Consider the following 72,089-nt stretch of genomic DNA (forward strand, 5'->3'; position numbering starts at 1 on the left):
CCTAACAGATGACTAACCTAGGTTGCATGATAGTAATTAATAAAATAATTCGTTATTATATGCTGAAAGTTTAGCTTAAGTAAACTAGAGATAATAACTAACTTAATAATTAAAGTTGATGAAAGATCAACCCCATAGCTCCCAAGAATCACCTTCATGCAAACACTTGTCACAGAAAGAGAGAAGCAAAAGCTATGGAGGCTGGAATTCCCAGATCTACAAATGAGACATTCTTGATGAGAAAAAAGTGAGATTGCTATTATCAAAAGTAAGTCAATGTTAATTACAAAGAGAGATCATCCTTATAAAAGAGATTAAAACCCTAACAAATAACTAACCTAGGTTACATGATAATAATTAATAAAAGAATTAATTATTATATCCACAAAGTTTAGCTTAACTAAACTAGAGATGATAACTAACTTAATAATTAAATTAATATGATTTAATTAATAAGAAAATAATTTATTACTCTAACACCCCCCTTAAGATAAACTTAGGAAGTAGCTAAAAACCTATAAACTACTACTAAAAGTAAATTTGGGTCTCGACAAAAAGGCCTAATGAGGTACCCAAACACAACCAAATCTCTGAAAAGAGGAGAAATAGAGAAAATCACATGGGAAAACCCCTACTTCAAAAAGAGATGGAAAAAATGCTGAAAAGAACTAGTGAAGGACTGAAGAAGCCTCCGAACTAGGGAATGTCCAAGAAGATAGGAACTAAAGATGATCATGAAGAACACCATTGAAGCACGTAGAATTTGCAAAGCTCTATCAAAAGTAATTGTTGATCTGAAGAACCTCCATTGAAATAGAACCTGACCAAGTAGAGAAGACTATAATCTACATCGAATCAAGAGGCACACAAAGGTGAACAACTAAACTCGAAGATACAGATGACGTGAAACACCATAGCTTGAAGAGATGATCAATTGAACATGGAAGACTGCATCCAAAGTAGGAATGAAAATAAGAGTGTTTATATGGTAAATGCTCCATCTCACTAAAATGCATATATACCTAGCCACTGCATCCGCCTAGTACATAGGAACATATTGAATACATAGCTCACTCTATCAAACCAAGGAAGCATGAGAAACAATAGAAGAATGGTGAGGGTGACAAACAATTGGAAAAGTGAGCCAATAGAATTGCATGCCAAGGAACTACAATCAAGATGCACAAAAGAATACATATGTATGTATTGAGGTGATCAATCTCATACATGTCATGAGGCTAATGTCATAGAAGAGAAACTCACTAGACAAATGAAGATGTCAAACAAAGCCAAATCATCAACCCCCTATGACACTTTAATCAAGGTAGTGCATGTACAATAAGACACAAGATATGGTGAATCCAAAGAATACAATAATTTCTATGTGTGTCCTCAGATGACATTGCTCAAATCAGAAGGAAAAACAAGGCAAAAATAATTGAAATAAAAAATATAAAGGAATATGACACTTTATCTTAGTGCATTTGCAAGAATGCATAGAAATGATGTCTAAATAGACCAGAAGAGACATAAGACTGATACAAGAGATAGTGCAATCCATGAAAAATCATCTGAAGCAACAAAATTGATCCCTAGACCTAAAACAACCAAGATATCCACCATATTGCAAAAATGCAAAACATTGAAAAGAAAGTGCTTGGAGGAGAATCTAGAAAAATAACCAACATCAATGGAAAGAGCTCTAGAAGACCTTTCCAATGATAGAAAGAATTCTCAAATCAGAGGTTGGATGCTCAAGATATGTCTTCTAGAGTACAAAATAGAACTCTTGACTTTAATAGCAGAAAAAGACATCAAAATTGAAAATTACCAGCACTAATGTGACAAGCTTAGAACCACCTTTTTGGCTATATCTTGTTTGCGGAAAACAAAGTCTGTATGCCTAAGATATGAAAAAAATGTAAATGTAGGTCCAAACAGAGCCTAAAGGGGTGATAGGAGGGTTGATGTAGTGTGATGTCAACAAGTGCTGGGCATAAATTTGATTGTCAAATGGTTGTCAAGGCAAAAAAATGCTAGAAAAATGACCCTTGGTGTTGGAAAAAGAACATCCACAATGCCGAGAAAAACTAGTTCGTTGAAAAAAAGGGTCGGTGGTAGAAAAATTTGATGGCCAATACATATGCATGTTTAAATGAGGTAACCACTAAAGAGGCTTGTAGATGATGCAATGATTGCACTATTACGTGTGATAGGATGGGCTTGTTAAAGAAATTGTATCACGAAAAAACACATGTTGGCCAAGGGAAAAGTAGTGCATTGTTTGCATGTGCATAGAAGGCACGCTAAATTTGTGTGCTAAGAACAAATAAATCATGGAAACCGGTGAAGTGGACAAAAACAATACAAACCACTTAATAGAAAATTTATCGAGAAACTCAAAAGTGCTTGTCTAAAACTCAGGTACTTGTATGCCCAAATAATCGTCCAAGCAGTTGCACAAAAGTCAGACGTGGGCCCAAAGACATAATAGCCAAAATCATATCAAAAAATATAATGGGTCCCTGATCATAGCCTTCGTATGAAAACAAGAAACCATCAAAGTTTGATAAGGGTTGCAGATTCTCCAAAACAAACGAGCCTCCATGTATTTTTTTTTTTTAAATACCCACTTGCAAAGTGCATGGAGCTTGTGTAGATGACATGGCAGGCTGTGGGGCCAGATTGCAAGGTGGAGCCACATATGGAGAGGAGGATGAGCACTTGATGCATAGAGGAGCAAGTAGATATGAAGCTCCCAAACTAAATCTCTAACTACCCCAAACAATCCACTAGCCAAAGAATGGAGAGTTTGACCACATGTACAACCACCGAGTTCTAGATTTGTGATGTTGGAGAGTGCATGAAAGAGGTGGGTCCACATCAGGTGGCATGTGAAGGCTGCTTTGGGAAGAGATCCCTAGGGCCTAAAGGCTAACAACTTTGGAAGATTGTCAGAGGGCTTGTGATCATGCGTGCCTTGAAACTACCAAAGAATGGTATAACAATTAGTAAACCACCCATTCATACCCATAAAATCTGCCAAAAAAGATGTCTTTTCCCCAAACTGGCATTGTCTCCCAGAACAAATCACCCCAAAAAATGCTTGGTCAGACCAAGTAGTACCATCTCGAGCAAAACAAAAATCACAAGCTTTCTCAGCTCACAAGGCCCAAAATTTAATGCACTCCCCCAAACATAGATCTCTCATCCAATCAAAAAACAAAGGTGCATACCTTCCAAGACAAATGCCTTTGGGAAGAGGCTTGTTAGTACGAGGTCTGCATAGAAATGACTTGCCAATGTGCTTGTTGGTCCTCACCTTTTTAAAGAAACAAATGCCTCGAAAAAAATCACATGCACAAGATTTTTGTTTGTAAAATGAACAAACAAACAAAAAAATTCCTCCAATATTTTTTTTGGAAAATAAAATAATCACTACCTCAATTTTTGAGCCCAAGGCGTATGGTCTTGGGTTAATTTTTTTTGCCACAGATTTCAACAATGTCCAGATTGGATGTATTTTATATGTAAATGGGGATTTTTGAGAGCTCTAAGCTCAATAGTAATGTTTGTTTGGGCTCAAAGTGGTCTAAAAATTAGTGCCCCCTTGATCTGATATAAAACCCTATGAAAGCCATAGATCTAAAAACATATGCCGAATCTCTCACAAACAGATTAAGGGCATGAAGATCTAGTGCTCTGATACCATGTTGAAGTTGATGAAAGATCAACCCCACAGCTCCCAATAACCACCTTCATGCAAACATTTGTCACAGAAAGAGAGAAGCAAAAGCTGTGGAGGCTGGAATTCCCAAATCCACAAATGAAACATTCTTGATGAGAAAAAAGAGAGATTGCTATTATCAAAATTGAATCAATGTTAATTAAAAAGAGAGATCATCCTTATAAAAGATATCAAAACCCTAAGAGATAACTAACGTAGGTTGCATGATAATAATTAATAAAAGAATTAATTATTATATACCCAAAGTTTAGTTTATTTAAACTAGAGATAATAATTGACTTAATAATTAAATTAATATGATTTAATTAATAAGAAAATACTTTATTACTCTAACAATTACTTTTAGATCTATTCAAAATATACGATGTAAGGTACAAGTCATAAAGTGTTGAATTGACAAAGATGGGCAAAGAGCTTATCTCAAAGGAGGGTCAAATGTTTGAACCTAAAGTTTGCATGTCACGTTATTCCCATGGATGAACACAACCAAATTTGAGTTTGATACCATTAAATATACCAAACCCTAAAATCATTCAGTGATCTAGAAAGATCAATTTTCACATGATGCCAATTTTCTCCTAAAGAAGGGGAACATTGGGTCCCTGATCAACTATTTTTTACCTTGATTTTGATTTTGCAATTCCGACATATGATGAAAAGGGTACTCAAATCTGCAACTTATTCCTCCTTCTAAGATCTATTGATATCTTAAATAGGGTGTTTTGGGTGTCTATGTAGAGGTTTGTCTTAGTTAACCTCCTATTTTGGTGGTTTTCAGCTCCACAAATAATCGTCATATTAATTGTAATGTCTACGATGTTCATGTATGAGCTCTGAATGTACAATGACAAGATCTAAATCCCTAGATCCAAACCCTAGAACCAAGTTTTGTGCTTGAATGATGATGAAGCAATAATGCATAGATTTGAGGATAACCTAGAAAGCATACCAAGCCCCTAAGACTAACGTACTCTAAGTCATACTCATAATTAGTATTTGCTACTCCATGATTGAATCTTGAATGCTTGAATTATATAATGGAATGATATGATGAAGTATTCTTTTTCTTCAAAGGATGTTTCCAAGCCTCCTTTCTTTCACCTTGCTAATGTATGAAGACAGATTGGGATGTTCGCAATAGTTTCTCCACATGAAGTATGTATATGCTTTCTTGATCTTTCTTGATTGATTGAGTGTGCTCACATATGCTTACTTAATTTTCATACATGCCGAATAAAGAAATTGATGGTGCTTATAAAGGATTCTAGATTAACTTTCTCCTTTAGGCCGACCACGCTCAAAGACCACGTTATGGATCAAACCTAAAGGAAGGGCCCAATAAGAAGGACCCAAAATGGGACCCATGCAAGGATGTACTACATCCCTAATTGGTCCAACAAGGATGTATTACATCCCTAATTGGTTAGGGATGCAATTTTGGATTGAATTTCTCTTTGAGATCACCTCTAAGAATCAAATGAAGATAGGGAGCCAAAGATCTTATCAATTTGATGTGCTATCAAAGTTTAGCCTTCCCAAAAAGATCAATAAGAGCATAAACATTGGAGAAAAGGTTGATTTCTCCCAAGCCCAAACTTGTAGCATCCATAGACAACGAATAAGTGCTAGACATCCTTTACATAAGAGAAAATTTGTGTGGGTCCAAAAGACATGAAAAACCACCTCTATTACATTGGACCCATATGTATTGACAATGCCCCTTGCCCCAAACTCTAGTATCCAAATGCAGTATACTTTATACAGAAAACTTAGTCTCCTAAATAGAAATAAAATCAAGAGAATAATGAGAATCAACGCATGAAAAACTTTTTATCCAAGGATCCTATTTAAACCCCTTATATTCAATGAGAACACGATTATTTTTGAGACGGTGAAAAGTTAGAATCAATTATATTCACTACCCTAGACTCAACTAGAGCCTCACTCATAATTTTCCCTTTTTATCATTCTTTCTTTCTATCCACTTTAGGAGTTGTTTCAAGAGTATCCTTCTTAAGAACCTTTTGTTTCTCTCCTAGTGCTAGGAAAGAGCTCTTAATTTTTCTACCATCTTGCAATTCCTTATCACTTCCACTCAAAGAGTTACCTAGAGATGTTCCATCCTTTTCAATATTGTTTTTCACTAGTTCTAAAATATCTGACAAGATCATTATATCGTATGTATCTATTGAGCATCATTTTGCACAATGCTTAACAACATGAATCCTTTTGAACTCCTCTCTTGAAAAGCTAATCTAGGATCAACTCCAAGGTTTCGGGTGATCTTGCAACGTACTAGAATCCACTCAGTTGAAGATAAATGTATTTGTTCACATGGAGGCCTTTGTTGGCTCAAACCAATTTAGATTAGACGTTTGATCTGCTATTTTGAAAAGTAACCACAAAAGAGATATATTTTTTGTATTTTTTGTTTTATGATGAAATGCAATTTTAATAATGCAACTCTATGAATTCCTAATTTAACCAAGTGTTTAGAAAAGCAAATTCAAAGATAAGACAATGAGAGATTTAAGAAAATAACTTGCAAGGGAAATTCTTAATGGACATAAACCATAGTAACAACACATCTGTGAGTTAAATCGTTGAAAAGATCAGGTAGGAAACCACTGAAAATAGGAGCAGTGCTTCCTCAATTCCATTGATGTAATCATCAATGGGAACTTAGTAGAAATTGAAAGATGTTTCACTTTTCATCGAACCACAAGGCCACAAAAAGTGTGCTCATGCGAGATCAGAAGCTATGTAGGAAAAATAAGGTGATCTTTTCTCCAACTCGGTACATCAGTGGAATTCATCAAGATGCGACAAACACTAGAACTAAAAGATCAAACAATCAAATCAACACAACATAACCATTGGCTCCATTATTATTTAAGAACACACATTCACAAAAATAACACACTTCGACAATAATAACTACACTTAGAATGAGAGCACCAATAGCATATATTATTACATCAAAATAACAGCTTGGAATACATATTGCATTCCTAAATTTATAAGAAATTGTCTCCTCAATTTGTGTTGAGAGTGAGAGATGTCTTCATGCAAATATATGCTTAAAACTAATAAAACAAATCTAATTATATACAAACTAACTCTCTAAATGGTGCTAAGTAGGTCTCCACCCTTATTTACATCAATTAATGGGTGCATGAGCCTTTACATGACTTAAAACAAAGAAAGATGAAGTAGATAAGAAGAAGGAAGCTGCAAGAGGATCTGAGAGTCACTAGAAGCTCTAAAAATGGAAGCTTGACCTTCTTTGAGTATTTCTAAGAGTTAAACTAACGTCAAAATGTGTTTCTGGTGCATGGAAAGCTCTAAATTAGGAATTGGCAATTAACTGTCAGCACACTATTACTTCTTCAAAATTGTTAGCGCACCTTGCACACCTTGTTGACAGGTTCTAAAAATTCAAAATTTTCCCAAGTGTCAAAAATGAATTTCTAGCTTCTGAGTTTTGTACCCCTTTATACCATAGCGATGTCTAGATGTTTGCTCTTGAATTTCTCTATAATCTTCGCTACTTGAGAAGCTTCTAGTAAATCTAATGATTTATACTTATCTTTAACTATCTATCATTAGTTATTAACCTCCATACGAGTCTCCACAAAATCCTCCAGTTTAGTGTCCAGTTCCAACAATACCTCTTCAGTTTTAAATGCTTGTCTAATATCTTCATTAGATGAAGCATCCTCGAAAGTTCTTTGAAATTGTTGGACAATTGATTGCACTGACTTGAGCTTTATTTTTGACTCATCTTCAAAAATCTCAAGGGCAACATCATCATAGTACTTCTCTGCTTCCAAAATTTTCTCTTGAGTCTGGTCTCTTAACCTCTGAATATCTTCGTGAAGTCCTTCCATGACCTTATTGTCGATAGCTATCTTCTCAGTCCAATCTTCAAGCTTATCAAGCTCTTCCACTGTATACACTTCCATGGGTGTACGATACCTTTGACTCTTTATTATTGTCAAAATCTGTAGGTCTTTAGCCCAGGTATGTACCTCATCCATTAGCCCAAAATCCTGGTTCACTGTGGACACTAGTTTATCTGCACTTGATTGAATGAAATGTAGTAGGTTCAAACTACCCTCTATTATTTGTATGCCCTTCTGTTCAAAATTGCCATGCCATTGCTAGCATGCTCCGAAAAATGGATATATCTGAATTGTCCCCTTTTCCTTCCTCTCTAATGCCGCAACAAGAGTGATTTCTGAATGATCCAGGTGTATTGGGCCCACTATTTCGTGCAAATAGCCTCTCATAATCTTATTTTGTTTTCTCAGCATTAGTAGCTTCGACTCATTTCTATCCATCTGCTTGAGCACTTCTTGTATGCACGTAGTGATCAAAACTTTGGCAGTATCTACCGTGGGCTTCCCTATCAAGACTTGCTTAATCTGATAGTCTTTGGGAGTCAAATCTTTCATAATAGCATGTGGATGGCTATGTGTGCAAGCAAATCCTGATCTTGGTTCTTCATGATGAAGGCCAATGGTCATGCATCACTCGTAGGTGGCTTAGGCTTCTTGATGGCTCTTACTAGCTCCTCCATTCCCTCCTCTACAACTAAATTTAATTGCCTCTTTTATTGAACCATGACTTCCCTCTTCAGCCAAGTAGGTGTAATGCCCATTGGAGATATATATTTAGCTGAAGAGGGGGTTTGTACTACAACTCCCTTTCCTTTATCAATCCTCTCTGGAGACTTTTCTCATTGAGGGAGATTACCAGTTTGAGTCTTTATTTTTGATTGGGCTAAGGTCCCACCTTGGTTTCGTTAGGAGTTTGTTGAGGTTCCTCATGTATTTTACCGTGCTCTAATATTTCATCAACTTGCATTTTCTAGGGCTCTTCATCTTCCTCTAGTGCTTGTTCTTCTGCTTCAGTAGACAGAGGAAGTGGTGTTGCAGATCCTTTGTCAATAAATGACAGATCTTGAGATGGTATTAGGGGTAGGCCCAAAGGTCCTTGAGGTAGACGTGGTAATTGGTTCTAGTCCTCTCCTAGGGCTTGACTCCTTGGAGTATCCTGTATCTTATCCCCCACCATCTTAGTTCCAACATGCATGAAATCAAAACCTGAGAGGTTCAAGACATCAGTCACTTGACCTTCCATATCCGTGATCCACTATTGCTACTCATCCTCAGAAGTTGTAACCTGAATAAGTTCTTTTGGATTAGATGGTGGCGTTAGAGTGAAACTCCTTTCCTCTTCCAAGGCTTTGGTTTATCGAGTCTTATGACTCAAGGGGACATTATCAAGTTGCTCCTCTTCTTCTTCAACTTCAAGAATGGTTTTAGGCACTTGTGGAGGAGGAGTATTCTTTTTCTTCAAGTTTCTCCTGCATGACCCTACCATAGTGGACTCAATCCTGGCCTTCTTAGATGCTGAGGATGAGGCTTCTTCTTCTTGAGCTATCAGTGGCACCCTCTATTCTTCCTCTTCCTGCTCCTATTCTTGTTCAGGTGGAGGCATTTGCTCAATCTCTTGGACTTGGGTTGCCTACTCATCTTAAGGCTCTACCTGTTCAGGACTTGTTAAGGTTGCTGAGGTGGTTGGGCCTTATCAGTTTGTTTGCTACCCTTTGTCACTCTTCCTTTTGTTCTTTCCCTTATCTGCCCTAAAGTACTCAACCTCCCTCTCATGTTGATAAATTATTTTTGGTCTTACTGGGGATTAAGTCGGGAAAGTTGGCATTGTAACTTTTACACCTTTGCCTTTCATACGTTGTGTTTTGGCTTGTAGAGGAACAACCTGTAGCATTAGATCAAAGATTGAATGGTTTCTTGATCCATTTCCTTGTCAACTGGACAATATGTCGAGCTCTGTTGTTGATGTCCACATTCTCATCCCTACAAATTTTTGCATTCATTATTGGCCTATCATATATCTTATCCCTGTTGTACAGTGGGTCTAAGACATCTTATGTGTCCTTCTTGACAACCTTAAGAAGGATCTTCATCTTAAGTGCCTTTTTTGCTAAATATAAATTCATCCTACAATATTCTTTGATTTGAACATCATAGTCATCTATGACATTCATCCAATGATCCTCTAGTGCGTCTTCATGCACAAATTGCTTCCCTACCAGATGTTGCATCTTTCCAGTATTATCAAAATATGGGCAAGGGGAATTGTACTCTTCCAAGGGATACCAATCCCTTTTTGAATCAAAGGTCATTATATCCTACTTTTGTTTGACCTCAAAGGCACCTATGGTGATTGACCACACCCATGTCTTCTTGTGTTGTTTCCTTAGTTTGTCATATGCAGATGTGAGTTGTCTGGCAATCTCCAACAAAATGAGCCTATTAGAAGGATATCCCAAGAGCTTCATTGGGTTTACTTGTGTGCTAGCTACCCTTAGGTATGTGAATATTTTGAACTGGATGTAGTAGGTGTTGATTTCTATGATTTTGGTTGTTGCTTCTATTGACATCCATTCAACATAATCGCCCTATATGAATTAGATGATTATGAATATAAAATTGTCATTCACTATCATGTATTCTTTGCTCTGATCTAAGAGCTTCTTCTTTACTAGCTGAGGGTATACCGCATAGGGCCATGCTTTTGCATCTTGCATGCTACCCCTTTTGTAAAGTCCTGGCTAGTTGGTTGTCCTAGCCTCTAGTAAGTACACCATGTATGATGTCTACTAGTTGCTCATGTAGATTATCACTAAGGATAGTAGCCCAATCCATTAATGTTATTTCTCTCTTGATGGTCTCTATGAAGTGCACCATCCAGATATTAAGATGTCCAGTTGTCAGTAAACCCATGACTCTACTCAAAAGCACTATGGCATATCCAATATCATCCTTCATATAACCTTCAGTCATGTCTACCTTTCCAACTTTGCGGCCTACTGGTGTTCTATCAATAAAAAATGATGATTGGATTATCTCTTTGGCTTCCTTCTCATGTTTCATATACCATCTTTCTACTCGATCATATGTCATCTTTACATATTGATTTACCCTTGGGAGGTGAAACACCTTCTCAATATTCCTCGGCCTGAGGTCCATAACTATCTCCCTTGTGACAGACTTGACAACCTTTTCTTTAGGCACACACTGTTCTGCCAATGTCATAATTAACTCAGAAGATTGTACAAAAGTTGGATGTGATGCTGCATTTACCAATCCCAACCTGATCATAATTGATACCATTGAAAATATTTCTTTAGGCTTGTTGCATATGGTGAGGAATGTATTCTAGTTAACATGTTTGAGCTCGTGTCTCTGATTTCTACATGTTCATCTTGACAATGGGATTTCTTTGGTGTTCCTTGGTATTTGAAGACAATAGGCTTGAGAGCAATCTTTTTTTCCATTAAGGATGATGATGATGCCATTATATTTGCACACAAGAAAGACATTAGTCCCAGAGAGCTAAAAATATCACCCAAAACAAACCCTAATTGTCAAAAAAACCTAACCCAAATTTGTAATGCAAAATAATGCACCTTGCACACCTTTGCAGGTGCACTAGGTGTACTTAATAACCCCTAGTTGGTCAATTTATGCACAGTTGCACACAAGGTGCACACATGCACATGTGTGCTATTACGCATCTGCATGGTGCGCACATGCACACCCTTTTATCTGCATTAAGTTGTTTATGAAAGGTGTGCACATGTGCACCTTGTGGAGGTGCATACATGCACACCTTTCCTTAAGCATTTTTTTAAATCTTAGTTTAGGTTGCAATTAATAGGTGCACATGTGCACACCTTTTCTAATCTTGATGCCTTAGTTAAGGTTTCTCTTAGGTTTTAGGTTTGTGTTGTGTGAACAAAGGTGCACACCTTTGTTGTAATCTAACTTGTGTTTTTGCGTTGTAGGTTGAAGCTCACCTTTGGAGGTGCGAAGGTGCGGTCTTTGAAGATGCACATAGAACAATGATGAGAGAGGAGGGGGTCCCTAGCTTATATGGGCCCGAGCTCAGAGTGTGCACCCTTTGGAGGTGTGCACATGCACATCTCCAAAGGGAATGGGTGCATACTTGCACATTTAGCACACTTGCGCACCTTGGGTAGGTGTGCATGTGTGCTAAGTGTGCTAGTGCACATCCATGCACATTGACACTTAGAAAACCCTAAAATTTTATGCATTTCTAACACCCGATTCCTCTCAGTTAGAGACAAAGGCTAGACCTAGAGACTAGGTGGGGTTCCAAAAAGACCTAGGCCCTAAACTAAGGGTCTAGGAGACAAAAAAAATTAACTAAGGGGTCTTCATTTCTAGGAGAAATAGGGCATGTGTTGTGAAACCAAAATAGTATCCATATGTGAGTCTATACTTGAATGAAGAGGCAGAATACACTCTCGCTCCTCACTAGTATGATATATAGTCTAAAGTGTCTTGTCATGTAGAAATTCGAACATGAGTGTCATCAAATTGATCTCATGAACTTGCATATCCTTCATTGTTCTTTTCTTCCCTCTCCCTTTACTACAATCCTTGATTAACACAAACTCATCATATCTTGCAATACAAGAACTTTCCCTTTATCTTGTTTAGGAGGGGGGTGGACTGGTTCACTCCTAGATGGTCCAAAAGAAACTGACTTGGGGCACAGTCTCTGCAAATGACCATACTCATGGAGGATTCTACTTAAATCCATCTCCATACAAAGACTAGTATAATGATAACCTTTTTATCCATTGTATGCATTGAAGGGCCGACTAGTTTGGCAGACAATAAAGCAATTGAGTGCAAAATGTCATGCCTCCAAAATTCAAGTGGAAACCATGGAAGTATTACCTAGACTACAACCCTAGATTGAAGCTCCTATGTGGGTTTGAAACCACCTTGCTAGGGTTTAATAAACAAACCCACTTGATTGCAGAAATATGGACTCCCTTTAAAAATGTTTTGTTTCTGTCTAAAATACAAGAAAATATGACCTTAAGGTAACTATTTTTGATATTAAAGAAGAAAAAACTAGGGGGCTAACCCTTCAACAAAATAGTTGTAGTCCAAACAGTAGACTACCAACAACTAAAAGCACATTACCAAACCAGCCTTAACCCTTAATACTAAAAACCATAAAGTAAACAACCAACAACACCTCCATTTCACCTCCTAGATTCCAAGTTCACCAAGCCCATGATTTCATAAAAGGCGTGACTAAATAGGTAGCTAAGATCTTCTTCTATGGTCTCCAACTTCACCAACGCATACCCTTTCTTACATCCTGCCAAACATCCATTAATCGTAAGTAATAAAAAATCCTCATTGTAAGAGGAGCTTTCACCAACACCTCTATGATTCTTTCCAACCACAAAGTTGACTTGCAAACTAAAAGAATAGTATCACCTCGCTAAGGAGCCTTTGAATGACAAATCCATCCCCAAAGATCCAACATGCAAGGAGCTCCAAGGAAAACTCAACCAAAACCACCCCCTGCAAGACACACAACCTGCAAGAAAAATCACAATGCACCACCTACATACTACACAAACATAGAAGAAAGGGCTTCAAAGGAGCAATGGAACTCACACCTTGGGCCAACAAAACATGCATGATACCATGCACAATAGATAACACCCCCTTTCAACGATATCAACAACAAATAACCAAGGTCACAAATAAGTCGTAACCCTGTAGGAACCACACAATGACCACTGATCAAATACAAAACACAACTAAGGTCAAACCCTAGCCCTCGTACCAAAGCCATTTGCAAGCTGCAAACTATCATTTCCTCTTCATTTGCATAATAATCACATTCTACATTTTATTTTTTATTTTAACTAATTATTTGAATATCATTTAATTTTCACTTGTTGGAATCAATATAAAAAATCATTTTATTTTAACGTATAAAAAAAATCATTTTGTTTTAATCTATTGAAACAAAAATAATTTTATTTTAACACATGTCTAATCTAATATTTTGAATTCATTAAATCAAGTTTCAAGTTTATCAATAATTTGTTTTGGCTCCATCAATTTAAAATTAAAAATTATTTATACATTTTTAAATTACACTAAAATAATTAAATTTGAATCCGCTTGAATCACACAGTCATCATTTTATGTATATAGATTAATGAATGTGATGTATGTTAGTTTAAAAGCTATTATATTGTGTACTCTAAAATCTATAACAAATCAAAATTTAAATTGTAAAAAATCTAATATCATTATTTTTAGTTCCTGGCAGGATACTATAGTATTTGTGAGATGCTGTTTCATAGGTTTTATATAACCAATGAATTTTTTGAATTTTTAATATTCCTATTCAATTATAATGTTTCTTAAAATAATTTTTTTCATTCAGTTTTATGTAATAACATTTATCAATAATTCTATTTGTTCGTATAAGTGAACAATCATTGTTCCAAGATTTTTTAAAACTTTTAGTCCATCAAACAATGGAATATTTATATGCACACATGTATAATACAATGCATATTGGGGACACGTAATATTGTCAAATCTGAAAGAATCTAGAAAGATCTACAAAATTGTACTAAATGCCAGGATATTTGCACTTTGACCAATAAGTAGTATTAACATTGAATGACATATTCCAAAGAAAATGATAGGCATTAAATGTGCACTAGCCATTGAGATTGTCAATTGCAAAAAAAATCTAATATCTCGAACATTTTTATACTTATATGGCAAAAAAAATCTAATATCTCGAACATTCGTATACTTATATGGTCTTCTCTTTTCTTATGTCTCTCCTGAGTGAAGTTGTTTAGCAGCGGTCTGAGTGAAATTGTTGAGTAGTTGTTTGAAGCTTTGAGCGATATGTTATCCCTTTTTTGAAACAAATATTATGGTAAGAGATTCTGACCCTTCAAGTTGTACTTTGTTTTTTCCCTGATATTCTTATTTTTTCTTTTAATTAGTGCAAACTTTGTTTATTTCTTTTGTACTTAGTATTTTCTCATTGTTCATTTCTTTTGTACTTAGTATTTTCTCATTTTCTTACTAGCTAGCTTCAGATGTTCTATGTAGTTTTTATCAAATTAAAAAAAAAAAGTGTTATTGTATCAAGAGGTCAAATTTTGTGCAGCTTTTGAATTGTGGTTGTTTCTCATTTTTTAAATAATGTTTAGTTCTTTTCAAAATTAGATAGAATTTTTTACGAGACTGCGTAAATCATTTTCCTAAATTGTAACAGTCTTGTGCAATTCAAAAGTATTTTGAGGTACGATTTGAACTGGGTAACTTATAAATAAGGTGAGAAGCTCTTTTGAAAAATTTCCCTGCAAGTTTTTGTGCAATTAAGCTAACTAAAATCCTGTGCATTTGTGGAAGCAATGATCATTCTTTATCTATGTTTTTTAGGTGTCATGCTTTACATAGACGTGTCATGCTTTTTTTTGGAAGTGTTGGAGTCACAAGAATTGCTCCGTTTGGAATGTCATTCTCATTCAAATTCATTGTTTTTTGAAAGGTCGATCTGGCTAAGTATAGCTTTTTTTTGTATTGTACAAATGCCAATAATTTCCAGCTTTAGCTTCACCAATTTCTATTTAATTTGCACTTGTCCATTCTTAGGCAAATAGGGAAGCCCTAATCTTGTACTTCTTCATTAAAAGGCATTCAATTTCTGAATTTACAAAGGGAAGGAACAAAAATAGAAAAATATAATTAAAGCTTAAAAAATAAGAAACATATTGTCAAGACCCGAAATTAATCAATTGAAAAATTGAAACTAAGAATTAATTTAATTTAAATAAGAATTAGGGACAAAATTAAGCATAAATGAGTGTTAATAAAATAACAAATAAGTCCACAATAAACTCCTAAAATTATTCCAAATAATATAAAGACAAAGTGATCATTTAGTTTCTATTTTATTTTTAAACAATTATAGTTTATCTATTATTTATATTTTTATAAGTTTGTAAAACTGTATTTTCAATTGCAATTCTTAATATTTGTAATTAAATTATATAACTATTATTAATATAATATTTGGAAGAGTTTTTGAATTGTAGATTCAAGATGACACCTTCAAATATTATATGTCCTTATAAGAAAATAATATTTATCTAATAACTATTTTATAAACCATATAATATAATTTTCAAATATCATATAATAACTATTTTTAAAACTATATGATATTCAATGTTTAATTATATATATACCGTAAGTAGATAACTATGAACTAGAAGCTATACGTCCTTGTTAAATTTATTTTATCAAATGCTCAATTTCTTCAACAAAAAATATTACACTTCTTCATAAAAACTCCCAGTGTAATCAAAATTTTAAATATATCTGATATTACAACTAGATTATTAGAAGCGAAAGAAAGCTCAAAACGAGACATCAAATCTGAATATTCTCGCCAAGCTTTCCACGTGGAAGACTTTTTGAATTTTTGCTGTGGTTTGAAATAGGTGCTCCGGCCGCTGGAAACTGTAATTCTTTCGTCTAGTATTCATAGCCACACATTATCATGATCTTTTAAACTATTGGATAGCTGAAGATTGAGTACTATTGGCTTTAAAGACATTTTATCTAAATTTGGTTGGTAAATTGAGTTCTGGGTTCTTTTTGCCGGTACTTATATTGATCTCTGGGTTTTTTTGGCGGAACTGTTGATGAAATCTGATAATTCTCACTTGGGTTCGTCTATTCTGTAAGTACACTCTTTACTTGTATCAATTTACTGTTCATGATATTTTTTAAAACCAGTCTTCCAATACTTTTTGTACCGGTTCATCACATTTTGGTTTATCTTAGTACGCACAAATTTGTTGTTAATGTTGCTTTTATCCATTCGCAGCGCATTCATATGTTTTGTAAGCATACCCAGTCAGGTGGAACTCTTTTATTGTTTGGATCAGTTATAAGTTGGGCGATACTATAGCTTGCGTTTTCTTTTATCTTCACAACGCAACCTATTGGATGAACCTGTTTTTTCCAAATTTATGCTCTGTGAATGTAAACTCTGTACAATGCTGGCTTTCCTGGTTATCTCAATATGCAACCATAGAAATCTCCTCTTTCTTTTGGTTAGGGTAATTGAGCCTATGCGAACATATGTACACCTCCAGTTTTCCACTTCATCTCTCTGCGTGTAACCATGGAAATCTTTCAATTTTTAGTGGTTGGGTTAATTGACACCCTCCGGTCATGATACGGTGTACGTGTGACTTTGTAGCTGAGAAATCAACTACCATTCTCAGTTCTACAATTCACGAGTGCATTAACTTGGGTCAGTCCCTAGACCACAGCTTCACTATATAAAGATTCATGCAAACGCTTGATGAGGTTTCACAAAATCACATACCCACTTCTCGAGACTCAATCTTTTATCATTTGCAGGGTTGGACTGATTCTTCCTGGGTCACCCGGATCCCCGTGACAGAAAACAATGTGTTGGGGGATTCCGGTGGCCGATGTCAGCCAGCAAGAGTGGGTATATCTAACCGTGAGCCTCACTACTCAAAATAAAAACCCACTTGATATTTCTAGTGATTACTTATTTCTAGTCGAGGTTGTGTGGGTATATCTTTATATAAAATACAGGGAGAGGGGTTGAGTTCCATGGGTATTTTATGGCTATACAGAGGCCCAATCGCTTTCAGTTTAAAGAAAATCTATATCAAATAGATGAAAAGTTAGGGTTTGAGCCAATATCCAATCGCGGGGGCGGATTGGGGGGTTTCTGTCTTTCTGAGTGTTGCAGATTTGTGATTATTCGGCTTTTGTGGTTCACAATGCAGGGGTGATGCCTCCTGCGACTTGGTGTAATCTCTTGTATATTCGCTGATGCAGAATTTCTGCATTGCCTAGCTTTGAAATACACTACGAAACACAATTTAATGTTTTAGCTTTGAAATACATTACGAAACACAATTTAATGTTTTAGCTCTGACATTCACCTGTACAAAAATAATATTGTTCACAGTTAGAGATATAATTTTTTCAGAATGGTTGGTTATGTAGAGCATGCTAAGTTATTGACATTTGAGCTTACAAGCATATTCCATTCAATCCAGGACCATGAGATTCATGTTATTTATTCAGCGTATTCTTAATTTCTCAGATTTAGTCTATACTTGATCTTTTAAGACTAGAAAAGTTTATTTGAAAAGCAATCTATTTATTCTTTCCTTCATTCTTGTCGAGATTTCTTATCTTACAACATTTTGTTGCACTTGAAGTATACTCATATATGTGGGACATAGAAGGCAATGCACTTTCGACCAGCAGCAATTGGCCTTTTTGCTATACAGATTCTGAGTCGTGCTGTGAAGCATAAGGCTCATAAGAGATGGATATACAAGGATTTGATACCCCATTTAGAATCTACAAATGATGGCCATGTTAAAGAACTGGAAAGCTTTGGCGATTATGTTGGTGAGTTCATGAATTTATCGTTTCTTATACAGTGAGTCCTGTGTAGTGTAAAATATAATTTTCCATTACAGAAGGGATATTTTTTCTTGGTTTTCAAAGTGCACAGGGTATCATTCTCAGTATCATGGTGAACAATCTAAAACCAAATAAGACTTTCATGGCAATACATATTTCTTATGTTGACTTTATAATTTTAAAAGTATCTTCCTATAAGTTGGAGAATTGTATACTATTGCAGTAAAATGTTGGTGGTATAATGTCATGCCTAAGTAAGTGTATCATATCACATGTCACTAGGGGCAGTACAATTATAAATACCTTAATAACATCCATTAAAAAATATTTTGAGACATTAGTTTCAGATTCCCTATTTATCTCATATTACTGTTTCTATTCTGCTTATAGACTTGGTTTAGGTACCCAAGAACAAAAAAAGATTGGTTCAACCTGAATTCTGGTAACCAACGTGCTCAGCAGATCCAACATATAATTATTGGAATTCTACAATTCACTGAAAACTCCAATCTGTAAATGAGCCGACACACATACATTCAACTATGCAACTCACAAGAGAGAGGCCAGCAAACTAACAGCCAGTAAGAAAGGCCTAATGAATATTAGAAGAGCCATTACCAAAAAAAGTACACTAGTGTAATTGTATTATTATTAATTGTCATCTTTGGAGTCCATCCTTTTATAGCATCCTCAAACTCAACATTGCAACAACCACCGTTAGCTTTGTCAACAAGGTTTACCCTTAGATTCTAAGTAATCTCCTGGACCACCATGTAAGGCCTATGAGTGCTTCCCATAAGTTTGTGAGTTTGATCCAAATTGCATTTGGAAGAACAATTCCACTTGTCTTTGGACTGTTAAATATCATCATAAAGTACATATGTTCTTTCTGCCTTTGAAAGCATGGAATCACATCCCAAGGATTGGGTTGCATTAAAAGACATTCCACCTTTTGACTGATTGAGTAGGATCTGTTGTCCTGCATTTTGTCACCACAAAATGTTGATAACAACACGAAACTTTTTCAAGCTAGTTTCACATTTCTCCAGGCTTGAATTTGATATTTAATTGTTTAATGTTGATCGATCAATTCATTTCAATTCGTATATCAAATCATTTTACTGAAGGCCTTCGTCAAGTTTTTTTCGTTTTGCTTTCTGTCAAGCCTTTGCTTGATTTTTAAAGCCTTCATCATCCGTTCTTTGTTTTTGAATTTGTGTTTGTTAATTTTTAGTCCTTTGGTTTTGCTCATGTCATGCTTTTCGTTTTTCCCTTCGATTTGGTCTAACCTAGAGCTCAATCGGAGTTGTCAGTCAAGAGGTATGCCCATTTTAGTGCCTCAAAAGTGGACCTTTTTGGTGCAACAGCACGAATTAACACTATGATGTTATATTTTTAATTTGACTTTCACTTTTTGATAAATATAACTTATATTCACATTTTGTTATGTTTTTAAGTTACTTTAACTTTACATTTTTAACTTAAAGTGACTATAGTGCATTTTATGTTATAATTTTAAGTTGAGTTACTTTTTAATTTTTCACTTAAAGTGACTATATAATTATATAATTCTAGTTTAATTTTTGGTTTTTAAATCAAATGCTTATTTAAATGTTACTTTTTAAATGATGTTTATATATGATATTTTTAAATATGATAGATAAATATTGTTTATGACCAATTTTGTAACGTTTTTATAATTTTAAGTGAATTAAATGACTTAAAGTCATCAAAAGTAGACATTTTATATGTCACTGCATATAAAGTTCATTTTGGTGGACCTTTTTGATGTCATTACATCAAAAGTCTATCATAAGTGGACCTTTTTGATGCTATTGCATCAAAAGTGAAGTTTTTATGTTTTTACATCTAAAAAGTGAGATGCATTTTAAAACATGCATCCTCCTCCAAAAGGTCCAATTTTGTTTATGTGCATATTTTAAAACATGCAATAGCATCCAAAAAGTGCGATTTTGATGAGATACATATTTTAAAACATGCAAGTGACCCAAAAAGGTCTGATTTTGATCAAAAACATGTTTTAATATATGCAATGACACTCAAAAATTTTGATTTTGAAGAATATGTTTTTGCCCTCTAAGAACCCGATTTTGCATATTGTGAGAGATTTATTTGATGGATTTGCATAAAATCTTTCCCATTAGGGTCGTTTTTGCTTGGCAATGGATTTTCTAACATAAAAAATGGATTTATCTTGCTAAAAAACGATTTTTCAAAATCCTTCCAAGGGCACGTTTTTGGAAAAATCTTCAAATAAATCCATTTTGAGTGATTTAAATCACGTTTTTGCAAGAAAAAGAGGCATGTTGACATCTTCAATCATTTGCAATACATCTTGGCTCACATTTTTGCACTTAGAAGCCAAAAATGAATTCATTTCATGCCTTTTATGAATCATGTTTATGGTAAAAACACCCAGAAAATTGGGGTTTTTATCCACTTTTTTGCATTTTGAAGTCAGGTTTTTGCATTTTGATCCATGTATATGCATTTAGGGAAGTCGTTTTGTATTCACAAGTAAAAAATGACTCAAAAACATGCATTTTTTTATCACGTTTTTGCAAAAACGGCCCAGATTTTTGCATTAAAAAGTCATGTTTTTGTTCAAAAAACTCAAAAAAATGCATTTCTAGCCCATACCTGATCAAGAGGGATTGTTTTTGAGTTTTAATACATGCTCTTGTCTTTGGAGACCTCGTTTTTGGCCTTCTCATGTCAAATTCGACCATTGAATGTCCATTGCGTGCAAGTGCGAAAAAAGTCAAAAAGTTGTTTGAGAATCCGGATTTGAGGGAGAATTGATCTTCAAGTCTATAAAACTTGCTATTTTGGCTCCTTAATCTTCATGTAAGTGGACTCTTTCTTTTTTGCTATTTAATTTGTGCTTATCTTGCTGATTTTATGCACATAATTGCTTGATGATCGCCAGTTGTTGAAATTTATGCCATGGAAAGTGCATTTTTCCTTTAAAAATGAAGAATTTGTTCTTTCTCATGTTTTTGGTTCTTCCCCAAGTTCCAATTTCGAATTTGTGTGTTCAAGTGCTTTGCATCTTGGCATGTTTGAATCACCTTCGAAAGGTATGTTTTTCTTTTGTGTTTTGTGCTTTGTGCTTGCTTGCCAGTTTTCTCCACTTGAAGAAATTGCAAGTTCTTTCCCAAGAACTTGTTTTTGTTTCACTTCATGCGAAAGCATCATCACGTTCCACATTCCGTTCTCATATCATGACATCTCACATTTCATCCGACAAATGCGATTACATGTTATCCATCTCATTCACCATTCGCACATGGATGTAATATCATTTTCCGCTTCCATTTTCACTCATCTCACTTTCCGTATCCATTCGCACGACACGATTACCCAAAATGCCTTATTTGTAATTGCATCTCAAAAGTCCGATTTTGATTAAAAGTCACTTTTTGAAAACTTAACAATCTTTCATGTACTTTGACTTCACCTTTTCACCAAAGATGACTATAAAGTTCATTATTCCTCTTCCATTTTCCATTTCTATCTCTCCATATGCATTCGCATCTTCATGAGCAAATACATGTTTCCGTAGCTTTCTATGCTTTCCATCTCATCTTTCATTCCTCATTACATGTTGCATTTACATGTAATCCATTTTTCGTGCAATGACATCTTGAAAGCCCAAGTCACTTTTTAAAAATCAGCAATCTTCATTTGTACGCATTCCCATATGCCAAGCACTTTGCTTCACAAAAAAGAAAAAAGAAAAAAGAAAGAGTTAAAGGTGTTGATGGAAAGTTGTTTTGAGTTTACATCCGGACACCATCAAGAAGGTTTTCAGTGTCAAAGAATCTAGAATGTACCAATCACAAAGGAGAATTCAGGACAACTTGAGCGAGAAAAGTTGGATCACATCAAGTTTCCACATGACAGTAGAGAATTCATCAAAGTTAGAGGTTCTCAAAAGGTGCAACACCATGGTTATAAAGGTGAATGCAGTGGTACAAAATACAGGAACTCCCAATCCTATTATCGGTCGGGATAGCATTGCCAAGTACAAAGCCCTTCAGAACAATTCTTAGGATTGTTTCCTTCTCTTCCATCTTCTTCTTCTTCTTTCATGTTTGTAATTAAAGAGGATGTATTACATGAAGATGTGTAATTACATGTAATGCGAGTTACATGTACATGAAAAGATGTAATGCGAGTTGCATGTGTAGTTGTATGTAACCTTATATTTTCTCTTCTAGTTAGACTAGGTCAAAGTTGGTTGAGTTGCTCCCACTTTTTCCTCCACCTTTTTCTCAACTCTTGTGCCTATATAAAGGAGTGCCCCATCATTGTAAAAATCATCTTTTGTTGTATGCAAGAAAGCTCTGTCACATTTGTGCAAGCATAACTTTGATTGTGTTATACAAATTTGAGAGAAAGGTGAATAAAAAAAGCAATTAGATTCAAAGCTTTGACTGAAAGCAATTGTGATAGAGCAAATTAGAAGCTTTGACTATAATTTGTGCCTATTTTCTTGATTCATATTATTATTGTGTGTTCAATAATAGTGCATAGTGATTTAAGAAGCAATCAAAGCTGAAGCTTTGACCGGGAGCGTTTGTGGAAATATATAGTTAGAAGCTTTGTCTATAGCTTATATTTTCTTCTTAATTCGCAAAATAGTTAAGTTACTTTCACTTTTAAGAGTCTTTGTGCCCTAATTGTAAAGCTTTTCCATATAAGAATACGACCAGACTTAGAGTCAAACTGATACATTTTCAGCTAGCCTTTGAGTTAGTGAAGGCTTATCAGTATCATTGTTTCCAGCTCTTGATAGAAGTGTAGTTAGAGATTCACCCTGCCCATTACTCTCTCCACGAGTAAGTGGATTCTTTTTTGAAAGATAAGAAGAAAGGATATTGGTAACACCCATTTTATAAAATCTCTTGACTTCTTTCTTACCTTGAGTTGATCCAAGGAACGACGAGAAGGGGGAGCTTTTCTTTTAAGGTAGGAGAGACTTTGTCTCACATGCTGTGGTTGTTCATCCTGTTTTGCAACTAGATTTTTACCCAAAACTGTCGGTTGCAAAATATCCACCCAACAGGATCAAATATGATCTTAAAGAGTACCTCTTTGATTACTACACAAGGAACCATGTTCATGCCCTTTGCCATATTTCAAATGTGTAGAAGCCAAAACTGAAGGTATGGTTGGATGTCTCCTTTTCTAGGTCATTAGAGAAATTGGCTATCATATCCTTTACAGTAGTCAAGCTCAACGTATATAATTGTTTCAATATTCTAGACTATATTTATTTTTTATAGGACTATTAAATTGTTTTATAGATAGGATTTGTATCCATTAATATAGGGGAGAGGGCCCAGTACTTGAGCACGTTCCAGTGGTTGTGATAGGAGTTGTTAACTTGACACCCGCACTTGTTGATTTATTATCCAACTTTTTTGACAAGATTGTACCAATAGTTGTGACTTAAAAGTTGTTCTTGTTAATGATGACTACCCATAATTGAATGAAGCGTGTCCCTTTTCCCAAAAAACAAACAATTGTGTGATGCCACATCAACTGCACAAGTATGGGGGTCTCCAATGCACTATGATTGGTCTCACTTTTTTTTAGGCTGTTTTGGACACCTTGGCAAAAAGCATGCTGATGTGGCATCATATTTGATGACTTGGCCTTGAAACCTTAGTTACAAGAAGGGGACTTGCCAACTAAGCTACTATCAAAAAATGAGATTGATTTGAAATTTCCACATAGGATTTTGAGCAAAGTTAGGGTGCTCAACTATCAGGTCCTCTCCCCTAGTTAAGAACTATTATATTTTATCTTAAATCTTATTTACTAGCACTTAGTTGCCAGTCTTGGTATAGGGATGGCTATAGGTTTAAGGTTTGGGTATGGTAGTGCAGAAATTTCTTTTTTGCTTGGGTGCAACTACAAGTCTCCGAGTATAGGTTCATATATATGTATAATTTTAGATTAATATATATTTAATATTCAAAAAATAGTAACAACTCAAGTAATATTCATAAATTCAATGTTCATAATTGTCAATGAACAAAATAATGGAATATTTAAACACCTTATAATTTGCAACAAAAAAAACACTCGTGAGTTGAAATTCAATGGTTTATAATTAAGTGTTCTGTTAGACAATGCTGATACAAAATGAAACTTACAATCAGTATTCAATAATCTTCACACGGCTCTTCAATATCTTCATTGAGGGCATGATAGTCAACATTTGATTAAATTCCATTTGATCCACAATCAGCTGTTGTGCCACTCCCACTATCCATGCCATATGGAGAAGTTTCCTCATCAACAAAGACTTGGACTATGCGTCATCGAAGTTACCACACTCAGGAGCTTAGATCCCAATTCCTTGTTATCCCTTCACTATAATCATGCGCTTTATGTCTTCACACGGCTCTTCAATATCTTCATTGAGGGCATGATAGTCAACATTTGATTAAATTCCATTTGATCCACAATCAACTGTTGTGCCACTCCCACTATCCATGCCATATGCAGAAGTTTCCTCATCAACAAAGACTTGGACTATGCGTCATCGAAGTTACCACACTTAGGAGCTTAGATCCCAATTCCTTGTTATCCCTTCACTATAATCATGCGCTTTATGTGACAAGAGACAAAAGTTGGATGGCACAAGACCAAATACTCAGCTTTTTTGAACTTGATTGGCTATGTTTAACGAAGTGGATAAAAGAGAACAGAGTCCAACTGCACTCAACTGAGAAAGAAATTGCAACTTGTTGATTTTACTTACAACATTTACAATTAAAAAACAAAATTATAATATATAACTATGAAAGAAAAGTGAAGAAGTTAAAAGTAAAAGGATGCATACTATTGGCAAGTTGGATGCATTGCCATTGATGTCAACATCCCATGACTATCATAGAGTTTGGATGATGTTAATGGTATATGTCTATTATATTGTTTGGATGTTAGTTATGTATTTTGCTAGAGATGTAGGATGTGCAGAAGGATAGCGAGGGAAGGATACTGAAGATGGGAATGTGTTAAGGACATGATAATGTATGTACCATTCAAAGGGTTTGTGATTTTGATGATATGCGATGCGTTTACAAGTATTTTAGTTGAGGGCCATTGTGTTCTTGAGCATGGCAAGAACAATTGGCAGATCTAGAAGATGTGATGGATTTTATTGTTTGCTTGTACTTTGTTCTCTTAAGATGATCTAGGATTATGTGCTTGATGAGTTTGCAACTTACATTGATCAACGTGATCAAGTCAAAGGATTTTCCCAATTATAAGTTATGTTTAGGTGTTCTAGTTTGACATGTTAAAGAAAGATGATAAAATGGTTAAAAAAAGATAAGTAAACATTTTATGGTTATGGTTATGAGCTTGAGGTGTCTATGATGGATCTAAGTCGTATTTGAATAGCGCAAAGTGATCCAAATGGTTGATTTTGCCATGGAGAGTTTATGCTTTGGAGATTAGGTTTTGTTGACCTAATTGTAGATATAAGGTGAATAAATTAGGGCAAAATTGTGGTTGTTCAGGGGAAGGTTTTGTTGCAAATGCCATGGATTTCTTGTAGAGGATGTTTACAAATCTACTGAAGGCTGAATTGCTCATCTGAATAAGGTAGAGAGAGTTACAACAAGAGATTTAATTGTACTTAACGGAATTGAACCAGGCATAGGTAGATGCTACTATATAGTTTATTATTGTATTTGATTGTAGTGTGAATTGTTATTGTAAGTTAGTGAGACTTCCTTAGGGTGGGTGCTCAAGGCTAAATTAAGTAGGGAACTCTTGGTAGTATGCCTGAGTGCAAGTGCATTCCCCATATTATTATAAACTATACTTCTAACAAGGTATTAGTCTTATCGTGGGTATCAACCCCACCGTGGTTTTCACCCTAGTTGAAGTGTCCATGATAAAAATCTCTGTTAGTGTTGTTGATATTATTGGTTTACATTTACATAGTTAGCATATTGCAAATTATTAATAAGGGTTTATGTGATTAGGGGTTTCATGTTTTAAGGGTTTGAAGTTTAAGTGTTTTAGAAGCAACATTGGTATTAGATCTTGGTCCCTTGAAGGAAAAACTAAAAGATTGAGAGAGATTTGAAGATGACAAATTATTAGGACAACCCTAGATTTGATGGAACCAACTATGCACTTTGGAAGACCCACATGATTGCATATCTTAGATGCATTAATGAAGATTGTTGGAGAATCACAAAGAGTTCATACAACTCTCCTCAAAACCCTACAACAACCCATGAGATCAATGAAGGCCACGATGAACATCAGGACAAAAGCAGTGTTTTTAAGTTGTCGATTGATGCAGAGATGGACCAATGTCATAGAATTGGAGACAACCAATAAGATATGGTAGAAGTTGGAGATTCTTTATGATGGTGCAAAACAAAATCTTTCCTTTGTCTAGGTTCATTCTCATTACTCAGCAAGGTTCTTTTGATAACCAAGACATCTATTTTTGCTTTAGAATGTGATGATTTGGCATCTTCATCAACATGCACAACTAGTGCATTGACTTCAAATCTTGTTGGTTCATCCTTAATGTTGAGGACACTCATAAGCTCTATGGCCTTCTCTGCAATGGAAACACGTTCCCTAAAAACCTCCTCTTCCTAGGCCTTACCCTCCTCCTCTTCCTCTTCAATCCCTATTATTTTGATCTCGAGATCAATTAAAATTATTTTCCCTTTAATTTGATGGTTGCTTGCCTCATCATTCTTTTCTTGATCTTCATCTCGACCTCCATAAGACCATCTGTTGGATTTGCCACTATGACCCCTTCCACCTTACTTTCTTTCAAACTTCTTGTTCAAATTCTCTTCCACCCTCAAGCCAAATTAGTATGCTTCTTTAATATTGGTCATTCTAACTAGACTCTACTCCTCTTGAATACTTGGCCTCAACCCATTAAGGTAACAAGCATCTTTCTCCTCATTAGCTTCCACATGACTTGTTCTGAGAACTCGATAGAACTCTTTTGTATATTTCAGAACAAATCTTCTCGCTTCCTTCAATCTTGGCATTTTCTTCATTAGATCAAGCTCATAATCAACAAGAATGAATTGTTTCTTCAATTTCTCCATCATTCAATCTTATCTTGTGATTTTTTTCCTTTCTTCTTCTATTTCTTTCCAATTAAACCTCTTGCCACCAAATTTTCACATGCTCTTTAAGTTTGACCTTTACGAATTTGACCCTCTCAGGATATTTAATTTCTTCACACTCAAAAATTCTTCTACATCATTGATCTCATCGATCAGCTCCTCTAGGTTAAGAATTCCCGAAAATGTGGGGACTTCAATCTTAGGTCTCTTTCCAATTTTGAAAATGGCCCTCAAAGGTCTAGCCTCTTCTAGATTTCCTTTTGGTGCTTCTTGTTCTATTTTCTTTTCTTCTTTGAATTCCTCCTCACTTTCATCTCTTGCTACTATATTCATTCCTTTACAAATCTCCTCTTGCAATGCCTCAACTTGTTTCTAGAGGGCTTTAAAACCCACTTCCTTCACACCTTAGGCTCTTTCGCCATGGTTCCTTGGCAGAGGGATTTTGACACTTACCACTCAAACCCGCAACCACGATCCTGGTGAAAATTGCCTCACAATCGATTATCTATCTACACACTCAGGAACTTTTTCTCTGACACTACTTGATAAAGGGTACTCCCCTTATTTACACAAACACACACAATAGAATAGAGAAATAACAACATTTTGCAAAACAAAAAATGGGTGGCTTGTTATCTTCAATAATTTGAAATTACAATAATCAAATATAGAACATGCAAAGGCATGTGGGCATTTCCTTACAATATTTTGTAGGCTAGAACCATCATATCATATCCAAAACTATCCTGGACACCATATGGGCCTTCTTTATATAGACAATTTTCCACTGCACAAGAAGGTGTTGGAAATAATCAAGACTAGCTAGGTTACTGAGAGGGGAGGGGTGAATCAATAACCTCAAAAACATTAAATTAATCCATTCATCATTAATTCATCTAATCTACTGCATGCATGAAAAAAGATAAACATTCATAACACATGCACACAGAATTTTGGTGACCTAGAAACCTTCCAAATAGAAAGTAAAACTAGGGTGGGGATGATACTTACAAAACTTCAGTACTGCAGTATAAAGTTGGCTTGTTAGGGCTTACATTGATCACTTCTGATGATCTGCCTTGTTAAGAGCAATTTGGACTGCTAGATCCACCTTGTTAGAGGTTTTACAAACATACAATAAAGTATGCACTCTGTTAAGAGATCTGAAGAAAGATTGTTAAGTCTACCTTGCTAAAGGATTTAGAAAACTGAGTCACCTGTTAGGATGAAATAGTGGATCTGACTTACAACTTGATTGCTGATTAGATCCTTGAAGTACAGATCACCTCTTGTGATTGATATAACCTTTCTGCTCCTTGTAGACCTTGCTGAATACTCTGTTGTGCTACTGATTCGCATTCACTCTTCTCAAAACATTACATATCCATTCCTTGATATACTCATGCATATATTGCAAATGATACAATACATTACATATATACCATTCCAATATTTACAATTACAAGGTCGGCTAAAGCACAAGTAAACAAAATATTATTGAGTCGGCCAAATAGTAGAAATTGGAGTTCTGTAAGCTGACTCGGTGAACTTCTGATACTCGGCGTCCATTGCATTACTCGACGTCATGCACTCGACAGAAGTAGAAGCTCGGTCCATACTAATCACACAATGTAGCTTCGAACTTGGTAACCATTGGAGACTCAGTAGATATAGTGTCACTCAGTAGATATTGAATCCTTTGTTTACTTTTTTTTCACTTGTTAAACACTACACATCCATCACTCGGTAGACACTAGCTTTTCATCACACAAACTGATGACTCGATAGACACTGTGAAGCTTGGTGACCACTATTTGCTCGGTAAACATTGCTGGATTGCACACTCACTCGGTAGCTTCAGGAGTGCTCAGTGTGAACTGCTTAATTGATGAACTTACTTGGCAACCACTGAATGCTCGGTATAAACTGTAGACTGAGTGATGAGCTCGGTAACCATACATAATTGAATAAGTGTTGTCACTAATGACAAATATAACATAATGCCAATAGAAGGTTCTAGAAATTTTAGCGCTCTACTTTTGATTTCGTGCAAGCTTTGGTTAGTCAAGGTTTGACGCCTTTTTGGAGCCTCTAAAGTTTTCAAAATATGTTCGAAGTTTATGTACCCTACTGCCAATACCAAGAATTTTCAATTGCACAAATTGACTTGATCTTGCAATGGAACTTTGTCGACAGGCGAATATATCTAAAATGAACCTCCAGGGAAGAAATCAGAACATTTTGAGCTTGAACGATCACTTACTAAAAACAATGAACCTCCAAAAATAACAACTCTGCACTAAGATAACTCTTATTGAAAAAGACAAAACATAAATTTTTGGGTGATGCAAAATTGCCTTTACACTCAGGATGCTCCTGCATCAGTGCCATTATTGCAAAATAAGATCTAGATGCACGAAGAAGATATAAAGCAATCTAACTCCACAAAAAAAAGAGGGGCACAAGTTGGGTTCACCAAAACAAGATGAACATCCAATAAGAAGGAAGGGTCATACGTTGGGTTCATCAAAATTTTAGGGGGAAAATAGAAGCGATGAATTTGTGAATGTAAACTAGATGAGATGAGTTTATTAGTTAAACATATTCACCCCAAGTCATTCAATACAAGAGAAAGAGGGACTTCCAAACATATCTCTCAATATAACTCAAGTTATATTAGAAAAACCCAAATAGGATGAAGGGATGCCAATACTAAACCCAAATTTATACTAATGAAGTATGCAAACAAGTCCTCTTTCATGCAATGTTCATTAATTAACTTTAGAATTGAAATGTGATTAAAGTGAATTGATTGATTAATTTACATAGGATTAACAAATATAAACACATGTACAATCCAAATTAAATAGGAAATCAAATCTAAGACACGAGGAAGAGAGAGAAGATGACTTGCCTCAAGAAGAGATAGCGTAAGACACCTGTCCGCTCAAAAAAATGATGATAAAAAATTTGTAGAGAAAATTTGACTTCAAATCGAGTATCAAAACAAAAAACCCTAGAAAGCGTAGATTCCCAGGTATAGGTTGATGTTGTGAGGTTCTCACACCATCGCCCCAAAACTTTGGGGACCCCCCTTTTTAATCGCCTTGGCAAATTTTTTCGAAGTTGTCCAAAATTTTTGATTTGATTTTCGAAAACTTTAAGCCTTGGATACCTTCAGGGCCAGTGGGGAGAGGGTTAGACTTATTTTCACTCAGTTTCAACTTGATTTTTCAGAACAATCGATTTCATCCTTAGGCCGGACAAATTTCAAAGAGCAACACTTGGTAGGATAAAATTGTAAAATTTGTACTTTCTTTTGAAAAATTGGATATAATTGTGTAAATTTGGATAATTTTCAAAAGTGATAATTTTGTTAGATTTGAGTTTTTTGGAAAATCCTGAATTTCTTTGGTGAGAAAATTTTTTCTTTTGTGAAGATGAAATTAAATTGCAAAATCAATTTTAGACTCTAGAAATGATTTTATGTTTGTCAAAAATTTAAGTTGCTTGGCAAAATCGATTTGAATTGAATTGCAAAAATTGGCTTTAATGGATTAAAATTGCCTTGAAAATTTTTAAGCCTTTAATGAAATTGGTAATTTAATATTGAAAAATGGCTTTTGGCTAGCCAAAATCCGATTTTAATGACACATTAATTGCTAAATCATCATTAAATGGAAATATTTGGCATCTCCAAGGCATTATTTACTTTCTTTTGACAATTTTGGTCTAATTGGCAATTTAAAAAAGTAAAATTCATCTTGGCAAAGTTAATTTTGGGCGAAGCATTTAATTGGGGGCCAGTTCTGGTGTTCTAATTAATATTTTTTTGCTCCCAGGGTCCCAGTCGGCCAACTAGGGAGGATGAGCGAGTTGGGTATAAGAGGAAGCTCTTTCCCCTTTTCTCCTCACTTTTCACTCTTCCTCTTCATGGGGTTAGTGATTTTGATTGGGAGCAACTCTATATCCTTTGGCGATTTCTCTTGGGAGGCAGATTTTGCATTGTTGGGTGATTTTCTCCTCTTATTAGTGCTGCAATTTATGCCTTAGGTGACTTTTGGAGGGCAGATCTGAAACTTTCCATTGTTAGGCGATTTTTGCGAGGTCTGATTTTTGCTTGGAAGCTGTGATTTCTGCCCTAATTTGAGCGATTTTACTTAGAGGAGGTCATTGTGATCAAAGGTTTGATTTTTTTGGGCAAATGGTGGACAATTTCGAGAGCGCTAAATTCTGATTTTTTTCCAGCTAGAACATCAAAGTTTGCAAGGGATTTGAAATTCTCAAGTTTGATCCTAAATTCCAAAAAGAAGACCCGGCTATTGGTAAAGGTAACTTCAAGTTATTTAGAGTTGAAAGGGGTCCTTAAGCTGATTTCTCTCTTTCGTTCTTGTCTAGATATTGTCTCCCTTGGTTCTTCTTGCATTGATCATCTACCACTTCACCATTCCATCAAGGGTTGACAAGATGGTAGATGTTAGTGCAAGAAAGAACCCTAAGGGAACAAACACTAAGAAAGACAAAGAAGATATGATGCTCAAAACAACTTTCTTCTTGAAAATGAGGCGAATAACCGATACCAATGTTGGTACAATAAATATGCTATGGATAAAGAACACACTAAAGGAAGAACAATCCCTCTTGGCAAAGAAGATACAAAAGGCGATTGCACATCATAGCCCAAGCGTCGACACTTCCATTTCAACCATGATGAGCGACGTTGGGATGACGCTTAATTTTGAAGACATTAGAGAAGAAGACATTGATGAGACAAGACTTGTATCAAGATTGGATGAGTTAGGAAAGGTTGCTATCAAGAAGAAACATTTGGGCACCCTTTCTTTCCTCAATGCCTTTATCGGATTTGCAAAAGAAAATGAGAAGGATAATGAGAAGACACTACAAGCAGCAAGTAGCATGGTGAAATCAGCTGAGCTCAAGATAAAGCATACATCTTGTCCTCCCATGGAAGAAGTCAACGAAAGGCTAGTTAGGTTCATTGCCTTAGCTAAAAGAATGAAAGAAAAAGGGAAGGATAATGAGAAGACACTACAAGCAGCAAGTAGCATGGTGAAATCAGCTGAGCTCAAGATAAAGCATACATCTTGTCCTCCCATGGAAGAAGTCAACGAAAGGCTAGTTAGGTTCATTGCCTTAGCTAAAAGAATGAAAGAAAAAGGGAGAGTTATATTAGAAGATGATTTGATATAAGCCCAAGTAGCAATTTCTCTTTCTTCTAGGGTAGGACAAGTGTCTAATTTTGATTGGCCACCATTTTGGTGCCTTCTCATTGGTTACTACTTTTCCACTTTTTTCATTGGTCCATTGGGGAGGTGGCATCTTCTCATTGGCCGATGGGGTGGCAACCCTAATTAGGGTTTCTAGGATTCAATCTGGATTGTCGGTTTTGCCGCTTTATCTCTACCATCGGTTGTACATTTTGGCCTCTATATAAGGCCACTTGCTCTCATTTGTAATGGGGGGAGAAAATTGTTGCAAAGATAATGCCAAAATTCGCTATTTCTTTCTCATTGTTGTGACTTGCATGATGATCAGGAGCCTTTGGTATTATTGCATGGTTTCTACTTCCAAATAGTTAGAGTAAAATTTCTTTTCAAGTTGTTGAAGTTGGTTGCATTTCAAGTTGTTAAGAGTAAAGTAGATGAATAGTTGCATGGTAGCATTAGTAGATGTTTGATAGGGATCAATACTTGACCATTAGCATCCTAGCGGCTTGTTGGGAAGCCTTGTGTGGCAAGCTAGTGTATTTTCCTTTGAATCATTACATCTGTGGAGGTGGAGCTGCTGGTTAACTTTTATTAGATTCGATCCTCGTCCATTTGCTAATCTTTCCATTCATAGGAGTAGGAGTAGGATAGCGAGTAGTTGAGTAGTCGAATTTCACTCTAAGAAAGTTAGGAAGGTCGAAGTCATTAGAAGCATTATTGCCTCCTCGCGCAATCAACATTATTTGGCGCTACATCTTCCACCATCACTGTCACCATCAACATTATTTGGCACTCATACAAAATCATCACCATCTCGCCAAAAACCCAAGTCATCCTTGAATGAACAGCGTAAGGCCGCCTACGTGATTACCAACAAATCACATCGATAAAACTGAGCGAGTATCCACAAGTGTAAAGAACATTGGAGTTATTCTCATGTCCCATGAGCATTAACTTTTCAAGAGAGGAATTGTGTGTTTGATACTCCGTATCAGATATTCAATTACTAATATGTTATGTAGTGGTACAAAAACTCACATCAACATTATCTGGCGCTAGAAGGAGGGCTGAATGATTTTCATTCTTGGATCAACTTGGAAATTCAGAGCAGAGATTGAGGAATGAGCGTTCGAAGTTAGATTTGAGATAAGAGATCTCTTTTAAAGTGAAAATCAAAAAATCAAAAAATTCAACAAAAAAAAAAAGAGAAGAAGAGGAAGAAAGAAAGGTTTCTCAATGGATAGGCAAGTGGACATTCTTCCCATTTGGTTTGATTTGAACAAAAAGTTACCTCCATTGGATTTGTCTCAACTTGTGGCATCAGGGAAGTGTAGGATACATGGTACTACGGATCATGAGGAGCTGGATTGCTTGGTGTTTCTCTTAAGAGTGGACTTGGCATTAAGAGGAAAAATTTCTTTTTCACAAATACATGAGGCTGTGGTCCTTGTCAATTTGGAGAAAGATTTTCTTGTTTCCAAAGAAGATATCAATAGGGAACCAAAAAACATATATGGAAGAAGTTCATATAAAATAGTTCAAGAAGTTTTTGCAAGAAGTTCTTGATCATAGTTGTCAACTTCAAGCATTGCTTGAAAATGAGAATAATGGTATTAGAGTTGTAAAAGGAGAGAGCTCTAAGTCTGGTCAAGTCAAGTCTAAAGCCAAAAGACAAAGGAAGAATAAAGCAAAGAAGAACATGACTAAGAGAACTGTGGTAAGCAGACCTAAATCTCATAAAGTCAGAGGAAAGTGCTATGATTGTGACAAGATTGGTCACAAAGAAGGCAATTGTAGAAAGAAAGGTCATTTCTCTAGTAGAAGAAGAAACAACCAATGACTCAAGGATATGTAGTGGAATGAGGAAGAAGAATAAGACTGTCAGAAGAAAAGAGGTCAGAAGTCAACATGTTGCAAAGAAGGAAGAAGAAGAAAGTGAGAAGAAGATTGTTATGAGATTTAGATGCAACATATTTACACGATTTGCCAAACATTGCAGGATGGAAAATGAGGATAATCCAACAAGGAAGAACTTGAAGTTGCAGAAGGATGATGAGAACAAGGAGCATAATGTAGATAATAAGAGATAAGATGGTAATGATATACAAAAAGCTGATAAGAAGAAAGGAAAGATGCACAGAAACAAGCCCAAGACAAAGAAGAAGAGAAATAACAAGACAAACAAGGAGAAGATAAGATTGGATAAAGGACAGAGGAAGATGCCTAAGGATACATTGAGTATCTCAGAAGCAAGTTAGGGGTCACTACCCCTCTTGATCTAAACTAAGATGCAAGAGATTGCATAATCTGATATGCTTCAAAGAAAAATCTTACAACTGGATTGATGTATGGAGGCTGCTAATCAGGGGGAGTAGACGATATGGACAATCAGGAGTCAGCATGAACAAATAGGAATTAAGTTTTCAATGTATCTGATCAGAGGTTAGATGTGTGTAGTGGCTTAGAGACATGAGATAGAAGGAAAGAAGGAGCTTGACAAGGTAGCAGATGCTGAGAAGGAAAAGGAAGCAGATATTGATAGAAGAAAGAAAGCCGAACTTTAGAGCAAATGATACACCTTTGTCATTGATGTCGAAGGGGGAGAGAGGCAGATGTGAAAAACAGGCCATCAAGGGAGAAAAGCAGATGAAGATAGAGAAGATGGATCAGAGCAGATGTGAATCAAAGAGGGGAGAGCAAGTGTATATACTTGCACATAGGATAGATTTCTAGTCAAAGGAGAGTAGCGTATATCCAAGGAGGAGAAGGTGACAGTGAGAAGTGTATGTAATCAGATTGAAGAGCATGTTCCTAGGGGGAGTAATATTAAAGTTGACTCAGAGAGACTCTGAATGATAATGATGTATTTAGGATATTATTGGTAGTACTGTTGGTTTTTTATTTCATTACTTGTTTTTCCCATACACGATGTTATCAATGCCAAAATGAGAGATCATTGGAAAGTTGGACACATTGTCATAAATGTCAACATGTCATGATTATCATGAAATGACCCTAGCTATAAGGTCACTAAAAAACCTCTAAAACTGAAGTGTGTAATTACGTCGAACACTTGGCATACTACTGCTGGAGATCAATGTGAACTTAAGATATGGTTGTGTAACAACAAGCTGATGTAAAAGATACCAAACATGTACTGAACTAAGACAATATATCAAACAATTGGCAACAAGCTGAACCATCCCAAACTTTGCAAAACTAAGTACTAATTTAATAGTTTATCTCCTTCCAACCACTCATTACATTAGAAATTACCTTCAGCCAATACATGAAATCTGTAAGTTCGAATTGCCTCAACAAGAAAGATACAAGCTAGATTCGGCACTGTTAAAATCTTTCCTACAACATTTAATTCAAACTGAAAACTATCCTCTTTAAATCCAATTGATTAGCAATGACAAAACCTGGGAATGCTGAAGCCAAAAATGATAGTGAATGTCCAAACTGAAGTTCGAACTGCTTGTGAAGAATGCTGGAGTTGATAGCCAAATGTCCCTTCCAACCGAGCGATGCAGATCATCCAATATTGCCGCCTCTTATATAGGTTAAGATGGATGCCAAAGTCAGTTTGCAGACTGCATCTCAACTGCAGATTCAATTGCCCAGATTTATTGCAAAAAGGCACAGTCCGTTAGGGTGTTCTGGTACCAAACACTGTAATCGAAAGCCACAGGCAATGCCGCCCAGCTAGGTAAGTTGCAACAGAGAAGACGCTAAGAATACAAGGGATATTAGCGCCTTATCTTCAGGATTCTTAATGCCAGATTAACAGGTAATATCAGGCATTCTGATCGCATTTGGCATGGAGGTGGAATTCGACAGAGCTGCTGCAGTAGATGTTCGATCTGCACTTGGTTAGCTGCGAGAGAGCAGTTCCTAAACAGAGGCAGAAAACTCTCCAACTGTTCAGCCCTTCAAATCCCGACTGCAACCTCGGTCTAAGTGGCAATCATCTCTCCGATCCGTTACCGGTAGCCGTCATCTCAAATATGACTCAGCTCCGGATATTGAAGGGTGAGTATCAACAATATGAGCGGCCCGATTCCTTCATGGCTCGGCCAGATGCCATTAATCTGGTCTTCCAAAATTCCGCTTTGTGCAAATAATTTCAAATGCCTTCTATACAAACAGCTCCATATACGGAAATGCTAGCTGGAAGGGAAAACTTGAAAACTAGTTCATACCTCCAATCTGCTCATACCGCGTCCTCCTCTATAGAAGACTGAAGATATCGCCTTACTCCTCTTGCCACTTGAAATTATAATAAATTTCAAACCTTGCTATCAGTCTCTGTTGAATCCTCGAATCCGATGTCAACTAATATCCTGCAATAATTTGTGAGGATGTTGATTTTTCCACTCTTACTGATCCAAACATTAAACAGTGATGCATAAACCCTGAAGTTGGCCTTAAGCCACAAATGATCGCTCCGATGAAATGACTGAATGTCACCTCCAATCTGCAATAATTCGGATGATATTTCACACCCTCAAAATTGCGTACCAATTGAGAGTTATCGTTCTCAATGGCCAACTGTGACAATTGTAGAAAACCCTAGGTTCCACAATGCACCTGTGATCGAATCACAACCTGAAAACAAAGAGAGATAATCAACTGCCTGATTCGAATGGAGCCCCGGGGTGCCTATTTATTCTTTTCCCTCCATCCTCTCCAGAGACTTCTAGAACCTTTTTGATCTTATCCCTCAAGTGACTTTATTAAATACTCCAAGTAACTTTATTAAATACAAGGTCATCTTTTAATATTTATTTATTTAATTAAAATAACTAATTAGTCGTCCTTGGACAACCATTAATTAAATTAATTAAATCGAACTGTCACCAAAAATTGGGGACATGACAGTCCGCCCTTCCTGAAATTGCTTGTCCCCAAGCAATGGCTGAACCATGAACCAATCAGTCTGCCTGGATCCCAAATGTAAATCTGTGTATCATCCCAATCCGCATCATACTCCCGTGGAGAAATCATCAATACCAGTAACTGAGAAACTGTACTCAACATCCAAACAACTGACACTTCTGATGAGATCATCTGAAAACCAACTGTAGATGCCGGTAGAAGAAAACATTTTGCGGAACTCAAGCCAACTGAAACATCAACTCTATCAAAACTCAAGCCCCCGTCAGAATGACACTTGCACCCAACTGCTCTGTAGATATGACAACAGCTACAGGTACCTGAATCATTGCCATCAAATCCAATCTCTGAAAAACTACTCCAGGTGTGTCGATGCTGCAAGCTGAGTAACTTGCTGGTACCAATTTTATTTTCAAGAGATGGTGCCAATCTATCCCCTAATGGATGATAGAATCTGGAGCCAATCTACATCTGCGTGAAATAAAATCTTCTACCTCTGTGTCAAAAGAGAAATGATGAGCGTACCCTACCGTATAATGCCGGTAAGAACCTCCAAATTCTGCTGCTAGCTCATCATCACTGAACTGGTAATCAATATATGGCTCCAATCTCTGACTCCGAGTGACTGTAAGCTGGATAGGATCCTGTGCATTCTGCTCAACAAACCCTTCCTCGAGATCCCTGTGAGGTAGCATAGTAGAAAGGACCCCTATAATCTTCTCAACCAATCTGCAAATAACACTAGTATCTTGGATGAGAACACCCTCTGTCACCTTATGCGAGTCCAAATGAACACATGCACTATCCAGCAAATACTCCATGAACGGTTCAGTGCAGTAAAAATTATATGAGGAAGCATTTACATACTCCCCTTTACACCACAACTGGTCCTCCTGTAAGGGTGGCATACTCAACTGTACCATACTATCAACTATCTGAGAAGAATCAATCTGGAAACTGGACTCTACCGGTATCCCAAACTCATTAAAACCAACTTCTTCCAAACCCTGAACATGTGTGTCAGTCTCAACAATAAGCTCCTCAAAAGCAACTGTAGGAGTGTACTTACCGTCATCTACCTCAGTAGTCAAATGAATTGGGTTTGGGGCTGGTTTTGACCACAAATGCTCCAACTCCACGGTCACCTCCTTCAACTGAAACTGCGACTTCTGTAGATCTCGCTGTGTGTCCTCTAATGCCTCAGTAGTCGCTATGAGCTCTTGGGAAAGCTCACTCACCTCCTCTTCACGATCCAAGAGTGCCTCATAGGCTGTACTTCCCCACTCAACCAAGTGATCACGGTCGGCTACCAATCGTAAATAATCCTGCTTCAATATCCGAACAGCTTCACGCAAGGCATGAATCTCTGCCAAAGAAAAGTAACCACCGCTTGACTCATCCATCATAGAAGAACCCCAACCAGTAACAGCCAACAATTGACGAGCAGTATCAAAATGCTCACAAGCGATAGCAATGTCTCGCTCACTAACTTTCAACTGGCTAACCACACGATGGCTCTGGCTGAACTGTCTCCAACAATCTTCTTCTGGAGCTCTTAAAGGAGTATCCTCAATATTAACATCCATATCTCGTGAATCATCTCCAAGGTCCATATCAATATCCAATTTGTCAAAAATTGTAGTACTGCTGTCAAGCTCTTCTGTACCTAAAGAAACTGTCAAGGAAGCTGAATCTTCAAAACTGTCCATTCCATCCTCCTGGATGTCATCAAGGCCAAAATGATCCTGGGACTCATCCGTACACACTGAAAAATCTTCAACACCTTTCAGCAAGGATGGTCGACTGGAAATATGAACCAAACCCAGCAACGGTGCATAAAAACTAATACCAACATCGGATGTTCTGCTGGCACAAGGAAAGATAACACCGTATATTCTGCTAATCAAATCCATGATAGTACTCAAACAATCATGGCTATCATAAAGTGCTAAAGATCTTCGGTTGACTGAATCCCAAATGCTGCTGAAACACTCTCGAATCCATATGCAAGAAACAACTGGTAACTCCAGCAAACTCCTTATCTGAGTAATGTGACCAATACCAACCAACTTCACATACCTGTCTGCCATTGTCCTTGTATCCTGGATGTGAATGCAAGATGAACTCGTAACATTATCAGCTACCATATATGATCCGTCTGCTGCAGGGAGCCGAATGTCAGGCATGTAAGATGAAACTAAGCCCAGCTCCATGCCATGCTTATTTCCATGTCTCTCCCAGTCCTGTAATGCCAAAGTTGCTCGAGTGTCCTCAAGCTCGCAAGAAAGCTTGACAACTTCCTCCTCCTTCCTCCTCAAGGCATCTGAATAGTCTTTGGCAAGGCTTAGAAGATGGTCACGATCTGATAGAAGATGTAAATAGCTCAGCTTCGTCGTCCCCATCCCTTCACCAATTGCATGTAAGTCACAGCAGGAAGAATTTGCCTGAACTCCCTTATGTCTTCCTTGTAATTGAATCATCTGAATGTGCTCTTCTAACATCTCCCGCATCCTGTCATGATGAGATAAAGAAGCCACAATACTATCTTTACTTACCTTCAGCTGGCTGGACAAATCATGTGAAGTACTGCCATTCTCATCCTCATGTGATTGAAGCATCTAACTGAGCCTGGTACTCTCTCTCAACAAAATCATGAATGCTCGATGTCTGCTCATTTTCACCAGGTATCTCATCACCATGCACAATGACATCTTCATCATCATCTGAACTTACTTCTCTGTAATCATTGCTTGTCGGAACCAAACTTCCTTGAGTACATGAGACATCACCTTCGGAAAACTCGTATTCAACTGTCTTAACTTGAGTGTCAAGTTGACAGTTACTATCCATCAGCGTAATGTCCTTCACCGCTTCTTCCTGTGACCGAACTGAAGCCTCTGACTGGCTGCACACTTGTTTCTCGAACTCCTCATTAAGGTTCCTAGTAGCATCTCTCATTGTCTCTGTCAACGCTTCGTGAGAAGATTTGCCAAAATGAAATCCAGTTGATTTACTCACCTTAGCTGGGACGGACAACCTGTCAAGCATACAGTGGTGTTTAACCAACAGTTCAAACATGTTATGTTTGATCTTTCTGAGCTCATCCTGAATGCCTGAATAGTCCTCCTTTCCACACTTCCGACTTTGAATACTACGTCTATTGCTTGCCCGAGATTGTGTCCTTGGAGACTTTGTGCTGTACCTGTCCATCTTGGTTGAAGTAGAGTGCTGATCACTCCTGTAAGTTGGTTCTCACCCCACAGGATGGCAAGAAAACCGCTCTAATACCACTGAAATGACCCTAGCTATAAGGTCACTAAAAAACCTCTAAAACTGAAGTGTGTAATTACGTCGAACACTTGGCATACTACTGCTGGAGATCAATGTGAACTTAAGATATGGTTGTGTAACAACAAGCTGATGTAAAAGATACCAAACATGTACTGAACTAAGACAATATATCAAACAATTGGCAACAAGCTGAACCATCCCAAACTTTGCAAAACTAAGTACTAATTTAATAGTTTATCTCCTTCCAACCACTCATTACATTAGAAATTACCTTCAGCCAATACATGAAATATGTAAGTTCGAATTGCCTCAACAAGAAAGATACAAGCTAGATTCGGCACTGTTAAAATCTTTCCTACAACATTTAATTCAAACTGAAAACTATCCTCTTTAAATCCAATTGATTAGCAATGACAAAACCTGGGAATGCTGAAGCCAAAAATGATAGTGAATGTCCAAACTGAAGTTCGAACTGCTTGTGAAGAATGCTGGAGTTGATAGCCAAATGTCCTTTCAAACCGAGCGATGCAGATCATCCAATATTGCCGCCTCTTATATAGGTTAAGATGGATGCCAAAGTCAGTTTGCAGACTGCATCTCAACTGCAGATTCAATTGCCCAGATTTATTGCAAAAAGGCACAGTCCGTTAGGGTGTTCTGGTACCAAACACTGTAATCGAAAGCCACAGGCAATGCCGCCTAGCTAGGTAAGTTGCAACAGAGAAGACGCTAAGAATACAAGGGATATTAGCGCCTTATCTTCAGGATTCTTAATGCCAGATTAACAGGTAATATCAGGCATTCTGATCGCATTTGGCATGGAGGTGGAATTTGACAGAGCTGCTGCAGTAGATGTTCGATCTGCACTTGGTTAGCTGCGGGAGAGCAGTTCCTAAACAGAGGCAGAAAACTCTCCAACTGTTCAGCCCTTCAAATCCCGACTGCAACCTCGGTCTAAGTGGCAATCATCTCTCCGATCCGTTACCGGTAGCCGTCATCTCAAATGACTCAGCTCCGGATATTGAAGGGTGAGTATCAACAATATGAGCGGCCCGATTCCTTCATGGCTCGGCCAGATGCCATTAATCCGGTCTTCCAAAATTCCCCTTTGTGCAAATAATTTCAAATGCCTTCTATACAAACAGCTCCATATACGGAAATGCTAGCTGGAAGGGAAAACTTGAAAACTAGTTCATACCTCCAATCTGCTCATACTGCGTCCTCCTCTATAGAAGACTGAAGATATCGCCTTACTCCTCTTGCCACTTGAAATTATAATAAATTTCAAACCTTGCTATCAGTCTCTGTTGAATCCTCGAATCTGATGTCAACTAATATCCTGCAATAATTTGTGAGGATGTTGATTTTTCCACTCTTACTGATCCAAACATTAAACAGTGATGCATAAACCCTGAAGTTGGCCTTAAGCCACAAATGATCGCTCCGATGAAATGACTGAATGTCACCTCCAATCTGCAATAATTCGGATGATATTTCACACCCTCAAAATTGCGTACCAATTGAGAGTTATCGTTCTCAATGGCCAACTGTGACAATTGTAGAAAACCCTAGGTTCCACAATGCACCTGTGATCGAATCACAACCTGAAAACAAAGAGAGATAATCAACTGCCTGATTCGAATGGAGCCCCGGGGTGCCTATTTATTCTTTTCCCTCCATCCTCTCCAGAGACTTCTAGAACCTTTTTGATCTTATCCCTCAAGTGACTTTATTAAATACTCCAAGTAACTTTATTAAATACAAGGTCATCTTTTAATATTTATTTATTTAATTAAAATAACTAATTAGTCGTCCTTGGACAACCATTAATTAAATTAATTAAATCGAATTGTCACCAAAAATTGGGGACATGACATATCATAGAGTTCGGATGATGTCTACTATATTGTTTGCATGTCAGTTATGCAGTTTGCCAGTGATACATGATGTTCAGAAGGATGGATAGGAAGGATACTAAAGATGAGGAGTAGCAAACTTGAGGAGTTGATGTAGGGGTTGCCTACATTGTTCATGTCAAGTTACGGGTGTTGTCATGATGATTTGGTCAAGTTATGGCATCAAGATAAGGACTGGTTATTTATTGGTTGACAGTGAAACAAAGTTGTAGAGATTGATGTCGCACACATGTGAAAAAGATCTATGGTCATGCAGATGGGAATGTGTCAAGGACATGATAATGTATCCACCATTCAAAAGGTTTGTGATTTTGATGATCTTCAAGGCATTTACAAGTATTTTAGTTGGGGGCAACAGTATTCTTGAGTGTGGCAAGAACTGTTAGCAGATCTCGAAGATGCAATGAATTTGATTGTTTGTTTGGGCTTCATGATGCCTTAAGATGGTCTAGGAATATGTGCCTGATGATTTGGCAACTTACATTGATTGAGGTGATTGTGACAAATGATTTACCTAGTTACAAGTTATGTTTATGTGTTTTAGGTTAAGATGTTAAAGAAAGATGATATACCAGTTTATAAGAGATTGGTAAAACGTTTTTATGGTTATGGTTATGATATCAAGGTGTTTGTAATGGATCTAAATCGTGTTTAGTTAGTGCACAATGAACCTCATGGTTGGTTTTGGCACAAAGAGTTTATGTTTTGGAGATTAGGTTTTGCTGACCTAATTGCTGATGTAAGGTGAATGGATTAGTGCAAAGATGTGGTTGCACAGGTGACAGTTTTGTTGCTGATGCCAGGGATTGCTTGTAGAGCATGTTTATAGATCTATTGAAGGCTGAATTGCTCCTTTGAATGTGGTAGAGAGAATTACAAAGATATTTGATTGAGTGGAATTGAACAAGGCATAAGCTGCTATTATATAGTTCATTTATGTATCAGATTGTTGTCCGAATTATTATTGTAAGTTAGTGAGACTTCCTTGATTTGGGTGCCCAAGGCTAAATTGAGTAGTGAACTCTAGGTAGCGTGCCTGAATGCAAGTGCATTCCCCATTTTGTAATAGGCTGTACTTCTAACAAGGTATTAGTCTTATTGTGGGTATCATTCCCACTGTGGTTTTCACCCTAATGTGGGTTTCAATGATAAAAATCTGTGGTATGTGGTGATGATATTTACTGGTTTATGGTTGCATGCTTATCATATTGCAAATCAGTAATAAGGGTTTATGTGATTAAGAGTTTCGTGTTTTAAGTGTTTGACATTTTAAGTGTTTTAGAAGCAGCTGATACAGCCCCCCTATCAGTTGCTTGCTGCCTATTTCCTATACATACTTGAGATAGAACTTTTATTGTAATAGGCTGCAAATAAATAGAGCTTTGGCCAGGTAGGTACCACCATTCATGAGCGCCTTTTAGGTACTTACAACAAAGAGCAAAAACATCATGTAAGGTAACACTTTGTATATCTATATTCGGGATATTCTTTTGAATGGAGTCCTGTACCTAGCAGCAACCTCTTTATTTCTATATAGTGCCACCCTTGACAAGGAAAGTATCCTTTTTATTTTGTGAATAAAGTAAATATTAGGAAATGTGAGTATATGGTCATTTTGTTCCAATGGTCCACAATGATCATTTTGTCTAAATGGGTAACAATTATCCTTTGCATTCTTTTGAAGAATGCTTATGTTGGGTTATGCTCTTTGGCTTCTATAGCGGACCTTTTTCTCAACTATAGACTCCATGCCATCATAAATTTTGCCTAGACATGGTCGATCTATATTTACTTGCTGAATCATATTCATGATGGGTTTGATGAAACTCAATATATGTAACATGAGCTTACCACTCATCATCTAAGTCCAATATGTTGTTTTTTAGGATCGTTTCTACAAATGTACTAACACGGCCATTGTAATTGATGATTTTCTACAAATGTACTAACACGGCCATTGTAATTGATGATTTCCAAATGCAGATTTGGATCTCATATAAATATGAGAGGAGACATGTCTCTTCAAGTGACATGAAGAGACATAGTTAATAAATAACTATATGTATAACTCACCTTTAAACATATATGTAATATTAATATATTAACCATGTATGTAATATAATATAATATTATTATATTATTATATAATAATATATAATGCATAATATATATAATATATATTATATTACACACACACACACACACACATATATATATATATATATATATATATATATATATATATATATATATAATGCATAATATATATAATATATATTATATTACATATATAATATATATATATTATATAAAATATATAATGCATAATATATATAATATATATTATATATATATAAGATACTTATCTTATATATATATATATATATATATATATAATGCATAATATATATAATATATATTATATTACATATATAATATATATATATATATTATATAAAATATATAATGCATAATATATATAATATATATTATATATATATAAGATACTTATCTTAAGGATAATTTATCATCAATGAGGTAGCTCTAATAAAATCAATTCGACAGAGGCTATAACAATGTCATGTTCCGTAGAGACGTGGTGGTGAAACAATTACATTCAAGAACTTCATGACATGATAGTATCTTTTGATTGTAAGAGCCCAATTAGTTAAGTAATTTATGAATATATAGACACACACACACACACACACACACACACACACACTTATCAATAATATGAGACATAAAACAATGTTCATATAAATCATGAATACAAATACTCAATGTAATGAGTATATCAGTTTGACTGATGCTATACTTCAACACTCCCTCTTAGCAAGGGAGAAGTGACAAAGCCATTTTATGAGATATTAGTATCAAGGATATCAATACACAACATATTACCAGATTTTAACACTCTTAAGCAGTGACTTGTCAAATAACTACAATCACAATGTTATAAACACTATCATAACATATATTATGATCTCTAATTGTCCGAAACAATATCTAGAGTAATCATAATGCATTCGTTATCAATGATCTCTAATTGTCCAAAACAATATCTAGAATTTTCATGATAACAGGCCTATCATTTGTAAGATCATCATCTTACAAAGATTACTTTTTGTCTGTTCGTTATCATGGTGTCCGGCAAAATCCGGCCCAAAGAACCATGATAATAGGTCTACCATTTATAAGATCGTCATCTTATAATGGTTACCTTCTGTTTACATATGTCAATGAAAGATCGTCACCTTTCATTACATATCATATGTAAAATACTAACTACCATGAACCTAGTCAGAGGGTGGTACAAAGACTTTTCACCTCATGCTTCTCTCTCATAGAGAAGAGTGCATTATAAAGAATTTCTCTTAGAACTTCTCCACATAGAGAAGATATCATCCATAAAGAATTTCATCTCAAAATTTCTCCCTTTGAACATTGATCTTGGGAAGTTAGGTCCTCTAGTTACTTCCTCATTAACTCTTTTCACCCAAGGACGCTTGTCGAACTTACTCTGAATAAGTCATCACTTCCTCATGATATACATAGGAGTAAGCCCATCAACATCATACAGTCACCCACATGCATTTCTAGACTCCCTCTGAGTATTAATCTTCTAAGCTCCTGCATTGCCTTCGAAGAACTGTCATACTCCTTAATGTAGAAGAATCTCATAATCTTAATAATCAAAGATGTTTTCTTCAAAGCCTCTCTTTGTCCATCTTAATCATCAAAGTCTTTAGAACTACTATCATTAGATTGAGTCACCAACCTTCTTTCCTTGTAAGAATATCCTCAACCATAAAGGAAAAGATCAAAGCCAATAACCCTTATAGTAAGTATAGAATTACAAATAATAGAGACTATAAAGAGTAGATAAATGTAAAAGATAAGAATACTACTTATCTACACATGAAGATTCAAAAATTCTCTTTTTAGATTATTTGAGAATGAAACATCTCCCCTCTAAATAAGGTTCAAGTGGGAATGAAACATTGACTATTATCCCCCCAACGATGTAAAATTTTCACTTGCTCTTTTCATTCATTGAAGCTCAAACATTCATTAAGCTTAATAGTAGAAGCGAACACAAACTCGTCCACAATATGCCAATATCTTGATTGAGTATGACAGTGCCCACTTGAATGACTCCACAACTCATACATCAAGTTTCATTTATCAAAGAGAGACTTGTAGATAGTTTAATTAAAGTCACAACTTTCTTATGATGTACACAAGGTGTAGGCCCATTCACATAGTTGCATGAATTACAATCCTCTTATTACAATTTATCGATCATTGAATATTCCATTACAACATTGGTTTACTCCCTCTAAATCAATATGATCGATATCACTGACGGTTGACGAAACCATATCTTTTATTTGCTCCCTCTGATGGATGTGTCAGAATCCCTTTGAACATAAATCTTATAAGTTTCTAAAATAAGCTTCCCTTTAACGAAGTGTTTAGACTCTCTCTGAATCTAATATTAATTCTCCTTTTCCTGCAAGAACATTCTCGAAGGAAAAATCAAGGTAAAATAACTCTTATGTATATATTGAAATGCAAGTAAGAATAAACACTAATTTAATTCTCAGAATATGCTCTCTCCAATAAGATATAGATAAAATCTATAGTTTGAACAAATATACATATATTCCATTCAAATAGTTATTAAAATTATATTTTCAAATATTTAAATAAAAGATTTTAAAAATAAAATTTACTTCAAAGGTAACTAAAGGAAATTAATGAATGATTAATATTATATAAAGCCACATTATTTCCCTAATTCAAATAAGGATATAACAATGTAATATCTCTTTCCATTCACGGAAAATAAATACTTATTTGAAATCGAAGTGATAAAGGAATTTCACTATAAGTATATAATTTCAAAATATTTGAATTTCAACTCATTATCAAATGATAATTTAATCCAAGAGCAATTCAAATATTTTTGGGAAATAAATTTTTGGGAAATAAATAAATAAATAAATTAATGCAATTTTACTATTTCCCGAATATAGTACTCAAAATTGATGAAAAATAATACTTACCCTTCATCTTACCTTTACCTTTGTCTTTCTGTGTTTTCGAGCGGTGAGAGTATTTCCGCATTTATGATAAGCCCGTCAACATACAACTTCAACTTTGATTATCTCTTGTAACTTTGTGCTGGGAAAGTATGCATCTTCAATCGCTATTCTGTCAAGGTTTGCTATGCTTTTCTCTGTAACACTTCCCTATTTGTACCCGATATCAATTATTAATATCATTTCTTTTGTTCATATCTCTATTTAGACTTCCACTCATGCCATAATGTTTATAATTAAATCTGTTATGTTTGTTGACTTTGTTTATTAATTTTGTTTTCTATCTACATAATTGATGTCGTACATTCTAGAAATCTCCTTTTGTTTGATTTGGATCTATTTCCACTGAAAATATCTTGGTCTATATTGTCCGGACATCCCATCAAAATAATCCTACACTTTGAGTAATCGAATCATATGTTACAGAGATGAGTTCTAAATTTTACATATCCTTCAACATGCAACTTTGTTATTCATTGAAAGATATATCACTATCCTTTTTTGATCTGTTATTCTATTTCATCTTATCCTCTGCTTATTATTCTATTAACCTTCTAATTGTCATCCATATCCCTCTTCTGGTCGTATAGGTGATACTTTCCACACTGTCTAATTCGATCGGTTCTGGAATGATAAATTTTCATTTATCAAGTTATTCTCCTCCTTGTAGTTGATCTGCTCTCAAATTGTATAGTCTTTCATAGATGTTGCTCTGCCCATATACATTGATACTAATATCAATTAGATGAATATATAAATTGTTGTGTATAATTTCTGACAGTATTGGATTGCAACATCTAACAATTTTTATATATGTATTCCATAATAATCCCTCATTATTCCTTGTCTTTCTTTAACGTCTACTTTCCTGATCATCTGTGTGCATAATTCTTGGCAAACCTGTAATCCACTTTTGCCAGCATTTCACAGGAAGGGACGGTGTTGGCAATCAAATTTGAAGATGTGGTCGTTTTACCATAAATAAACATATTCCAAACTTTGTTCTCCCATCATCTTTTCTCCTGGGGTGAAAGTTTAGAGTTGCTCTTCTATATCCAAAATGGTAGATCAACAGTATATTTTTAGAGTGCTGCTGGAATGGACACATCACAGGCAGCAACTTTGATCAGATCCATACACCTATGTCGACAGGTTTCTTCTTTCTTATTCAACGCTGCTCATTCCGTGTCTTCCTTTTGATGATATGGGCATGTGACATGACATTCCAAATGATTATGACATAAATGGTTGTAAACCATGAAATTTGTTGCAAAGTTTAATAAGATCTGAAAAGGTACAAGTTACAATATCTGAAATTGGAGGTCCATTCCTCAAGCCATGCGGCTTGTCATCATGGTAGCAGTATGATACGTAATCGAATCGAACATTTGGAAACACGAACAATTCATTCAAACCATTTAACAAAATACTGATGATGCCAAAATTCATTGAGAAGCTATTGAAGTCTTACACTCCTCTGTTTGACACACATTGAGTGCAAGGGTCTTAATTGATTAGTTATATACCAATTTTTAAGTGAGGAGCATATAACTGAATCGAGGCAACACTTGTTCGACAGGATCTATCATCTTTCCAACAGATCGATTTTCTGCAAATAGTGCCCTCAAAGAATGTCATTTATATGTGAGAAATTGTAATAAACAATTCCATTTATGAACATAGATGCTATACATTTGTAGTTGGCTCTGATACCATATTGTTTTTCTAGGATTGTTTCTGCAAATGTACTAACATGACCGTTGTAATTGATGATTTGCAAATGCAGATTTGGATCTCATATAAATATGAGAGGGGACATGTCTCTTCAAGAGACATGAAGAGACATGTCTCTATAGTTAATCACCATTTAGTTAATAAATAACTATATGTATAACTCACTTTTAAACATATATATAATATTAATATATTAACCATATGTGTAATATAATATAATATTATAATATTATTATATAATAATATATAATGCATTATATATATATATATATATATATATATATATATATATATATATATATATATATAATGCATAATCTATATAATATATATTATATTACATAAGACACTCATCTTAAGGATAATTTATCATCAATGAGGTAGCTTTGATAAAATCAACCCATAGAGGCTACAACAAAGTCATGTCCCATAGAGACGTGGTGGTGAAACAATTACATTCAAAAACTTCACAACACAATAGTCTGTTCTGATCATAAGAGCCCAATTAGTTAAGTAATTTATGAATACATAGACGTCTATATATATATATACACACTCTTATCAATAATATGAGACATAAAACAATGTTCATATATATCATGAAATACAAATACTCAATGTAATGAGTATATCACTTTGACTAATGCTATACTTCAACATAGTACAGGATGGGGAAACAGGTTTTTAGGACAATTTATTTTTTCTTAGAGCACGGAACAATAGTGGGAACCACCTTGTAAAAAATAGGAAAAATTTAAAATATATAGGAAAATTTTAAATATTCATATAAAAACATGAATAAAACATGCTTATATAAATTATAGAACCTTAACATATAATGTTTGTGTTAAATAATCTAACTTAAGAGCTTATATGAGAGTGGAAATCAAACAAATTATCAAAACTGAATCATCAATTTTATGAGATAGCCAAGGGGAAGGTTTCTGGAAGATTTTGAGTTCCCAGAATGTCACAGAAATGATGACGGGTCAAATTTTGCTGGAAATGCATCCCCAGGTAACATATGTTTTTTGTGTTTGTGATTGCCTTCTTACATTCCAAAAAGTGTTGATGATTGTGGTGCTCAATACCTCTCACACCTTCACAAGTCCTCTCAAGATGATTTTATGTGATGTGAATTAAGTCTCAATAAGTTTTTAAAAAATAGAAAGTATTAACTTAGCAAAAATTTAAAATTTATAAATATATGAAAATTATTAAAATAAAAATAAAATAATCTTCAACAACTCCAAGCTGGTGAAGGTCTTGAGGGTGGCTTGTGACATATGATGATTTCTCACAATAATTGGAATGTCCTCGGCCTTCTTTAGATTTCTTTGACCACTTGATCTTCAAGATAATCTTTTGCATTATCAAGTTGAAAGATTGGGTGACACATGGTGTCAAAAAGATATACACATTATGTACTCCCCACTATTGCACTTGTTTCCCTACAATTTTAGAATTGTTCGTTATCACTTAGACAACATTTTCATGATCCACTATTGCAATGTCTTCTATGTGAATATTGGAACAGAAAGTTGCATCCTTCATATGACTCTCACAATCAACTGCCTTGATTAGTGGACGGTGGATACTACAATGACATTAATTATTGGTCTATTTTTGACGTCCTTCCATTCATTAGAAATGGGCACTTCTGTTTTGTGCAATGCATCCTTGACTGCTCTCAATGATGACTCTACAAGAGTTTTTCATGGCCAATAAGGTGGTGCACACTTTTTCATATAGGGGACTAGTGCAATGAATTGGTGTATTTATAGTTGCTCATATCCTAGTAATATGATGATCCAACAAGATTGAAAAGAAGTTCATTGCTATAATTGAAATGAGCAGTGTTCTTATGATTATCTACGACCTGCTTTGCCTCATTTTTTGAATTCAAATGGCCCCATTTTATGAGAAAAAAGTCATTTCTTAAGAAGATGGTGGTGTGAGAGGATGTGGGTCAGCCAGTTGTGTTGAGACACTAGTAGGTTTCTATATATCTTTCCATTGTTTTTCTGTTTGCCATGACGATGTCCTCTTGTTCATTGATATATATGTTATTTGTTTCTTTCACAACCTTTTTTTGGTCGGCCTTAGACAAACTCTTATAATTAAGATGAGACTAATGCATAGGTGACCTTTCACTTGACTACATGAGCCCTTATATTCATCCCCACATTGGCTACAACACCAACAATAGTCTCCACTGCTAGGAGGTTATTCAATCATGGTTTTATGTCACCAACAAAGTAACCCTGCATTAATTATAAACCTACTAAACTAGAATTACTAGCCATTCTGAACAAATACAGCAAAACAAAAGAACATTGCAAACTTACAACTGTACAAAATAAAATACAACTGTACAAATTAAAATAACAAAATTTTGCATTATAAACTTTACATAGATATGATAGATTTTAAAAAATATTTAAAATGTTGAAAAAGCTCTTCAATTCTTTTTTTTCAAAAAACTTCAAAACTTGAAAACGATTACAAGATCTCTCATATTTGATGGATAAACCAGAGATCTTCTTTGGGCAATTCTTTGTTTCCTACTCGTGTAGGTCTTTCACTCCAGCCTTCTCCTTCGGAAAAAAATGCTGCCTTAAAGAATCAGCAATCACAAGTTGAAGGCAAAATTGTACATTTTCTCATTAGTGTTATTGAAATGGGGTAAAAAATGTTATAGGTTGTCACAGAAGGGTGAAACTAGGAGGTAGGGTGAAACTAGGAGGTAGTTTTTTATTGTAAAAAAGTTAAAAACATGTTTTTTTTTAAAGAGATCAAATTTCCACAATCCATAGCAAAAATAAACTGATATATTTCTGGATTCGATTGTGTAAAGATTTTTTACCATCAACGTTTTGAATCACACCAAGTGATCCATCATCAGGATGAAGAGAGCAAGAGATGTTTTTTTTTGTGCTGGTTTGGCAGCAAGTCCTTTGGGGTTGGCCCAGGCCGCTCAAGTTCACCTAGGGTCTACTTCAGGCTCATGGGTTCTCTGTGGGTTCTTTACATTGAGGTGGACATTGGATGAACCCAAGCTGGGTAGTCTGCTCTATATTGGGGATTGGGGCTAATCCGAGAGAACCTGGTAATGGAGCTGTAAAACTATTTTAATATTTCATTTTGTTCATTATACTTAGTGTACTAATATTTTTGCTTGAGCTACAGTCTTGATTCTATTATTGTAGTATTTTGAGGCATGAACCAATAGTGCCAAGCAGGTTATTTTAACATTGTAGGCAATTCCTGATTTCGTTGCTCCGAAAATGCTTCCCAAAAATTGGCGGTATAACCTTCAAACCTTGCTGGAAAGGCTGAAAATAGTATCTAGACATGTCATTTTACAATTATAGATCCTGTAAAGGATATGCATGGATTTCTCCTCATATTTGTGTGGTTTGTCAAGTAGACTTGTATGACTTCACTTGTCCTCTTTTGGCACTTGGCACTGGGAATTTATGACTACTTGGTTCATAAGTCTAGTACTGATGGTTCCACATATTGCTTGGTATCGTTTGTCTAATGATCTCCCTCTTGGCGCTAGATTCTCTCATTTGGGAGTTGTTAATCCTCATTGCCCATTCTATAGATAATAAGAGATTCTCAAACACTGTTTTTAATCTTGTTCTTGAGCTCAAGAAGCTTGGAGTTGGATTCATGGCTTCTTTAAATCTTTCTGGTCCAAGTCTTTCTCATGAAATATGTTTGTATTGGGCAACTAGCTTAGAATTCTGCAAACCTGGACTTGGCTTGGTTTTAGGGTGGAGATTCCTGTTAAAATTTGGATAGACAATTTATTTTTCTATTTCACTAGTTGTTTTCTTGATCATTTCTCATGTTTTACTAAAGCTATAATGGGTTCAACTGTCCTTATGCAGATTCTTATGCAGATTCAGGTACAAGCCAATAAATTTGCATTTCGAGTAGCACAACCTACATGCATTGTTAGATCTTTGGGGTAATGCCATGTGTAGGTAGATTGTCCTATCACCTGCAACTTCCCACAAGGGTCACTCGGATGACAACTTGGATGCCATAGACTGCTTGGGAGGGTCATGACTTTGAATCACATGCTTCCCAGCCACCTTTTAGATGAGCTAGGGATTCATTTGCTTGCTGTTGGGCACAACCCTTCGGCTGGTCTTTAACCTCTTCCCGGCCTCATGACTGAGGGGATCCTAGATGGTCAGACTTTGGCAAAATCCTACACCTAGCTCTGGCTTGATTCTTCCGTTTGTGCTATTCAGCATCTGCACAGGACAAAAATGATGTAGGGAGTGTGATTACTGGCTGGAAGCCCATCATCGATTGCTCTGTCAATATTGATGTATGGGGAAGGCTATATGACTATGAGCCTTCCATCATAATGTGTAGCCGTTGCTGCTTGAGCAGCTTTGTTTTATTTCTTATCATTGTTTGTTTGAACTTAGCCCTTCTTGAACATTGGAGATGTGCCCTCTATCACGACCTTTTCTGTGAATAGTTTTTTATTTTCCTTTTTTATCTATAAAAAAATTATAGCTACATCAATTACCCATTGAAAAAATAGTATGTATTTTACATTAATGTAGTTTTATATTTTTTCTGAAAAAGCTATGCCTATTTCTGTTTAATATTTATTCTGTTTGAAATTTTATTTTATTAAAATTTTAATTTGTCTAATTTTTATGAATAAAGTCATCCTGTTTTACCCCACCCTTGCTGCCACTGACTGTCATCATGATTGATGTTATCATTCAGAAAATTGGTGTCAATATGAGATTAAGGCATTACCACAGATAAAAACACTGAAAACAAACAGCATAGCATCAGCTATAAGGATCTGTACCTTCTTCAATGGGTCTGTGCTGTTTTTTCTCATCTAAAGGGAAAGTAACGTAACTTTTATTTGTGAAGACATGAAAAGGGCGTAGTCATACGTTGCTTGCATGTGGTTCATTTCTCTTTCTTAATCAATTAAAACAAAAAACTCGAACATTTGTTTAGTGGTTTTATCTTGGGGTTTTTTGTTCCCGATATGAATTAAGTATTAACAACTCTTCTGTCACAGCACGGCAGCTGGGGTTAAAGGAAGGAAATACATGGTCCTGGCTTGCAAAGCTTGCCAATGATTACTTAAGGGAAAACAGGATTAATTCTAATGAGAGTCGGGAAGAGTTTTTTGCTCGTTTAACTGGTTTGTTCTCAGTGGATGAGACCGATTCTCTATTTTCAGAACTTGTTAGAGAATTTGAGGCTTGTATGCTAAGCTATTTTGCATTTCATTGGGAGCATTATTCAGTTATTATTGATCAGGTACTTTTTGTTCCTCCCTTTGGCAAAGCTATGTTTGTTACCTTCCCAACCATGAAATAGTAACTGGAAAAAAGTTATATGTTGCAACTAATCTAAAGTGCTAGTTTTAAATTAATGAATAACCATACACATGAGCTTTATTCTTCCTTGTAGGTTCTAGATAGCAATTCTCACTCAAAGAAAAGACTTCGTGCTGCTATACTTTCTGCTACAAGGTCGGTTGTCCCATCAATAGGTAAAATAGAATGGTCTAGGTTTGGATTATGGTATTCAAAATGCAGAATTGAATGCATGATCTGCGAGATAGAAAGTGTAACTTATCAATTATTATGATGGTAACAGAAAACAGCGTTTTGAAAAGGTGTTTAGGACTCTCAGAACAAAGAATGTGTTTTCAACTTTAGTGGAATTACTGAAGGCAATTGGCAAGTACTCGCCACATTCTCTTGAGAATAATGATATTGGCCCTGTCAGTAATGAAAGACGGCCCATACTGCTGCTTGTTGGAGGTGGCATGGGAGCTGGCAAGAGTTCTGTCATCAGAGATACACTGAAAGAGTAAGTTTATGTGTTGATATGGACAGTTTATTTTAATTTAAGCACCTCTGAATGCAGACTTTAATCTATGTAAGCAGCTTATCTAAGTAGTCATTTGTTGACTTTGTATATTTTAAAATTTTTTCTATAATATATAGACCTTATATCAAAGGGAGTCTATATTATACAGAGGTGATTATACTCCTATTGTGATGGAGCACTGCCAGATGAGCATATTATGAATAATATTACTGATAAAGCATCATAATTGATTTGTTTGTATAGATTAATAGCAGAAAATCCCGTGGTAGTGGAAGCAGATGCATTTAAGGAGTCAGATTTAATATATAAAGCTTTGAGCTCTAATGGTTTTCAAGATATGCTGGAAACTGCTGAATTTGTGAGTATTAGCTCAAGAACCGTTTTTGAAAAAATTAACATCATTGATCTTATGACTTATTGGAAAAGGAGTGGTCTTACAGGAGATTCTAAGCACGATATTATATTTGACCATGAATATTTTAAATCTTCAAAGTGCCAAAGTTATGAGATGTTGACCAAGGTGGTTCTTGACATAAACTCTGCATCCACCAGGTACACAAATCCTCCACTGATGCAGCATCATCACTTCTTGTTGCTGCATTGAATGAAGGCCGAGATGTCATCTTCGATGGAACTATGTCATGGGAGCCATTTGTGAAGCAAACAATTGTGATGGTGAGAGATATTCATCGCAGACGTTACAGGATGGGCCCAGGATATCAAGTAGACAATGATGGTCATGTGCATGAAAAGTACTGGGAACCAGTTGAGGAGTATGCTTTAGCTCCTGAGGCAGAGGGTCTTAAACAGTCCACGAAAGTCATTTCTCATATAGAAGAAGGTACTAGCTCTGAGGAATCATTGTTGGAATATAGGGAATCGAGAAAGCCTTACAAGATAGAGCTCATTGGAGTCATCTGTGATGCGCCTATTGCTGTCTTTCGAGGATTAAGGCAGGCATTGCCATCTCTCTTTGTCGGATTGTCCTTGTGAATTGGATTTTTTTGTCTACCATTTATTTGCATAGTTGGTCATCAATCTTTGGTGGTTTTTCCAAGCGGAGAGTACCTTGTATTCATCAACACTGTGAAGCTTTCTTTTGCTATAGTTTTCTCTCTAACCTGAAATAATGTTTGAATACTTGAGTTCTCAAATAACAGCTTTGTGGCTATTTCAGAAGAGCATTACAGACAGGGCGAGCAGTTCGGATCAAAGATCAGTTGCTTTCCCACAAAATGTTTGCAGACGCATTTTACAATTACTCTGAACTTGTTGATCATGTTAGGTTATACAGTACAAATAACATTTTTGGTCGAGCAGAGGTATTTAATGCCCGCCTTTCTCAATTAAATGTAACGCTGCTGTCTTGCTTCACAGAATGTATGGCTATTGGGATGTCAGTTTCAGCACTATACTAATGACATGCTAAATCTTATAGTGACCTTTCAGGAGATTTTTGATGAATTTTGCTTCCACCTTAGCTCACCACTTCATAAATTTATCATTATCTCTTTTGAAATTTTCTTATGCAATTTTGTTACAATTTTCCAGTTGATAGAAACGCGTAAGTCAAATGGCAAACTACAGATCAATCATAAAGGCGTTAACTCTTTGAGAAATCTCAGCCTTTTGAATCCAAATGCACAATCTGTATTTGATCTATACACTCAGCATAGAGGGAGAAGGGAACCGGACAAGTACTGGAAAGATCTTGTCTCGTCTTCTGAAAGATTTTCTCGACAAAAGAACTTGAAAAATGAGATACAGAGGGTTGAGTTTTTGCTATCTTAGCAAGTGTAAAACCTGCAGGTAACTTCAATTTTCTCTAGTCTTTATTGGCTTTATCTTTGATTTTATTTTCATGGTGACGGTAGCTTTTCCTTTTGTGTTGACTGATCTATGTAAACCTCCAATGCTGTCAGTGAAACCAACAGTACCTTGAACCATAAACGTCAAAGGGGAGAACAAAGGGACCTTTGAACTTTATCTAATTCAAAATTTATAATTGGGTTTTGACCTCATTAACAAACTCCAGAGTAAACCGGGCATTGCCAATAGATCTGGGAAAAAATAAAATCAGTTCTGCTTTATGGCTTGACTCCAATGGCTATTAGGATAAAAATGCTATGCTATATGGCTGTTAACTTATATTGAAAATAATCTTGTGAGAAAATCTAAGCCATTTAATTATCTGCTAATTTGCATTTTCATAGTTTCTAGTCTTAGAAATTATTTGCTATCAATTAACTGTTGACTAAATGCATGACCGCTAGGTTATTGCTGACAGAAACTTCAACTCATTTGATTCCATCGGTGTTTAGTCATTTGAATTTACAGAAGGTATGCTATCTTTTCTTGGTACTCTTTTCATTCTCTGCACTAAACTCCTAAATTTCAAAATTTTAAAATTGGCTCACTATTTTTTATTTTAGTTGAAAACATGATTGGTGAAATATCTTCTGATAAAAAGATGTTTCTTCATTTTGAAACCCACAAAGACCAATCATGCACAGGCTCAGTTCAGATCATTGGGTGCTTGTAATTTGTTCTTAAGGAGAATAAGCAATGCGAACAGCCCTCATGATGACATAATGATAAAATGTTCTTAAGAATGTAATTATCTGCTTCTGTATAAAAAGTACATTATATCTCTTAAATACATATATCTGTTGTACACAGAGGTGTTATTCTCGAGTGCTTATTCTTTATGGACATGTTTAAAAGAGAGGTTCAAAAATCAACTATAGTGCATTTTATTTTGCTTTTAGTTATGAACTATTCATTTGATGTATTTTCTTATGTTTTCTATGATAGAGGTGAATGCAATTATATATTTGTTTCCATTGTTTATTAGTTCCTGCTTGCGGCAGGAAAACTTATGGAATCGTTAGGTTCCAATTTTTTGATTTGACTAGGTTGACCATCCAATCAGAGTAAAGTATTAAATCTTATTAAAGAAAAACTTTATGGTAGGTAATTAATTTATATTTTCTAAAAATAAAAAATTCAGGATTTTCTTATTATCTATTGGTTAATGCAATAGGAAAAATCAAAATTAAAATGAAAACAAAACATAAAAAACATTCTAACAATAAAAAAATTTCTAGAAATTTCTGAGGAAGTTCTAAATGTTCTTCTAGCGTTGATAAAGCTCAGAAGCTTTGAGCCACTTACAGATCATCATACACTTTTTTTTCTATCTGTTGGTTTATCTTGGGAGATAAAAAACAGCAGAGAAGCAGAATGTGGATAAGGGCAGCAATCAGGTTTAGAAACCCTAGCTCTGCTTAAGCAATTTACAGTTGTTCCAGCATCTGCTGGTGGCCAGTGCTGCCAGAGGTACCTGTGGTCATCATCATCATTTGTTCATTCTGTGGCTGCTCCGTTTAGCAGAATGGGCGCTCTTTTCCTCAACACAAAACTCTCCCATATTTGGCGTATATTTAATAATTCAAACCCTAAATTAGACCAGGATTTCCCTGTTGGTTCAATGCACCATTTACAAGCTCATAAAGCATCCAGGCTTCGAAGAAAACCTGTGCAGAAATAGTATGCGTACCACTTGAAACAAAAAAGAAGTGTAAAAACACCAAATTACGCCCTAAGAACACTGTGACCCTTCTCACATTTGAGCAGCACAATTTGTGGTACGAATGTTTTTGGGATGATTTCAATAGCTTTTACAAATCTGTTCCATGAGAAAATGAATCGCCTTCCTTAAAAACCCCTCAAAACCCCTAAAATTTGCCTCATTCGCAAGATATTGAAATCCCCAAGAGAGAAATTTAGAGACATAAATCCTCTATGAAGAAGTTTCAAATAGTGAAAGAAAGGCCTGGGATGATTTATATATTTAAACAAGTCCTTGACTGGACAATTGAGAAGAAAAATTCTCTGTGCTCACATGCAAACAATACAACAGAGCAGAGAGAAATAAAGCATAAACTGGATGAAAGGAAAAAATAAAACTGACAAATGTAAGATAAGGTTTCTGATAAACAATAAGCAAACTAAGCGACTTATATTTGTTGTGTATTTCAGTAGCCTCACCGATCTGTATCTCATTGAATCCAACCAGTCTTGATGTGCGACGCCCTCTTTAATATCAATTATCTTCATATGCACGACATCTTAGTTTATCAGCGCAAGAGTGGCTGTATGGAGGTTGTAATTATTGTGTGGAATATGTTGTGTGTACTTTTTGGTACAAGACCTCTTACTATATTATGTGTATTCTCTGAGTAAAAAGAATTGAGGTCAGATTCTTTGTAATTTTGTTCTTCATCTGCAATTAGCAGTCAAACAAGATTATCATCTGGATTGATATTTTGGATGAATGGATACATAATATGAAATAGAAGTTATAACTTACTCTGAGCATGTACTACTTGGATGAAGCTAAAACAATCGGGCCAAATTTATAGAAAAACAGAGTTGCTACAAAACAAAAATCAGAGTAAAGTATTAAATCTTATTAAAGAAAAACTTTATAGTAATTAATTAACTTATATTTTTAAAAATAAAAAATCCAGAATTTTCTTATTATCGATTGGTTAATGCAATAGGAAAAATCAAAATTTCCTACGAAAAATGAAGGAAAAAAAAAAAAAAAAAACTCTTAACAATAAAAAAATATCTAGAATTTTTTGGGAAAGTTCTAAATGTTCTTCTAGCATTGATAAAGCTCAGAAGCTTTGAGCCACTTAGATTGTCATACACTTTTTTTCTATCTGTTGGTTTATCTTAGGAGGGAAAAAACAACAGGGAAGATAAGGGCAACAACCAGGTTAGAAACCCTAGCTCTGCTTAAGCAATTTACAGTTGTTCCTGCATCTGCTGGCGGCCAGTGCCACCAGAGGTACTTGTGGTCATCATCATCATTTGTTCATTCTGCGGGTGCTCCGTTTAGCAGAACAGACGCTCTTTTCCTCTAACACAAAACTCTCTCATATTTGGTGTATATTTAATAATTCAAACCCTAAATTAGAGCAGGATTTCCCTGTTGGTTCAATGCACCATTCAAAGCCCATAAAACATCTAGGCTTCAAAGAAAACCTGTGCAGAAATAGTATGTGTACCAATTGAAACAAAAAAAATCTGTGTAAAAACACCATAAATTACGCCCTAAGAACATTGACCCTTCTCACATTTGAGCAACACAATTTGTGGCACCAATCTTTTCAGGATGATTTCAATAGCTTTTGCAAATCTCTTCATGAGAAAATTAATCACTTCCCTTAAAAACCCCTAAAATTTGCCTCATTCACAAGATATTGAAATCCCCAAGAGTGAGAAATTTAGAGGCATAAATCCTCTATAAAGAAGTTTCAACTAGTGAAAAGGAAGGCCTGGGATGATTTATATTTAAACAAGTCCTTGACTGGACAATTGAGAACAAAATCCTCTGCGCTCACATGCAAACAATACAACAGAGCAGAAAGAAATAAATCATAAACTGGATGAAAGGAAAAAAATAAACTGACAAATGTAAGATAAGATTTCTGACAAACAGTAAGCAAACTAACCAACTTATATTTTAGTGTATCTCTGTAACCTCACTGATCTGTTTCTCATTGAATCCAACCAGTCTTGATGTGCGGTGCCCTCTTTACTATCAATTATCTTCATATGCACGACGTCTTAGTTTATCAGAGCAAGAGTGGCTGTATGGAGGTTGTAATTGGTGTGTGGAATATGGTTGTGTACTTTTTGGTACAAGACCTCTTATCATATTATGTGTGAGTAAAAAGAATTGAGGTCAGATTCTTTGTAATTTTGTTCTTCATTTGCAATTAGCAGTAAAACAGGAATTATCATCTGGATTGAGGTTTTGGATGAATGGATACATAATATGAAATAGAAGCTGTAACTTACTCTGAGCATGAGCTACTTGGATGAAGCCAAAACAATTGGGCTAAATTTATAGAAAAACAGAGTTGCTACAAGACAACCCACACTATTTTACAAAAAGTGAGATGCATTCTTTGAACATGTAGAAGTTGGACAGATAAACATTTACATAACAACCTATGTCTGTGGATAGAAAGTTAGAAGAAATTGCAGAATATATGCTACAATGACAAATGTGTGAGAAACTTTGAACGAATTGGAAGCTAGCCCTCTTCTTTCCAATTTTTGGAACTTAACCTCCCACCCTGCAGGGGTGGGTAGGGAGACATAGTGGAGAGGTGGTCATTTCATCCCATTCAGGTTTTCTGCTGCAAAATCTATCTCTACTTATCAATCAATAATCTATTTTAGGGGCCTCTTTTCAATCTCAAGACGAAGTACCCATCATTTTCAAAGTGATGTTCCATGGGCCAACCATACCTCCTTTTCTCTTCCGGTCTCTGCAACGGAGCCCTGGTCGCCTCGACCCCAATAACCAGCGATTTTGCCTAAGCTTAAGATTTATTTTTGGATAAGCCAGAATCCAGAAGTTGTGTTATCCTCTTTGCTCGTCTTAAAATGGAGCTTATTTACATCTGTCAACAACGCCGACAAAGACGTGTGCAAAGGATGCAAGCGTAAGCAAGCCACACACATTGTTTAAAGTGATTTCTCAAACAAATGTCATCTTATAGAACGAAAACTGTAGGAAATGCAAGATGTAGAAGCACACACAAGGCATGTAACCATATTAGTATAGAATTGTTTGATCATGTACTTAATTATTTTCCATTTCAAATACTATTTCAGACAGAACTTTGCCCTTGGACTTTTCACAAATTTCTAGACCTTTGCTTTCTCCAATTTTCAAAATTCCCTTCAATACAGCACCAAATGATGTTAAAGATGAATACGTCTAGCAAGATCGACAACAAAATGTGCCTGTAATTTTTTCTCCCAAAGCAGGGCATAAATTGTTGAGAGGTTGGTTGAACTTTTGCTACCTTAGATAAATATTTATATTTATATTTAGTGTGTATTGAGACGATAAACCTATTTTATTTTTAATTTCATTGTAATATTTTTACGGCAACACGCAAAGGCCTCAATATATCTTTAAAAAAAAGCCTTACTAGCCTTATAGATTTTAGGTCAACTTTAGTAACAAACTTTGTTATGCATTTCATCTTACTGTTCTTCTATTTATAATAATGAACATTTACAATAATATTTTTCTTATAAATCTAAAGAATTCAAACAATTAATTTGATTTTCATATATTTAAACAAAAATTAAAAACCTTTGTAATATGATCTTGAATATCAAGATAAGTACATTTTATATTTCATTAATACAAATGTTTCTGTCCTTTTTCTCAAATGAATTGGTACTTCTTTCTCAAATGAATTGACACTCCACATCTAGTATGGATAAGAGATGGGTATCAAAGGTACTATCTTTTGATTGTTAAAAATATATGATTACAAAATACTTTTATGATGACATAACTTTTTTTTAATGACATGGAAATGATTGGTTGCTCCTATTGAGTCCCTCTCATAACACAAATAGACTAAGGATTTGAGAACTATTAAGCATAAAGAAATTTGATAAAAAAAATTGTTCAACAATATAAGATTGAATTTTACATTGCAGGGTGTGGGGGGGGGTTTAATAACCAATGTTCTATTCCCATTGTTTACAAAATACGTATATGGAGGCATAACTTTTTTTTAATTTGATGCATATGGACCTTCATTGGAGCAACTGGTATCAAGAATGTTGATATACATATGTGTGTTATTATCTTTGAGTATTATATTTACTTGTTTGTTGTGGTCTGTTACTTATATGAATAATAAGAGTCATTTGCCTTGATATATGCTTGTTCTATTCCTTGGTCTACAGGGATATTCCTCTAGGAAAATAAGAATGACGCATTAGAAATGTTGTGGATGCATCTTAGTGGGTGATAACATCTAGGACTATAAAGTAAAGTCAAGACAAGGGACTCTTCCATTAAGAGGGAGTTTGACACTTCTTCAAAGGCAACATTGGAGCTTAGAAGATTGATATTTAGAGGGAGTTTAAAAATACATGTGTATGACTGCATGATTTTGATGGGCCTAACCCTGTGTACATCATGAGGAACTGACAACTTGTCACTAGAATGTCAGGACATTGATATCAGATTTAGAGGGAGTCTAATATGTTATAACGTATATCCTTGAACTTTGAGGGAGTAGCTAGAGGCTTTGACTTCTTAGGATCTTTGTTCAGAGGGAAAATTTCAAGATACAATTCCTTATTAATGAGTTCTTCTCCATGAAAATTTTTAGGTGAAATTCCTTGTATTGCCTTATTCTCCGAGAGAGAATTTAGGTGAAAGCCCTTGTCCACCCTCTGACTTGGTTCACATGGTGGTTACTATTTCACATATGATATGTAAATGAAAGGCAACAATCTTTCATTGACATATATAGAGAGGAGGTAACTGATGTAAGGTGACGATCTTATAAATGATAAGGAGGGCCGCCGGCGGCCCTACCCCCTATATTGAAAGGGCCCCTACTATTATATTACCTATAGATAGTAAGGGCCTTACCTTCATGGCCTCACCATAAAATTTGAGCGTCCCTCATGGGCATCGGCCCCTAAAATTCTATGGGCCGCACCCTATAGCCTATAGAAACAATGGGTAAGACTTGTTATAATGACATACTTCATTAAGTTGTCCCAGAGTGCTGGACGTCATGATAACGAACATATCATGATCAAACTTCATTAAGTTGTCCTAGAGTGTCGGAGACCATGATACTTGTCATGATAGAGACCATGAAACTGTGATTTCTTGTTAAGTTGTCCTAGAGTGCCAAAAATTTGATAATTCATATCCTACTAGGATATAACATATTCTTTTGGTAGACATCAATAATTTTTATGATGCTAGTGCACATACCAAAAGAATATAAGTACGATGAATATCATATGATTGATATTTCTTGTTGAATCATACATTGAATTACATTGAACGATAACATCTAAGTTGATGGATATATGTTGATATCCTTAAATATACCATTCTGAGAATATCACACTGAGATGATATCTCTTCATATACTTGAGAGCATAATGTGTTCTATAACAATCCTCCCTAGCTAAGAGGGAGTGTTAAGTTTGTGGCCTTAGTCTGATTGATTCGATCATGATATACATTGTTGATGGTAAGTCATAATTCACACACACACACACACACACACACACACACACACACAATTTTGCCAAATCAAGGGCCTAGCTTGTTTGTTATATATATTAATGTTAATATTGTCAAAATGGTTATTAACTAAAAAAGCATAGAGACATGTCTCCTTTACACATATTTATATACATTTGAATATGCATTTGGAACACATAGAAATAAAATAGCAATGTTATTACATTTGTAGAAAACGATCCTATAAAATTAACAAGTATTACTTTCCAAAAAATGAAGTTTCTTTTATCTTATCATAATTGCTTATTAATTTAATAAGGTTTAACTTCTTTTTATATGTTCTCATGAAATAAACAAATAAATACAATAATTTATTATAAGTGATTAAATCACTTTCCATTAAAATTATGAGGTTATTACATTTGAAGAAAACAAATTATGATAAGCTGGTGTTATATCTCAGCAAAATATTTTTTTTTCTATATTTGTAAATGGTATTAAAAAAATTAGCCAATGTTGTCTTAATTCAAAGCTATAATTTTAGTCATTATAAAAAATGAATTGATCATTACTTGACAACTTATTGATATCTTTTATGATTTAGTTGAATGCTAATGAGAATATGTACAAGAGAGGACTACAACTTAGAAGATGCACTAATAATCATCAACTTGCACATTGAATTATAATTATTAATTTTCAAGGAATTAAAAAATGATAAAAGTTTTTTAATCAATTTTACATATACATATAATTTGCTTATTGTCAAATTTGAGTGTGGAATTATTAAGATATTTTAAACAAGTATTAGGCAAGGATACATCTAATACATATCATAAATTAAATCTTACTATTAAAGGACTTTTATTTCTTCGTCAATTCTCTTTCATAAAAATTATAGAAACAAATAAAATATTTTTCAAAAACTAAATAACATATAGAAACAACTGAATAAAATATCTTTTGAATATAGTCAGATGAATTGGGTTATGCAAGCACATTCTTTTAGAGATTTGGAACATAATTCTATATTTCTTTGTCTAGCACTCTTTAGATATACAATTGAACTCTTATAGCAAGCTTACAGTTTATGAATATGTCACCATCACTAAATATTTAAAATTCTACATATATAATTTGATTCAACTCTTATCCTAGACCCACCACACTAAATGCAGGAACTTTAGTGCTCGTGCCCCTTATTGTTTTTAGTTTCTTATTTTTGTGATCATAATAATTTTAGTTTTAGTTTTTTGAATATGCAAATATGATAAACATGAGATTTTTTGTTGACTTCCTCTCAAAATAGGTTTGGGCAAATGTCAGCTCCTAAATGAACATTGGTTTCTTAAATGAAGATTCACACTTTCACGGATGATATATGTTTATCCACCTTATTAAACAAGGCCTTTGCAACCACCACATGTAATGACCCTACAAATGTGAACCTGAAATTTTTCTCATGCTTTAACAAGATTCAATGAATCCATAATAGGTACAATGAAGATCTCCATTATTATCAATTACAATGATCACATTCATAGATTATTTATGAGATAACAATATCAATTACAAATTCTTTATATAAGTTAATCCAACAATATATTGGCCGAATAGTAGACAACCAAATAGGCAACATGCTCAAGTAAACACCATATACAATAGTAGTCCAAATGAAGAATCTTATCCTATAATAACTACATATCCATTGTAGCAAGATTCGAAGGACCACAACTCTACCCAATGCCCATAGTTATATAAGGATTTATATGATCCCACAAGTTGAATGGATTCTATGTTTCCCTATTATAAGCTTGCATTGAAGTGGATAAGCAAACAACCCATAGTTAATGAAGCAACAAAAATAAGGTTATATTGCTTATATTTCTTACTGTCATTCATATTTTCAACTTATACAATTGTAATAACAAAGAATTTGCAAATCTACCATAAATTTACATTGATTTTCCATACTACAAGTATTCTAAATCACCTTAGCACACTTTCCTCTCTCATTTAGATCCACTTTAAAATGCATATAGAAAACCAACAAAAGCATACACACTCACAATAAAGACATGAGCATACATGCCAATAAATCAAACAAGAATACATATAAATCAAGACTACAACATGGTTGAAAACAAGCACAAAATATATAACCACATAAATAGAAGACTATGATCACTTAACAATGTGAATGCAAGACATGACACCATCCTTGGAATAACTTGGATGAACTACCAAGTCTATTTCCATAGGTCCACACCATAGAAAGCATTACTCGTGTAAGTTACCAATTGATTCACTAGTATGCAATACAAAACTTGGTGTTCCTTGTCACATAGATAATCCTTGGCTAACACCAAGATGCTCTAATTGTATGATGATACAAGAGCATATATCATATGCAAAGATGTAATGACCCCTTTTTAGACCATTCATTTTTTTGCCCATCTTTTCTCCGATTTTCTCTTTGGTTGCCTTTTAGGGATCCCTTCGACTTCAACTCTGCCATGTAGGTGTTGTTGTTTGAATATAGTCCCACTACTGAACCATTATCTGATGCATGTAACTTCTGATTGACCTCACTGCTGATCCTTCCTCTGTTATCGATGATCAGATGTTGACCATAACCTTTATGCCTGGATGTTGAATCCAGGGATTATCTTGTGTCGTTACTAGCTAAATTGTTGTGCATATGGTCATTAACTTAATAATTCTGACTGTATATCTTTTTCAAGTCATTCTGTAGGGTATTTTTTTCTCCGTTCATGTCTAATCTCCTTTAATACTGTGAGAAACATGAAGAGATACGTCTCTTCTCAAAAGGTAGATTTAGTTATTAAGAATATTATTAGAAAGGATACTAATATAGTTTGATTATAATATTTCATTTATATTTGTATTCTCATTATTGTATTAAGTTAATTTAAATATTAATAAGGATATTTAGGATTATTATCTTATAATAATATTTTATTTATTTATTCTAAATAGTAATAAATCATATATTGATTTAGTGTACCATATATCACACATTATTATTATATTTATATATTCTCTATTTTTGTATATTGGTTATTATATAAATAATATTTTATTATCAATTATTATATTATTAAATAATACAATTTTATCTTATTATTGGTATATGTTAATTTATTTATTTCTATTATCAATTCTTAAATATTACCTAAAAATATTATTTATTCTTTTTCAAATAAGTATACATCATAGTATTGGATGTATTACTATTTGATATTACATTTATTATTATATTAATAGGTTTATATAAAAGTTATGTTATATTATGGTAACATATATAACCTTATATCATACTTAATGAATTTATTATATTTATTTAACTCATTAATATTATAATTGTAATATAATAGTTAACATTACAATTATGCTATAATCTTATATATTGTTTTATTTTTTATATTGTCAAATATATCATTATATAATATGTTATTTAGATATTCATATATCCTTTTAATTTGGGCTCATGACAAGTCCGCCCTTCCTCAAATTGCTTGCACTCAAGCAATTCCTAATTTCCAATCAACATATAATCTTAAAATCCAATGGCCTATTCCTTGATCATTTTATTTTAGATTATTAAAATAATAATTATGCTAACAAAATTATGAAAAATATAAAAAATACAACACATAAACATTAATGTATGAAGACACAAAGTAGACACGAAGTATACACATTAATGCAAGAAGACACGAAGCAAGCACGGAGTAGACACATGAATGCATGAAAACACAAAGCATACACGATGAAGACACATCATACATTCTTTGTTGATTTTCACAATGAAGTAGAGTAAAGGAAATGATGTATAAAATATACTTCCCTAATACGCCTTTTGATCATAGACCTACAACACAAATAATTATTAGCATATAATAGCTCTAAAGAAAGATGAGTCTTGTGATGATTCCTTCCCTTCTTATTATGACCATCTTGAGATGGTAGATTTACAGTGCAAAGGGCACGTGAAACAAGCTACAAGTGGTTCCCTGGAGGATATCCGTCATGTGCTCGAATTTACTTCGCCTCTCCCTCCACCCACTCCCTACCTTAGGATATGATAATGTGGTTGAGAAGATTAATCTAATGAACATAATTATTTGACATAGGAATCTTTCTCTCTCCTTATTACGATCATCTCGAGATGGTAGATTGACAGTGCAAAAGGCGCGTGAAACAAGCTACAAGCGGTTCTGTGAAAGATATCCGTCAGGTGCTTGAATTTACTCTGCCTCTCCCTTCACCAACTCCCTATCTTAAGATATCGTAATGTGGATGAGAAGATTAATCTAATGAACATAATTTTTTGGCATATGAATCTTTCTCTCTCCTGATCATCTTGAGATGGTAGATTGATGGTGCAAAGGGTGCGTGAAACAAGCTACAAGCGGTTCCTTGGAGGATATCCGTCAGGTGCTCGAATTTACTCCGCCTCTCCCTTCACCAACTCCCTATCTTAAGAGATCATAATGTGGATGAGAAAATGAATGTTAATCTAATGAATAGGAATCTTTCTCTCTCCTTATTACGAACATCTTGAGATGGTAGATTGACGGTGCAAAGGGCGTGTCAAACAAGCTACAAGCGGTTCCCTGGAGGATATCCGTCAGGTGCTTGAATTTACTCCACCTCTCCCTCCACCAACTCCCTATCTTGAGAGATCATAATGTGGACGAGAAATAGACCCCTATGTAGTATCTAATCACATATTTTTTCCTTCTATCATAATTGGTTAAATTCTTTCCTTTTTGGAATATACACTTCTTTATGCACATGTATTTACTCTTTTGTAATGTCAGGTGTAAAACCAATAGTTACTAAACTACGATAAGTCACTGTACCTTATTTCATATATTTCCATGGTGTTTAATACTTCACTATTTATTTATATTGCATTTTTCATTCTTCATATATATATATATATATATATATATATTTCATTTATATTTCATTTTTTTATATATTCTGATTTCATTTCATGGTAACTAGAATTATTGATAGACTATCCAATATTCTTCATGATAACAAATGTGTCAATAAAAAGAAAGACGCTAACAATTATTTTATAACAGTATATGCACAAAATATATACCTTACCTCCTTACCTTGAAGTGGTGATTTAGGCGTTTGAAGTAATCCTCATATCCACTTAAGGACTTCTCTAGTTTAATCCAAGATCTGAAACATAATCTTCGAATTTGTTTAAAGGGATTGTTTGATACTCAAAGAGTAGTCCATCTGGAGGTTTGTAACCTTGTGGGTATGTTTGAAATGCACCAATCTTGACTTTTCCCATAGATACACTTCTTGTTGGGTTTATAACTACTCCCAAGAAAGGCTCCTGAAACTACTGATTTAGCATTTGACTTGACACATCAATACTAGATAGCTAGCAACCATTACCAGGATGTGAATGATACCAATCAACAATATTTTTCATTCGTGTGGCATCTTTCTAGGCATACCCCACCATGTACTCATAAGGGTTATCCTACGCATTGATCCTTGTTTAAGTACCCTCTACGGGAAGAGAAAATGCATCCATAATAATAGTGCCCCTGTCCATTTTTCCCTTATATTTTTCATGGTTGATGTCATTATTCATAAGGACTATCTTTATTAATAAAGAAAAAGTTACCCACTCTAAATATTAAGTACTAATATTCCTTACTTGTATAATCTACCAACCTTATTATTTGCTTGTCTTTGATCAATATGAGTAGTGCTCAATTTCTAGAGCATGAGCAATTTCGTTCTCTTTTCCTTTATGCCCAACATTTATCATACGTCAAGAGTTTGCAAAGGCCTGTAGTCATACTTCTCACATGTGGAAGTCAATGCAAGATGTAATATTTCCCTCGCTTGGTGCTCGCTAGTGGTGGTCAACTTGTGTTTGATCCACTCTCCATGAGTGACATGTTTAGTTGATGCCATTGACTTTGTCATACGGGTCTGATAATATTAATATGGTTTGAGTTTTGTCAATTTTTTTGAAAGTGCCTAATATAATTTTCTTTATCTGCGTGGCCTTTATTACTAGTATTTTAATATAACCACCGTTGTTTGTAAATTACCATTTTATGTTTTCCTATGTTCTTCGCAATATCACAGCAAAGATGATATGCTTAAACTAGCTCTTAGACATACTCCAAAAATTGTGAACCAACACCATTTAATCATGCAACTAATTTTTAATTAGGTGTACCCATCACCTTCACTCAAACCTTTGTGGCTCCTTGATATCATTTGTGTCATCAACTTCTAACATATACAAGGTTGAATGAATAATTCTAATTCTTATAAGTCAAAATTGCTAGAGACGATTTACAATATAATGAGAACTATTTATTCTTTACTCCGCCCTTAGCCTTAAACACTACTTTAATATATTCATTAACTAATATATAATCCTCCATTATGGATCCATTCTTCCACTGTGTCATATCTCATCAACACCACATATTGCCTTCAAGCCTTATAAAACTTCAACGTCAACGTTTTGCAATAAAATATGTTCCGAGAAGCATTGCTTATGAATCTCCTTCACTGTTCTCTTCGTCTATGTTAAGATCATGTAACCTGTAACACAATGAGGGCTCTTTTGTTCTCCAGATGTCAATAAGTATTTTCTGTGGAATATGCCAAAGACATGCATCCAACGCTTTTTCTGACTTCTCCAGTTATCATTGCAGATATATTGATGATATTATTTTTGATCAATCATAAATTATCACTCCCTGGTTCATTATACGATAATGAATCTTATCTTATGATCAATCGATTTTTTGTAGTCACCAGGATGTTGAATCAGTCATTACAGTAATGTTTTTATTGCTATTGGTTCTAAATATGGTAGTATTGAAACCGAAATCAGTCTGACCAAACCTCTTCAGTAATACATTATACTCTATATTGTGATATTCGTCCATTTTGATTGGACTAGAAGCCTATTATTATCGAATCCAAATTCATACATCACTGGCTGTCTGTTTTACATTTGAGAAATGATATCTTTTCTGAGTTGGATTCTCAGTAGATACCACTTCAATGAGTCGTATTGATGTTATATATATGCCACCAAATCCTAGATTTTATAGTTTCTTATTTACTTCAATTTAACCCGCCCAATGTTTCAGAATTTTAGCTACAAATATGTGTGCCTGCAAAATGTAGCAATGGTGGAGAAGAATTGGAGGGGCTTGAAAGATATTTATATATCTGCTCCTTATTTTATTAATTCCAGGTATAGTAGATACCAAGGATTAATTATTTGTTGTATTGTACGATGCCCCACTCATTTAATTTTAAGTTTTGTAAAGGATTTGCCGATTCGCAGTATTGATGATGGCAAGATAATAGTGGCAAGCTTTTTGAGATATGTTCGTGTGCTGCTTGTTTTGGGCCATGTGAATCATGTTGATCAACTTGAAACTCTTTTACCGGGAAAGGGAAACCTTACATCTGGTAGTTTGGCTATTGTTACTTCGAGGCATACAAACCTCCTAACATCTTGGGGAAATTCCTTCATTTACAAAATGAAAGGATTAGATCCTCTCCACTAGATGGATATA

The 72,089-nt window shown here is 35.1% G+C and overlaps 1 protein-coding gene across 1 annotated transcript; it reads left to right on the forward strand.

Moving 5' to 3' along the window:
* Positions 1 to 16,137: 16,137 nt before the first annotated feature.
* On the forward strand, positions 16,138 to 58,163 carry LOC149558159 (calmodulin calcium-dependent NAD kinase-like). The gene is made up of 11 exons (XM_089832520.1): positions 16,138 to 16,396; positions 17,928 to 18,123; positions 54,541 to 54,785; positions 54,939 to 55,000; positions 55,128 to 55,343; positions 55,608 to 55,722; positions 55,917 to 56,317; positions 56,542 to 56,686; positions 56,916 to 57,173; positions 57,638 to 57,704; positions 57,863 to 58,163. Exons 2-9 carry the CDS (start codon positions 17,958 to 17,960, stop codon positions 57,153 to 57,155), a joined length of 1,590 nt encoding a protein of 529 aa, XP_089688646.1. The 5' UTR covers positions 16,138 to 16,396; positions 17,928 to 17,957; the 3' UTR covers positions 57,156 to 57,173; positions 57,638 to 57,704; positions 57,863 to 58,163.
* Positions 58,164 to 72,089: the final 13,926 nt, after the last annotated feature.

This window comes from Cupressus sempervirens, chromosome 5, assembly GCF_028749045.1.
Source record: "Cupressus sempervirens isolate cs-2001-9-10 chromosome 5, ASM2874904v1, whole genome shotgun sequence".
NCBI lineage: Eukaryota > Viridiplantae > Streptophyta > Pinopsida > Cupressales > Cupressaceae > Cupressus > Cupressus sempervirens.

Coding starts and splice junctions, on each gene's coding strand:
- LOC149558159 (XM_089832520.1), top strand. CDS start 17,958: ATGCACTTTCGACCAGCAGCAATTGGCCTTTTTGCTATACAGATTCTG. Junction 55,001..55,127: donor GCTATACTTTCTGCTACAAG/GTCGGTTGTCCC, acceptor TGATGGTAACAG/AAAACAGCGTTTTGAAAAGG. Junction 56,318..56,541: donor GCTGTCTTTCGAGGATTAAG/GCAGGCATTGCC, acceptor TGGCTATTTCAG/AAGAGCATTACAGACAGGGC.